The sequence below is a fragment of the Citrus clementina genome, unplaced genomic scaffold (assembly GCF_000493195.1).
Source record: "Citrus clementina cultivar Clemenules unplaced genomic scaffold, Citrus_clementina_v1.0 scaffold_1, whole genome shotgun sequence".
Lineage (NCBI taxonomy): Eukaryota > Viridiplantae > Streptophyta > Magnoliopsida > Sapindales > Rutaceae > Citrus > Citrus x clementina.
Window position 1 is genome coordinate 15,336,092 of NW_006263303.1, and position 72,089 is coordinate 15,408,180.

The 72,089-nt window shown below is 36.6% G+C and overlaps 2 protein-coding genes and 1 non-coding gene across 3 annotated transcripts; 1 reads left to right on the forward strand and 2 right to left on the reverse strand.

The window, feature by feature from the left end:
• Positions 1–12,777: 12,777 nt before the first annotated feature.
• Positions 12,778–13,569, reverse strand: LOC112095662. The gene has a single exon (XM_024177765.1). The coding sequence runs from the start codon at positions 13,567–13,569 to the stop codon at positions 12,778–12,780; it is 792 nt and encodes a 263-aa protein (XP_024033533.1).
• A 14,800-nt stretch (positions 13,570–28,369) lies between these two features.
• On the forward strand, positions 28,370–30,817 carry LOC18053880. The gene is made up of 2 exons (XM_006451648.2): positions 28,370–29,709; positions 29,816–30,817. The coding sequence occupies exons 1-2, from the start codon at positions 28,550–28,552 to the stop codon at positions 30,648–30,650; spliced, it is 1,995 nt and encodes a 664-aa protein (XP_006451711.1). The 5' UTR covers positions 28,370–28,549; the 3' UTR covers positions 30,651–30,817.
• Positions 30,818–55,387: 24,570 nt separating this feature from the next.
• On the reverse strand, positions 55,388–55,493 carry LOC112096026. Its single transcript, XR_002904184.1, has one exon. It is a non-coding gene; the product is annotated as a small nucleolar RNA R71 (small nucleolar RNA).
• Between the last annotated feature and the right edge of the window lie 16,596 nt (positions 55,494–72,089).

The following is a 72,089-nucleotide window of genomic DNA, read 5'->3' on the forward strand; positions in this document are numbered from 1 at the left end:
AAATTGTGCAATCACAACAAAAGAACTTCGTTGAAAGTTCATGCAGGCTCATTCAAATGATGACATGAAAATGGCCAGGCTAGCCATATTATGTTTTATTGAGTCAGTGTTACTTGGAAAGGAGAATAGAAATCATATAAATGTAAATAATGTACTCCTTGAGTGGAGCATTTTTGTTGTTAATTATATTAATGATAGAGAAGATAGTTTGTACAATGTATGTGATATAACATGATGGTCATATATGCTCAGGAAATGCTTTGTACGAAAATATACGACTCCAGTCGGATATTTGCACAGATACACGATTGCGGTCGAGTATTTACAAATATACATGACCAACTCTCTATAAGAAAATACACGATTGCAGTCGGGTATTTGCACAGATACACGACTGTAGTCGAGTATTTGTAAATATACATAACCAACTGGTCTGTAAGAAAATACACGATTGCAGTCGGGTATTTACACTGATATTCGATTGCAGTCGAGTATTTACAAATATACATGACCAGCTGGTCTGTAAGAAAATACACGACTGAAGTCGAGCATTTACACTGATACTTGACTGCAGTCGAGTATTTACAAACATATATGACTAGCTGGTATTTTCACAGATACTCGACTGCAGTTGGGTATCTTAACAGATACATGACTGTAGTCGAGTAGTGAATAGATATACCTATAGGTGAGTAAAATTACATATGCACGATAGTAGTCGAGTAACAGCCAAAATATACGATTGTAATCGGGTACGTGGACATAGAACAAAAAATCACCTAAAACATTCATTCTATTGATGACACAATCAATATAGACTTTAACTTATCAAACTTCAATTTAATAAATAACAAAAGTGGTTGTACATCAAACAACATAAATCTAATACTTATTCGAATCGTAAATAAGTCGTAATACAATGGAAGTTATTGCACAATCATCATAATTTTTTTGCATCTTCAACCCTAACACTTGGTCCATGTATTATAAGCCCCTGGTTGCCTCCCTTGAAAACAATATAAGCCACACAAACATGTTTATTCATCTGCGAAACAAAAAAGATAGAAATTTATCAACTAAATATTATAGATATTAAAGAAATTAAAACAACAAAAATGAAAAGTATACAAGATTCATAGTAGTACATGTGATTGTTTATGTTTCATTCGATCTAACTACGGGCTCATTGTTAGACAGTGAGATTGGTGCATTGCAAGTTAGTCAATTATGTCCTAGAGAACCACACCTACCACACTTATGGTGCAACTTCTCGTTGCCTTGTGATGTTATCCTAATTTCTTGTGGCCGACCATTTTTCCACTTTTCCACAGGGGGCAAAACTTCATTACTTTGCACTTCTTCTAAAACCTCTCATTCTTCTTTTATGCCATTATGATATATTGTTTTTGTGTATGCTGCAACCCATGATTCATTGGAATAGTAATGAGAACACATATCATATACAGACCATGTTTCTCGATACCTACAAACAACTAATGCATGTTCACAAGGTAATTGATCGAGTTGAAATTCTCGACAACTGTATGTCTTCTCAAGAATGTTGACGTGACCATAAAGGTCACAATCTCTAACAATAAACTCATACATATTTAGTGTCACCGCTTTATATGTACGAGAATTCTTATATTTTTTTTAACAACTCCTTTTCAGCTCATTTTGTAAGTTGTGTGTGACAATTAACTGCCTCTTCTCGCCTATCACAAAACCACTCCCGTAGCTTATCAATGATCGAATCCAATAACTTATGAATGGGCAACTATTGGGGGTTTTTAAGAACAGAATTCATGGATTCTGTTATATTTGTTGTCATAATACTACAATGCAACCCATCAAAATAAGAACGAGCCCACTTTTCATACCCTGCATTCTGAAGATATTTTGTAACTCTTTCATCGACCTTTTGTATCTTATTCATAAAGTAATTAAAATGTTGTGGTCGATAAGCTTTTGCAGCTAGTTCAACAATTGCACCTACCTCAATTTCTTTAAACTTAGCTCGTAAGTTTTGCTTTAAGTGGTGTGTACAAATACCATATGCAGCATCTGGGAATGCGATGTTAACATTTTTCTTGATACTTGGGTGCTGATCTGAAATGAAAACCAAATTAGAAACTTCACCTATTGCTTCATTTAACTTCATTAAAAACCATCCCCATGATGCATCATTTTCACTGTCATCAACACCAAATGCAACATGATAAAGTTGACTGTTACCATCAAGTGCTGTGGCAATGATCAAAGGTCCTTGAAATTTTCCTTTCAAGAGCGTGCCATCAATTGCAATGACTGGCCTTATTGATGAAATAAATCCATATATACAACCCCCAATTGCAATAAATTTTTTTTAATGTTATTTGCATTGTCAACTTCAAGAAACGTTCGGGTGCCCATATTTTTCTTCTTTAACATTTCCATGTATGAAGGGAGTAACTTGAATGAATCCTTAGGCATGCCTCTAACTTTCACCAATACATATTCTCTTGCTTTCCATGCCTTGTGGGAACTTATTTCATACCCAAATTGTTTCTGAAAATGTTCTCTAATATCACCAGACCCATATGAGGAGGAAGCACCATCAAATTTGTGAAAAATCTTTTGTTCGATAAACTTAAATGAAGTATAACGATGATCTCTCTTACGGACATCAAGTGCATAACTTTGGACACTATAATACTTTTTGATTTTAAACATATTCAAACTTTTAAACTTCATAGCACGAAGTCACCACTTACAAGTATCGTCAATACACTTAACAACAAGTATATTCTTCCCTGACTTGAAGGTTTTAAACTCAAAATTTTTTCTTAGAGCTTCTATAGAAATCACTTTTTGCAACTCCTCTTTCGAACTGAACAATTTTTTTCCCATTAACCCATTACTATCACCAACAACTTCCATAGATGGCAAGTTAATACTATTAGAATGTGAGTTGTCAGTGTCGAATGAACTGCTGCATGCAAACAAATTACTCTAGGCATATATTTATTATTAAGGGGTGGGAAACTCATATTAAAAGGTGCTACATTCCCCACTGTTGGATCACTAATTGTTATCCCATCAATATCATCATGAACAATAACATTCACATTTTCCTCATTTGGTCCCCTTCTATCATTGGGTTGTGTTTCAGGAACAAATTTTAATATTGACTGATCTTCAGCAATAAAATTGTTTGGGCTTAAACCATCACCTCTAACATATAGCTCAACAGGTTCTTGTGGACAACTATCCGGCCCAAAGTTAGGGTCAACATGAGTAATAGGGGTCACCAAAATCTGTTTTCTTAGGCAAGTAATGCAAAGAGGAATCTTCAACTCAGCTCTACTAATTGTTTCCTCTAGAAAATAATCTACATCATCATTCATAATTGGGACAGGCGGCATTGGATCGAATGTTTTGAGCTTGAACTTCATTTCAATGTCAAATTCAGAAATATCAATGTAAATAACCTGAGATACTTTTTCTATCAATTGTGCATATATTGTAGAACGGGGCACCATGATCCCTCTTGCCTCTATACCATTAAATCTATAATGACCGTTTTGCTCAATCCAGTCACCATAAAACATAATAGACACACGTACTGAAGTCATTTCCTACAATAATACAACAATTGATTATACAACAAATACAAAAACAAAATCAAACAAGGTATATAACGGAGTGTGGAACTGTCTGCCTATTTACACGACTGACGACATATAATTGCTAGTTTACACAACAATAGTTGTATAACTTACTAAAATACACAACTATAGTCCAGTAAACAGTCAGAGGATATATTTAGTAAAAAATATTGTAATATTTGTACTAACAGAATGCTAGGTGTCATAACAGCTACTATATCTTTCAAACTTGTACGATTGTTGTCGTGTAAATTCATACATACACGACAAAAGTCGTGTAAGTTGCAAAAATACATGACTCAGTAAATAGTCAGAGGAATATTTTTCTTCAAAAAATATTTTTTTTACACTGATAAATTATTTGGATCTCATAACAGTTAGAACATTTTACATATATGCACAATTACAGTATGTAAATTCATACGTACACGATAGTAGTCGTGTAACTTATTAAAACACACGACTATAGCCCAGTAATAGTAAAATTATATATATAGTGAAAAAAATATATTTTTTGCACCAATAGAATGGTAGGGTGTCATAATAATTAGAATCTTTTGCACATTTTCATGACTACAATCGTGTAAATCCATACATACATGACTGTTGTCGTGTATGTTGGGTGCATAACAAAATTTTGGCAACAACTTCAGGTTTTAACGAATGTAGTTATAAAATCCATCAAATAATAGTCATATGATGCAAATGTAATGAAAATGTGAGTTGCTTTATTATTTATCACAAACCAAACAAAACCTTAAAAATAATATAATGTCAACAAAATGAATAAATAACCCAAAATAAAAATAAAGTTTCAAATACCTTATTCATGGGACGAACAATGAACCCAACTGTAAACTAAAATCTCAGTCCATTGGCTATTCATGAGTGATTTTTGAGTGTGGAGTGAGTTTTTGTTGTGTGGAGTTAAAAAGAGTGAGAAGTAAATAGTGTTGGAGGTGAGTTGTGTATGTTTTATATTTTTCTTTAGGGATATTTTAGATAATGTACCACATAAAAAGGTATATCTAGATAATTTTCAAGCATGGGGTATATTTAGCTAAATACCCTATTTTTAAGGCATCTTTAATTAAAAACCCCATAGGTGAAGTTAGGAACTTAATTTAACCCAGGCTAAGCTGCCAATATGAAAAGTGTTCATCTTACTAGAATATACAAGAAATATTATTAAATTTATGAGGCCTAAAAGATATTTTTCAAGGGCCCTCTCAACCCCATATACAGCAATGAAACCACGAGCACAATCTAGCTAGCTTCTTTACCTTTGATTTTGTGTGATTAATTATTTAATTTTCTTGGTTGTAATTCGTTGCTTTTGGTGTATAAAACTTGAATTGGTGAAACAATATGTATAGGAATACATTGACTATAACTGACAATTTGGAGGTCTCGCATAGAGACTTAATATGACAAAATTAAGCTAGCATTTATGTATATACAATATTTCTCTGGTGCGGCGGATGCTCACATTTTTTAAAATGTGAATTTGCTATATACATAAATTAACTGATACATCATATGGCGTAATAGCGAATCCGAAGGAAAAATTAAAAGAAAAACGGGCATTCACAATTAAGAGTTATAATACACACAAACATACATTAGAAACTTTTAGGTGTAGATGTCTAAATAACAATCTCGTGCAGAATTGCTATTACACCAAATGGCATAATCGTTAATTGAACAGAAACACTATAATGCCATATGGTGTAATAACAAATTCGTATGAAATCTGCATTTAAGCATCTGAACATGAGAAACTGCGTGTACATACAGTCATTCTTTAGTGCGATGCCCGTATCTTTTAAAATACCATATGATATATTATTGTTTTTATAATTTTTTTAATTAACTATTGCATCATATGGTTTAGGGCAATTATCAACTAACCACTTATTTTTTCGTACTTTTTTAAAAATATACAATTCTTAATTTTTTTTGTTGAACTCTACTCGAAGTTATATTGTTAAGAGAACTAATAAAATATTGTATAAATGACTTTTTTACCCCCAAATGTAAAAGAGCAATCATCCACTGACCGCATTTTTTTTTCATATTTTTTGAAAAATACACAATTCTTAATTTTGTTTTGGCTGAACTCCACTTAAAGTTATATTATTTTGTATCTGTCCACTTCTGTTTTCAAACAATGTCACTGTGAAATGATAATTTTACTCTTAGGATGTCAACAAAGTTCTAACAGTGTTATAACGGGAGTGGACCAGTGAAAAAAATGTTAACTTCAGGTAAAACGCTACCAAAGAAAAAAAAGATTTGTGTATTTTTTAAAAAGTTAAAAATGGTGGGTAATTACCCTATGGTTTATATAGTGAATCCATATTTTTTGTTCAACTAACTAATCCAATGGGCATCCAATGGCCTATTGCTTTTTAATTTTAAAATTTGTACATAGTAGGACCCACCATGTGCATTTTTCTAAGACATTGGATTTGAATCCATTGGGATCTCTCATTAGAATCTAACTATAACACATTAATTTAAAATGAGGAATCTTTTACTTTAATAAAATAAGAGACAAACTAAAATACAAAAAAATATATTTTTTAATATACTATATCATAAAATACACAATATTGAAGCATCCATTTGTTTCTGTTTTAGTTAGTCCTTTACTTTATTAAAGTGAGGGATTCCCAAATTACACACACACACACAATCATTCTCAGGTGCGGTACCCTCATTTTTTTAATGTGGGCATACTGTTAAATTGTGCAGTTTAATAATGTCTCTGTATTGGCTTTATTAAACTACATTGTTTAACAGCGTGTCCACATGAAAAAAATAAAATGAAAGCATTTGCATTACACACACACACACACACACACGCACACACAAACACATAAAGCTTGATGAATTTACAATGTTATAAGCTTTTGAAAAAGACAGTTTACAATGTTGTAGACTTGTCTTGCATTTTAATACAGTGTGGGATTCCTGTACTGAAAGCTGATTATATATATTTATAGGGGTAGGTTCGAGAGACACAATTTTATACAAAAGTTTAGACACAATTTTATGATCATTATATTAGAGATAATCAGTGGTTTAAATTAACGATGATATGACTTTTTTAATTAAAAAAATCAACAAATTAATGCAGTGGGTCCCCTTAAATTATTGTCCATTCTTCTCTCTCACACTTAATATATTTGCTCTTTTTCTTTTATATTCGATATTCCCTCTTTCTGTTTTATATTCGTCTCTTTCCTATAAATCACAATACTAAAAAAAACAATTCATATACACAAGAACAAATTGAACACTTCATCCCTAAATATGGTATAATGTCAAAACAATTAGAAGAAATATCAAGCAGTTCTCACACAATATTTCCAATAAGCAGTGATGTTCTTTTGTTTGGTCTTTTTGTTTCTTTTAGTTATTTACTTATCAATTGGTACAGTTGCAAGATTAGAAAAAAGATTCGAAGTCAATGCAATTTATTTATCTTTCTATTTATAGTTTTTAGTTTCTTTTATATATAGTAACTTGATCATGATTTAATATATTAAATCTGATTTAGGTGGTTAAAATTGGTGCTTGAGCAGATAAAAACACCATCTACAGGGATCTTTTTTGAAACAACTGTAGAAGCTCGAAGCTATTATGAATAGTATGGTCAACAAGAAGGATTTTGGATTCGAACTTAAACTTCATCTAAGACAAGAAGAGGTTCAAATTATGTAAATAGTATGCAATTTCGTGTGCACATGAAAGAAAATATTTTTCAACACACAAGAAACATGAGGATACTGAGGAAACTAATGAGACATAGAGTGTAAGCAAAGTAAATGGGAGATGTTCAACTGTTAAATGCGGTTGTGAAGCTAGAATGTAGATTTTACATGATAAGTTGTCTAATAAATATAGGGTTTCAGTATTTAAGGATACTCACAATCATAAAGTAGTTACCCCAGCAAGAAGAATGAAAATGAAGTCAAATAAGCATATGCATACTGTAGCTAAAAATTCGACAGAGATGTTTCAAAAAGAAAATTTGCAAATTGGAAAAGTTTGTTCAGTTATTAGTGGTGCACATTTTGGTTTTGATAGCAGAGATTGTTATAATCACTTAAGAGATGTTCGACGTACACAATTGGATGGAGGAGATGCTCATTCAGTTCTTACATACTTTAGGAAAAAGCAAGCTGAAAATCGAACGTTCTTTTATGCAATCCAATGTGATGAAAGTGGGAGTATAGTTAATTTCTTTTGGGTGGACTCACGATCACGTATGGCCTATCATTATTTTGGGGATGTAGTCATATTTGACACCACTTATAGTACTTAAATATGATTTGCCTTTTGCACCATTTACATGAGTGAATCATCATCTACAGTCAATACAATTTAGATGTGCTCTTTTATAAGATGAGACAGAGGTAACATTTTTGTGGTTGTTTGAAACATTGCTTCAAACTATGGGAGGGTGTCACCCTATTTTTATCATTAATGATAAGGACTTGGAAATAAAAGGAGCAATTGCAAAGGTTTTTCCAAATACTCATCACCATTTATGTCTTTGGCATATTAAAAAAAAGTTTTTAAGAAGTCAAAATTCAAGGCTGCAATAAGAACATGTATTATGTCGACATACAAGATTGAGGATTTTGATAAAAGGTAGGAGACACTTATGGTTGAAAATGGATTAAAAGATAACGAGTGGCTGAATCATCTCTATGAGATACGAGCTTCTTAGATGCCTACTTATAATCGTGGTATATTTTTGTTGGAATGAATACTATTGAGAGTAGTGAAAACATTTATTCATTTTTTGACGACCTTGTAACTTTAACAACAAATCTTAAAGAGTTTGTTGAAAAATATGAGCAAGCATTAAAGAAGATCATGGAAAAAGAAAGTGATGAAGATTTTAAATTTGAACACAAGTATCTAATTGTTAGTGTCAGTTAATTACTTTTAAAACATGCAACCAAATTATAGACAAGAAATGGTTTCAACAAGTTTAAGAATGAGTGGGGTCAAGTTAATTGACACAAAGTTGAAGAAAATGGATATGATGGGGAATATCAAGTATAATTGGTCAAACAATGTTCGGCGAATATGAAAAGTTTGTGGTGTGGTTAAGTCTACAAAATGACAAGGGTATGTGCAAATGTCAAATTTTTGAGTTTATTGGAATACCTTGTAGACATATTATGAAAGTTTTTGTTCGGTTAGATACTAGATCATTTCATTCTTTCAAGATGGAAACAAGAGGTGAACAAATTTAGAATCATGGATTCAAAATATTTGAGACAGGATGATGGAGATCAAGAATTAGAGACATTGAGGCTTACTCATATGTGTCAATAGGCCACAAAATTAGCTTGTATTGCTGCATCATCCAATGAAGCCTATATTTTTTAATGGATACCATCAATGAATTATCTAAAATGTTGTCAAAGGTCTCTAAGAAGTTACATAATCCAATGAAGCATATACAATTTAAATGGATACCATCAATAAATTATCTAAAAAGTTGTCAGAGGTCTCTAAACATACAACTATTGACTCCCCAAAAAGAGATGATCCAACTATTAATATACAATCCTCTGGTATGTTGCTTTTGGATCCTAATGTCTCACAAACCAAAGTTGGAAAGAGAGAGGGCAAATTGAAAAGTGGCATTAAGTTATCCTAAAGTAAGAAGAAAAGGCTTTGTGCCTTATGCGACAAGTCAGGACATGACAAACGAATTTGTCCTTTGAATCCAAAAAGAAAGAAAATTGAGTGAAATATCCTAGGTAATAATTATTTATTCCTTTTTTTTGTTTCATTATTGAATTTTAAATCTTGTCTTATTAGTTTTTTGATGTAGGACGTTAATTTAGGATTCTAGAATTTTTATTATTTCAGGACTTTCTATTTTAATTAAAGTCAATTATGGTAAGTGATGTAATCTTTTATTTTTATTTTTATTATAATTATGATTTAGTTTTCTTTTTAAAATTAACTTAGGAAACTAGGTTTAGCTTAGGGAAGTGAGTTTCCTCAATTATAAATAGAGAGGTTTCATTATTGTAACTTCATATTCAATTATTCAATAAGACTTTTCTTTATAATTCTCTCTAGGATTATTTATCAAAATATCTCTCGTAAAATCGTTTGGATTAGAGCGTAATCTACTCTCACATTACACGATATTAAAACTCTCACTAAGTCATTTGGTTAGTACGAGATCTAATCCTGCTTCGATTAGAGCATAACTTAATCGCGTTGGCTTGGCCTAGTACTAGAACAATATCTAGTTTTCATACTTATTAATTTCTACTTTTGCTACTCTCACTCTATTAGCTGGTATCAAAGCAATTCTATATGATTTGCATACCTTTCCTAGATACCCATATCCATCCATACCAAACCTACCACCAAAAAAAAAACCAACAAAAAAAATCCCCAAAATTGAAAACCCTAGCCGTCGCCAAAACAACCAACAACCTCACCAGCCACCGCCGGCTAGACCCCAGCCGTCACCATCCTCAGCCGCCGCCTACAACTGCCATAAAACACCTAAAAGCCGCCACATTGCACCACTCAACCATTGTCGTTCAACCACCTTCACTACCAACCAACACCACCATCAGACTTCCCATCCACCGCCAATTATAGCTCGGCCAATCCCCACTGACGATCACCGTCATAAACTGCCACAATAGCCACCCAAAGTTCGCAGCTCCACCACTAGCGTCACCATCGATTCCATTGCGCCACCGTCAACCACACCCATTAGTAAACTCCACTCTAGCAGCTCGTCAAATCCTAGCCAGCATGGAGTCCGATTAACCACCGTAATCTCCTTCATGACCTTAGCACCACAGCCGCCACTTCAACTCAGGTTTTCGGCCAACCCGCTGTAAATCTGGCCAATCCGCGGCCATCATTGTGTTCCTTACCACCAAATCCCTAGATCTAACCCTCTTTAGTCCCAATCCCAGCCACCAGCCACTGGCCACACCAAACTCGAAAGTTCAACCTTATTTATCATTTTGCCACTGGCTTTGAATTTGTGATTGAAATATTCAAAAGACATAATGCTTTAGAAGCTTGATGGAAATTGCAATCCTAAATATTTTCTTTCATAGTTGGATAAGGTTGATAAAAAATATATGATTAGATTGCTGAGGTACGATCGAGTGCAATTTATAACTGATTTTTTATTAATAGGGAGTGCTTTAGAACGATGGACCAGAGTGCAAAGACATAGATTACTTGTTGAAGGTTTTTAAAAATTATTTAATGGACTCGTATGAAGTGAATGTTGATATCAATATTTATTACTCTTGGTTATTGTTTAGTATAACAAGGTATGGAATCAATTTCTCATTCTGCTGCTGAGTTTGAATAATTTGATGGTTGCAAATATTATTATCAACCTGAAAAGGATACATTTATAAGATTTGTGAAGGGCTCAGTTTATATATTAAAGACAAGATGCCTACATACACTATATACACATTGTAGCATGTGATTCTTTTAACGATACAAATTGAATCGCAAATTTTATTGCAAATTAGAAGATAAAGAAGCTAAGCATTGAAGGAATTAAGAAAACCTCATCTTCGACACCAATTTGAGATCCCTAGTCTTATCACAAGTCAACAACCTAATATCACAAATCAGCAGCCTGAAGTGAAAGACATACAAATAAAAAAAGCTCATGCCTCTCCATATGTCGAAGATGTGCCTAATGTTGTAGAAAAGGTACAATTTTATTGACTTAAAAGTTTCAATCTGACAATTTGTGGAAGAATGTGCATGATGTTTCCTTGGAAGAGAGCACAAGTGTTGAAAATGATTAAATTTTTTATCGATCTAAGATTTTTACGAAGAACAACCTACTCTTGATTTGCGCATTGAGCCTAACAATACGATCAAAGGTGTGCAACAAAATCAAGTTAAAGAACATAGAATGATTGAAATGGTTCTACCTATTCACATTGAAGAAAAGAAGATTGCACTTGAAGAAGATTTGATTGAAAATGTGAAATTTATTGGAGAGTGCATTGAGTGTCAATTGGGGAAGGGTAAGAGTTATTTAATAACCACTCATTCTTGGAAGTCTTCATCACTGCAAAGAATGTACAAGCGAAGGAAGTTGATAAAGTGTGGATTATTCAAAGTTTCAAGAAAGATTGATAAGAAAGACAATAAGTTTGAATTTTAAGATGATTTGGCCCTACACTACAAGTTTCATCCTCCATATTGTATTCAAACTCGAGAACGAGTTTCTTTTAAGAGGGGAAGAATGATATAAGATGTAAATTTAGAATTCTAGAATTTTTATTATTCCATGACTTTGTATTTTAATTAGAGTCAATTATGGTATGTGACTTAGTCTTTTATTTTTATTATAATTGTGATCTAATTTCCCTTTTTTAAATTAACTTAGGGAACTAGGTTTACCGTAGAAAAGTGGGTTTCCTCTATTATAAATAGATAGATCTCATTATTGTAACTTCATATTCAATTATTCAATAAAACCCCTCTTTATAATGGATTATCTATCAAAATCTTTATTATAGATTCGTTTAGATTAGAGCACCATCTAATCTGGCATTACACGATATTAAAGATCTCATTGAGTCGTTTGGTTAGAACGAGATCTAATCACGTTTTGATTAGAGTGTAACCAAATTGCGTTGTTATCAATTCCCACTTTCGCTACCCTCACTCCATTATTTTTGTTAATCCGTTTCCAAATGAATAATGATGCTAACTGCAAATTTTGTGAGTTTAATTTCTTATCACTTTTTTTTTCCTAAGTTGTTCATTAGCTAATTGTAATAGATAAAATGTTACTGTAGATGGAAGGTAGTTTGCTACAGCATGTATGGTTTAGTCTAGTTAAATATATATATATAAGAAAATACATATTTTTTCTTTAGAAAAATAGAATAAATCGTTCACTAATTATTATTTTGAATCATTATTATTGGATATATAATACATAACACAATTTAATTTGATATTTTTGTAGGCTTATAAAGGAGGTAAAAATAAGTTGATAACGTCATTGCTGGTGGTCAAATTTTGGAACGGCGTACTTTTATTGAATTTTTTTTTTAGAATAAAGTAGATCTTTCATTTAAATGAAGCCATCAAACAAGCACAAAACATCGGCTGGGAATTCATCCCACCAGATGACAGAACCTGAGCTTTTTAAAGCTCTTTTGGCTAGAGAGTAAGCACTAGTATTACATTGTCTTGGAACATGCTGGAAATCTATCGATTGGAAGTCTTGCCTGCTGCTTTGAATTTCTGCTATCGTCCACCATATCTCTGTTTTGTTGCTGACTTTGTTGTTGGCTAAGTTAGCCACCATGCTGCAATCAGTTTCGACAATCACATTTGTGAAGCTAGCTTTGCTTGCCACCTCCAATCCCCATTGGACAGCTTTAGCTTCTACTATCGAGACATCTCCTTGAAAATTAATGCTTTTCACAGCTGCAACTACCACTTGGCCTTGCGAGTTTCTGATCACAGCCCCTAAGCCTGCCATTTGACTCTCTGCATGCACCGCCGCATCAACATTGATTTTCAGCTTGGAACTAGGTGGTGGATTCCATCTTTGCGCCTCCTTTTCCTTTATGCTGCTTGGACTATCTTGCTCTTTAAATTGCATTGCCTGATACGCGACCACAATTGCTTTGGCTTTGGCCACTGTCTCTCTTGGATCTGGCTTTTTCCCCTCAAAGAGCAATTTGTTTCTTGCGTGCCACGTCGCCCACCAGATAGATGCAACATAATCAATCTCAGACTTGGCCCCCTTCCTCATTAGACTGTGCATAGTACTCAGCATATCATCCCTCCTTATTGATTGTACTGCAGCCTCCAGATCGGTGCATCTCCATATTTTCCTAACCAATTTACATTCCATAAGAACATGGAATACGTCTTCTCTTCCCTCTTTGTAGATTGTACAGATTGGTTCTTGCAGTATTTTCCTCCTCCAAAGGTTTTCGGCTGTTGGAAGGAAATTTTTGGCTGCTTTCCACACAAAAATTTTAATTTTTCCTGGCAAGTTTAGTTTCCATAGGTTCTGCCACTCCTGAGAAGCTCCTGCAGAACTTGTTGGTGGCTCGGGAAACTTAATCTTGAGCGCTAATTGATAACCACTTTTTACTGAGTACAAGCCTTTCCTATCATAGTGCTAGATTATCTCATCTTCTTGGGGGGTTCTCGGTAAAAGAATACTCTTAATAATGTCAGCATCCATCCTTGCAAAGCTTTGGTTGATCATACTTTCGTTCCACTGCTGATTTGGGAGGATGAGTTCTGAAACTTTAGCTCCTGTAGGCAGAGAGGGTTCAACAATTGGCTTAAAAGTTGTTGGCCTAGGTATCCAGTTGCTCGCTTGAATTTGTATTTTCTCTCCGTTTCCTATCCTCCACCTCGTACCCTTTTGCAGCACCTGTCTCCCCCATAAAATGCTCCTCCAAATAAACGATGGACTTGAGCCTACTTTAGCATTTAAAAAATCTGTGTTCTTGTAGTATCTAGCTTTTACCACCTTAGCCACCAAGGACTCTGGATTTTGCAGTAATCTCCAGCCTTGTTTTGCTAAAAGAGCTTGATTAAAGCATAAAACATCCCTGAAGCCCAACCCCCCTCTGATTTTGGCATAGCTCAATTTCTCTCATTTTCCCCAATGAATTCCCTTCTTGTCTTCCTTGGATCCCCACCAAAATCGTGCCATTGCTCTTTGGATGTCATTGCACAATCCAAGAGGTATTTTGAAAACGCTCATGGCGTACGCTGGTACTGCTTGAGCTACAGCCTTGATGAGAATTTCCTTTCCCCCACTCGAAAAGAGCTTGTGCTGCCAATTGGAGATTTCACTGAGCACTTTAAGTTTCACGTCATTGAAGAAACTTGTTCTCTTTTTTCCCACCATTGAAGGTAAGCCCAAATACTTTTCGTGTCTCGATACCACATTGAGCTTGAAGATGTTTTTAATTGTTTCCCTCTGCTCTTCTGGAATTTTTCCGCTGAAGAACATAGATGATTTCTCGTAATTAAAGATCTGTCCAGAAGCCATTGCATAGCAATCAAAAACCTTCTTCAAGTGCATACAATCTTCAACGGCTGCCTTTGTGAAAACTAAGCTGTCATCCGCGAACAAAAGATGGGAGATGGTGACATTTTTTGCAAATCTCAAGCCATGGATTAGGTTGTGTCTCTCTGCCTGTATCAATAAGTTTGAAAAAGCCTCTGCACATAACAAGAATAAGTAAGGGGACAACGGACAGCCTTGCCTCAGGCCCCTTTGAGGGTGTATTAATCCATTCCCAGCTCCATTTATAACAACAGAGAAAGTGGGAGTGGTTATACAATTCATGATCAAGTTTATCCATTTGCTGGAAAAACCTAACCTCTCCATAACATGCTTCAAAAAAGACCACTCTACTCTATCGTAAGCTTTACTTATGTCTAGCTTCAAGGCCACCGAACTATTTTTCTTTCCCTTGCTATGTCTGATTTTGTGCAAGCATTCATAACCGATAATTATATTATCAGTTATTAATCTATTTGGAACAAATGCACTCTGCACAGGGGATATGATTTTATGGAGCTCTGATTTCAATCTATTGGCAATGGCTTTAGCAACCAATCTATATATGACATTGCAGAGACTGATGGGCCTGTATTCTGTTATTCTCCTAGGCTTTGCATTTTTGGGAATAAGAACAATATATGTATGGTTAAGGGGAGCTATGGTACCTTGCTGATTTAGCACGTCAAGACATGTTGCAACCACTCCATTTCTGACACTTTTCCAATGCTTTTGGAAGAAGACAACCTGCAATCCATCAGGTCCGGGAGCTTTTGTCGGACACATTTGATCAAGAGCTGCTTCAATTTCTTCGGGTGTAAAGGGCTGCTCCAAGTGAGTGTTCATTGCTGCATCCACCCTTGGGGCCATGCCTTGGAGAGCCGCATTAATCTGATCCGTGCTTGGGTTCAAAGTAGTGAACAAATTCTGAAAATATTCACAAAATCTGCTTGCAACATCTTCGTTTTCCTCGATCCAATTTCCTGCTTCATCTTCGACTCCTTCGATTTTGTTTTTCCTTCTCCTTGCCGAAGCTTTGGCATGGAAAAATTTTGTGTTTTTGTCCCCTGCCTTTAACCAATCAGCCCTTGACCTCTGCTTCCAATACACCTCCTCTTCCATCAAGTGCCTCTGAATTTGCGTTTCCAAATTTCGAATTTCCCTACCGCTATTGCGTTGATCATGGTTCTCCTTAGCTTTCTTAAGCTTTCTCAACAGCACTTTTAGCTTCTTGTCCCTCTCTCCAAACTCTACTTTGCTCCATAGAATCAGCCGAGCCATTGACTTTCTAGCTATTGCTTTAAAGACTTGTGCTGGACTTTTTTCATTTCTTATATGCCATTGAAGCCATTCCTCTTTTACTATCTTCTTGCAAGCTTCGTACAAGCTCCACATGTCTTCATAATGCAGTCTAGAAAATGTTTTTTTCTCAAACAACAAGCTTCTTTGCCTCTCCTGAATCTCCATCATTACTAGACAATGGTCAGACTCCCAATGAACTAAGTTGGTGGCATAATCATTATAGAATTCAGCCTTCCATTCTTGGTTGCATAGAAATCTATCTAACTTCTCTTCTATAAATTGTGATTCGAATTGCCTATTGGACCATGTGAATGAATAGCCCCGACTTCCTAAATCAGCCAACTTACAATCTCTTACAGCTTCTCTAAACTCCCAAATAGCTCCGACATTTCTCTCGAGCCCTCCACTTTTCTCATTTAAATTTAAGATTTCATTAAAATCTCTGAAACACAGCCATGGGAGTGTAGACAACCTTGCCAATCTTCTTAAAAGAGTCCATGTATGTTTCTTTTGACTGCCTTATGGATGCCCATATATCCATGTACCCCTCCAAGTCTTCCCTTGAGCACTCCTAACTTGAAAATCTATGTGGTGTTTGCTGTATGAGTTAATTTGAACATTTGTGTCTGCATTCCATAACACGGCTAGGCCTCCGCTTTTCCCCTCATTGTCTACTGCAAAAAAATTTGTTACGTCTACCTGTCTGCACAGCTCGTTAATCTGCCCAGACCTCACTTTAGTTTCACATATAAAAAGTAATTGAGGTTTGTGCAGCTGGAGAATTTTCTTGATAGGTAGACGCGTCCGGGGATTCCCCAAACCCCGAATGTTCCAGCTTATGATTTTCATGGCTGTCGGCGGGGCTGTTCGCCAGCCTCTGCCGATATCATTTCTTCTGCCGTTTCTCCAATGTGCATGCCCATTTGTTGTTCCTCTTCCCGCTCCATTCTGAGTTCTGCTAATGTGGAGGAGAAAAGAGTCTGGTTTGCCCGCGAAATGATTGAGCTTTCCATTTTTAATTTTTTGCTTTTTGGGCTTGGGCTCCTTCGTTCCGTCATACTTCTCTTCAAAGATACTAGCCCAATGTTTTGCATTTCCGTCATTGCCCTTTCTCTAGCTTGAAATTTCCATTTCTTTCCTTTGACCTTTGACCTTTGACTGACTCTTTGTCTCTTTTTTACCTCCGCTCGTACTTCCCTCTTGTTGGCCCTCTATAACTCTTTCTTTGGTATTTTCTTCTTGGCCCATTGAGTTCATAATTCCTTGTGCCACCAACAATTTGTTTTCCCGCTTATTTTCTTTCGTTTTTCCCTCCACAGTGCCCTCTTCTCTATGTAACTGCTGCACCTCTGTTTTAGCTGCAAACTTGTTGCAGTCAATCTGTTTCAATCTCTCTCCATTTAATGCTCCCCCACCTATTTCTTCCACTTGGCTATTTCTCATTGGATTTGAGCTAATCCCCATATTGGTTTGGGTTGACTTGGAACCACCCCCACTCTCATCCGGATTGGCCCGACCCGTATTTTTTCGGATTTGTTCCTGTTGTTCCTAGCTTCCAAGTGCTGTGTTTGATGGCTCTTTGTCTCCATTCCCGTGATCCTTATCTCTTGCCTGTCTTGCTCTTTCGGCCCTTGTTTGAGCTCGCATCCAGGCTCCATACGTTAGATCATCTTTTGACTGACCTTTGTAATCAAGACATTCTCTGAACTGGTGACCTATTAATCCACAACAAAAGCAAAAATCCGGCAGTTTTTCGTAGGCTATTCTTAATGAAATCTGTCCCCTATCTTCCAGTTTCAATAGCAGTCTTTTTGGCAATGGCCTTGTGACATTCACCATTATTCTAACGCGGACAAAAGAGCCCATGCATTCCCCTGCATCATCTGTTTCTACTTCCTGTACCTTCCCAATTCTTCCTCCAATTTCTTGGATTATTTCTTTGTCCATGCACATAATGGGTATGTTGTGTATTTGCACCCAGAAAAGGGCGTGGGTGAAATCTTGCTTTTTCACATCTCCAATCCCCATTGGGCTCTGATACCAGTTATGGTGAAGTACGTGGCGTTGTTATACCAGAACTACAACAGTTAAAACTGTTCTTTGGACCAGTAGTCCGCAAGCTCGGGTTTCCAGCCGATATACCTCTGTAATCAAAAACCTTTTAAAACATTTTTCTCAGGTTATACAACCCAAAACAGACTTTCCTTTAGTCTAAAACAGGGTACCAAACCAGATAAGAAATGATCAAAAGTTTTCTGATGCACAGGATCCTTAGAAAAGGCAAGTGCAGAGCATACTTCCTTAGGTTTTCAAAATGAACAAATTTAATTCTTTATTCTTTTTCTTTCTTAGGACTTCATTTGCAGAGAGAGAGAAGAGTTTTAGGGATTCATGGTGTAAGAGAAAAACACGAGTTTATTTCTTTCAAACTTCTATCCCTTACAAGCAAGGGGAGAATCCTTTATATAGAGGAGGATTCTTGAGAAGATAGGACAGGACCCCTATCTTTTACATAATTGCACAACTTTAATTATTACAAAAGACAAAAGTGCTTTAATAATTAAAGCATGACTTGGACAAAAGTATTAAAGTAAAAACAAACTTTAATAATTATGCAAACATTATGACAACAAGACAAACTACTTTATTGAAAGCAACAAGACAAACAACTTTATGGAGAGCGGAGATTCATGTACTCGTCTTCGGATGAGCTTTCGGTTTCATCTGGGTCCGTATCACCAGAGTGAGGATGCTTTTGGAAGAAAGTTTTGGAGAGCTTTGGATGCTTACAGGAGGGACCACGGCATGGTGGATAAGGGCAATTATAGTCTCTGGGAGTACACTTCGGAGTATACTTAGGGGAAGTTTGGGTGGCTTTGTCAACTTTGGATGGTTGTTTGGAAGATTGGGTTGAGGGTCCTGGTACGGAGGGGCCAGGTTCATCCATTGTTGGTTGGGGAAACTGGTGGAGGTGTTGGCTCAGAGGAAGAAAATCTTCCCATGGATCTTGTGAGTCTTGGTAAAGAAAGTCAGTGTAGTCTGGTCGTTCTTCTTTGATGATGATGCCAGTGGACTTAGGTTTAGATATAGCAGATGGAGTGGGTATCATGAGAAGGTCATGTTGTGGACCTAAGGAGGTGTGAGAGATATCTTTAAGTGGCGGAGGTTGGTGGTTTAATTGGCAAAGGTAATTGTGCAGGACGTCTTGTATGTCATTTTCAATCACAGCTATATGTGGTGCAGTGAACCATTCATATACCTGATCTTGAGTCCAAAAGAGATGGGTGTCTGGATGTTGGAAGTATGGCCTGTGAATAATAAAAACTTATGTGAACATTTGTGCTTCAGGGGCAGGCATACGGTCAAGGTTGTAAATTTCGGACAGTTGTTGCAGTTTCTTTCTCCACCATGGGATGGGGGAGAACCATTCAAGTAGGGTCCAGGTAAGGGAGGTGGCGTTATCTGGATTAAGGAGGTGGTCCAGAGTGGGAGAAATGGGGAGGACTAACTTGGTTGCGTAAAGGACTGTTAGGCACCAGATGTACCATAACACGTCTTCAGTGGTGTCCCTGGCCGGATCAAGGGTTAAACCAGTAAGGAACAGATTTTCTGGGTGGAAAGTGGAAAAAGGAAAAGGGTCGGTGACAAGGTAGGCTTTCATGAAAAAGCGAAAGAGAGCTTTTCTTGCAAATTCTTGGATATCAAAAACGGTGGAGGATCTGATGGTGGTTTAGGGTCACAGTGGTGACATGGAACAGGAGGTTTTTTCTTTTTGGGTTTCTTTTTCCTTGTGGTTGCGTAATCATCGTCTTCTTCCCAATCATCCCAGCAGGGACAATTTGGGTCACACATGCCGGAACCAGGGGCATCCCATAGTATGCTTGACTGAAAAGTCATATTTGGAAAACCAATCTTTTAATCTGAGTAACATTTTTTCGGGAACAGTTTTACCTTTGAAATGAAAGATATTGGGGAAGGCTGAGCTGTCCATTCGGATGAGAAAATGGTGTCCAATCAGATGATACTCAAACTTTTTGATGCCATTCTTTACCGCTAAGATTTCTTTAAACACGCTATGGTAGTGCTTCTGTGTTTCAGAAAAATGTCCACTAGCGTAAGCGATAAAGTGTTCCTTGTCATTGAGTTCTTCGAGGAGGATGGCACCCCATGATTCATCACTTGCGTCTGTCTGTAATATGCGCTTGCCATCAGTAATCAACTTTAAAGGAGGCGGATTTTGCGCAATCTGCTTGAGAGTAGTGACAGCACGTGTGTGGTCAGCATTCCATTCTGGGGGCTTCTTTTTCAATAAAGCCGAGAGATGATGAGTGTGATGGTCCACATGTGGGAGGAAATCACGGATGTAATTGATAATGCCGAGAAACTGTTGGATTTGCCTTTTGGAAAGTTGCTGATCTGGAAAGTGAAGCAATTCTTGGGCAATGTGCTTTCCTGGCTGGTAGTGTCCATCTTTAATGATCATACCAAGGAATTCAATATTATCTGTAGCAATGGTGCTTTTCTTGGCCGATAACATGATTCCATGACTTTGGATAATATCATAGAATTGGGACAATAGGTTGCGATGTTCTTCATGCGATCCTGAAAAAAGCAAAATATCGTCAATGTAAATCAATGCATGATGCAAAATGGGCTGGAAGATTTGGACCATGGATTTTTGGAAAATGGAGGGGGCAGTTTTGAGGCCAAAGGGTAGGACGGTCCATTGGAAATGGGCATTGGGAATACAAAAGGCGGTTTTGTAACGTTCGGAGGGTTCAATGCCGAGTTGCCAAAAACCAGATTTTAAATCAAATTTTGAAAAGATCTGGGCATTTTTAAGAAAAGTGAACATGCTTTGTCGGCGAGGTAAAGGGAATTTGTCATCTTGTAAAAACATGTTTAATGGCTGGTAGTCAATGACTAGGCGTTTCTTTCCTCGGACAATTTCAGAATGCTTTTCAACATAAAAGGCTTGGCAAGCCCATTGGGAACTTGTGGGCTCAATTAAACCTTGGGCCAACAATTGTGAACATTCTTGTTGGGCTAGGAGTAAGTCAGAAGGACTCATTCCTGGATGGGTAGCTTTAGTTGGGTTAATGTCTTCATTGAGTTTGAAGGGTAACTTAATGAAGAAAGACTTATTTTTCCACAATGGATTTGGATGGGTGAACTCAGAATGGGACTCTGGACAGAAACTCAAAAGTTTGGTGGAAATATCCTGGTAAGACTGGGGAGTTTCAGACAAATTGTAGAGTTTCAGAATGTTTGTGAATGGTTTGAACATGGACTTGACTCGGATTCCAGTGGGAATGATTTGGAGGTGTTTGATTTGGTGAAGGATGTCAAATCCTAATAAGATATCCTTATTAGGAAGAGTGGAACCAATAACCTTGGTCCAAATGACACAATTTGGGAAGATTTGAATACCAATGGATTTTTTGGTAATCAAAGAGGTGGTGAAGAGTTTGCCATTGACAGCTTTGAAATGTTCTTCAGACTGGGTCTAATATTCTGGTGGAAGAATATGGGGGTTCAACATGCTTCGTTGGGCACCAGTATCTATAAGACCAATTGCTGGAATGGGCCTTTGGAATTTTGAGGGCAAGATCTGGAGTTTGATGGATGGGATAGGAACTGTAGTATCAAGGGAGAGTAACTGTTGGTGGAAAATCACTTGAGACTGGTCACTATCTGAGTCAGAGGAATTTTGTAGTGCGAACACTGTTACTTTTGCAGAAGAAATTTGTTCAGCACCTTGAATCTGAACTTGGACTTTCAAGGTTGTGGGCAAATTGGGGTCTTGGAGAGAAAGATTGAAATTGGGATAGAAAGTGAGTAAAACACTTCCTGCATGAAGGGTTGTGAGGACAGTACCGATAACAGCATCTTGGTACTGTTTAAACCGGGTATCAAGCATAGCAAGTCGAGCGGTAACCGGTAATCCTTTTCTCCCATGAAGGGTAAGGATTAATCTGATGCCGCCAAGATGGAGATGAGTATAACCTTCTCGTTTCCAGTTGGAGAGCAACTCGGAGGGAATCTCCAGAGTGACATATTGCTCAGCAGAGGTGGCTTGAAGAGCACACTGATCCAGGCGGGAAGACTGGATGTATTCTTTAGGGTGAGGGCGTCTGGTAGAGATAAGGGTGCGGATACTGCGGGTAAAGGAGCTAGGTCGTTTATACAACTGATAAGGGCTGAGGAGAGGGTAAGAAGATTCACTGATTTGGGCGGATTCAGGGATGTAGGAGTATTCTAGAGGAAGGATGAAGAGGGGGAGGTCGAGGCTGCGGTCTAGGTTTGGGTTTAGGTTTAGGTGGCGGTGGCAAAGGATTGTCTCTGAAAAGAGTATGAGTCATGCCAAATAACTTGGAAGGGTCATATTGTTTAATAGGAGAGAGCATAGAGGCAAAAGGATGGTAAGTTGGACCGATAGAAGGAATAAGAGGTGAACTGGTGAAAAGGGTAGGTCTCTGTTTTTCAGATTCAATCTGAGCAAGTTCAGCTTTTAATCGCCTGATTTCCCTTTCCTTTTGGTCAAATTCGGGACCATTGTATCTGTGGGCTAGCATGGCTCGTAACTCTGAATCGAGTTGGCCAATTCTGGACTGGAGATTTTGGTGGATCTGCTGCATCTGTGCAGAGATGGAGTCAACCTTTGTCTCAAGCTGTTCAGTTCGTAAACTGATTTTCTCAACTTTGGAATTGATATTGACCAAAGTATCATTCTGTGCTCTAGCATTTTGGGTTTGCCAGTTGAGGACTGATTCAAAAGGTTTGGGAGGTTCTAGGTGGCCAGTGGAGGTAATAGGTGAAGGGATAAAGGGTTTGGACACAACATTTCGTTGAGAATCTGTATGGGGTTCCAAAGGAGGAAAGGAAGAAGAGTAATCTGAAGAAGTAGAAGAAAACATCATACAAGCCAGTGGTTGGACGATAGGTGTTGGGTGTGAGAGTGGTGATGGAATCTCAGATTTGCAATGTTTGGCAATCCATGTGAGTTCTTTTCGGTAGATGGGTAATGGAGCCGGTGGAGGTGGAGGATCTGATGGTGGTTTAGGGTCACAGTGGTGACATGGAACAGGAGGTTTTTTCTTTTTGGGTTTCTTTTTCCTTGTGGTTGCGTAATCATCGTCTTCTTCCCAATCATCCCAGCAGGGACAATTTGGGTCACACATGCCGGAACCAGGGGCATCCCATAGGAAATGGCCATTGTGTTTGGCTGGATAAACAGGGTAGCCTTGAGAATTAAACCCTGTAATGGGCAGATCTTCCTGCGCTGTCTGAACAGCTGTGATCATTGAAGAATAGGTAAAGGAGAGCCTAGGAGGCTCGTGTGGAGCACTGGGGGGTGGTTTAAAAGTCATTCTGACTGTTCCATCATGTCGTCTTTCAAACATGCCTTCAGAGGTCTGAATTGGAGCTGTATTGTTGTGGAACTGTTCATAGTTGGAGATCCATTCAAGAGGCATAAGCTTGATGAGCTCATGACGGGGAATTTGTCGGGGAATCTGGATGATTGTCGGGATCTGGTCAGATTCTGCTAACACCATGAGGGTGTCAGAGTGGTGTTCTGGAGCGGGTAGATCTAAGGCATGATTTTGAAGCCTGTAGACCAGTTGGTGATGTAAAGTGGCAACTTTTGCAGAAGAAATTTGTTCAGCACCTTGAATCTGAACTTGGACTTTCAAGGTTGTGGGCAAATTGGGGTCTTGGAGAGAAAGATTGAAATTGGGATAGAAAGTGAGTAAAACACTTCCTGCATGAAGGGTTGTGAGGACAGTACCGATAACAGCATCTTGGTACTGTTTAAACCGGGTATCAAGCATAGCAAGTCGAGCGGTAACCGGTAATCCTTTTCTCCCATGAAGGGTAAGGATTAATCTGATGCCGCCAAGATGGAGATGAGTATAACCTTCTCGTTTCCAGTTGGAGAGCAACTCGGAGGGAATCTCCAGAGTGACATATTGTTCAGCAGAGGTGGCTTGAAGAGCACACTGATCCAGGCGGGAAGACTGGATGTATTCTTTAGGGTGAGGGCGTCTGGTAGAGATAAGGGTGCGGATACTGCGGGTAAAGGAGCTAGGTCGTTTATACAACTGATAAGGGCTGAGGAGAGGGTAAGAAGATTCACTGATTTGGGCGGATTCAGGGATGTAGGAGTATTCTACAAGATTTTCAATTTTATTAGTAGTATGAGAAGTGCAAGATTTCGGTAAAGAAAGAGTGGAAGAAAGAGTAACAGGAGGTGAAGAGGAAGTGGATGCCATGAAGGAGAAGTTCTCTCTGCGCCTGAAGTTCTAGAGATCAAAATAGAAAAAGCCTTAAATTATACCATTTTGGTCAAGAAAACGTGAATTTAGAAAACATGAAATTTTCAAGGATGGGTATGGCTCTGATACCAGTTATGGTGAAGTACGTGGCGTTGTTATACCAGAACTACAACAGTTAAAACTGTTCTTTGGACCAGTAGTCCTCCATGCTTGCTGCATTGCGGCCCTTAGTCCCTCCCGTGGCACACTACGTGTTTGAAGGATTTTCCCCACGAGACAGTGGGCTACAAGCCTTTCCCCCCTCACTTTCATGTTCCTCCCAAAACTGATCATATTATCTTCTTCTGATTGTAGCGTTATGGCTTCACACTTGCGTATAAGCTCTTCTGCATCCATTGTTTCCCTCTTTAAAGCTCTGATTGTAGTAATAATTGGACTTATCGTCTTCTCACTGACTATCTTTTCTTCATCACTTATACCCTTCCTCTCTATTTAAAGCCTCCAACTATCTCTTTCTGTTCCTTAAGAGAGCCCTTTTTTTCATGGTTGAAATTTTACACCCAACCTGTAGGTGACAAATGCGGATCCAGTACAGATCCCTGTATGATTCCTATCTGGGTTTCCTTCCTCGGAGGGAAGGGATAGAGCCCAGAGGAAAAGTTTAACGTTTTCTAATAAATAGCATTTTCTTGTGTACTTTTATTGATTTGATACGTTTTTTCCCCCTTTTGTACTTGGTGCTTTGGATTTTTTTAATTCAACATTTTTAATATTAAAATATTATTTTGTAACAACTGAGTTTTGTCCTTAATTATAAAATTTTTGCTGTATACAAAAAATTTCCAGGATAAGGCACTTGTGAATTACAATATTGAGATATGATGCAGTTTTTACAGTAAAAAAACTAGGGAAATAATATAATAAGATGAGCATAGTAATTTATCATTATATGGCGACCTATTGCATTAGTTTGTTGATTTTTTTGAATTAAAAAATTCATGTCACTTTTAATCTTAATCATTGATTATCTTTAATCTAATAATCATAAAATTGTATTTAAATTTATGTATAAAATTGTATCTCTTGAAGTTGAACCTATCGCAATATATATATATATATATATCGCTCATCAAATCTAAATTTAATTTTTAAGCCAGCTCCTACTTTAAAAATTTAAACTAAAGTGCGAACTAAATAAAATTATTTGAAAAACATGAGGACGATGTACTTCTTGAACTTCAATTTAAGTACATTTGATATTTATCAATTATCAAACTCATTCTTTCTACTAGATCGTGTACATTTATTTCTATTTTACATTGAAATGACAATTAGTGGTACATCAATCATGTGCATACGAAAAAAAATACAGTTAGATCCTTCTGTTGTCACGAAATATACAAATTAAAAAAAATTAAAATCGTTCTTTCAAGTAAATTGTGCACAACATTAACTTAAGATCTGCAAATATTATTATAATCAAATAACTGTAAATAATATAACACAACATGTGCTTACCAGATAACATTACATGCAGGGAGCAGATCTCAATAATTGATCCCTTCATTTTAACATCGAAAGAAACAAGAAGACATGGGCACAAACCCAGAGGCGCTAGAAAGACCAAAATGACAAGGGCAAGACTAAACCATTTCATCCTCTCCAATGACGCATTGTCTATGGCAATTTGGGGATTTTCCCCTTTCTATCGAGGACAGCGAAGAGCGTGAGCCCATACTTGGCATGGTTACCTTCTCATGATACAATACATCCTTACTAGGGGTAGCAGTGACCATGAGTATCTTCTTCCGACGAGAAGAACTTGCATCAGTATCTCAATTTCAATTTAAACATGGGTTTGATTCACACTCTATATTTTGAGAAATATTTATCATATGAAAAGAAAAAGAGAAAAAATGAAATTTTTATCTAAAGAAATGCATTGAGAAAGGACAGATGTGTAGAACCTTTCAATGAGACAGTCCTTTTTCAACTCTCTTAAAATGGAATCAATTCTAAAGATATGTGTCATGGTTCCTTACTCCAACAGGGTTCTTGTCACTTTGCTAGTGTTCCACACTAGATGATAAAACATTACTTAATGTTACATTTTCCAACTAATACCTAAGCGACTCCATCCACAGTGAAACGAATTTCACCACATTTGGTTAAATAAATAATTTTATAATTTATAAAGTTTCAACGTCTAATTGATAAATAATAACATGATATATTATTTGTGAAAAAAATCTCTAAATTACCATTGGCTCAGACGTTAAAATCAAAGGTCTTATGGTATGTCGATGTCTTGTAAACATTTTGTTGAAATCGGCGTCACATATCAGCCCTGGATTGGTGGAAAATTAAGATTTGTTGTACAATAACTATTACATTTGCGCGTTCTGTAAAATTAATTTTATTAAATATTAAGTACTCCGTGACTTGCTAACAAGTTTGATTATTCTGAATATCAAACTCTAATGTTGAAATAATTTGCAAATATTTATTTGTTTGCTAGTGAGATTTGTCAGCTCTTCATATTGGATGATAGCTACCTTGGGACAATTTAAACGTTAGGATTTTAGATTTCCCTTTTCTATAAAGTACACTTTAGATGTTCATTTTTCGAGATATAAAGTATGTACTACAAATATTTATATCTAGTAATATTATTCTATATATAAAAAAAAGAAATATCAGGATAGCCTAAAATAAAATTTTGAATGTCCCCAAATCGATAATAAATAATTATATATATATATAGAGAGAGAGAATGTATAACATTTAATCACTAATCACTATCATGTGTACATTTATCAAGTGATAACTTATATTATCATTTTACGGCATACATCGCATCAGTTATGATATAGATTTTATTTCGAACGTTGTAAATTTTATTTTATATTAATACTCATATGAATAATATTAGTGAATCCTGTAATGTTAAATTGTTCAAAATTGGTGGAAATGGAAGGCATAAAAAAGGTAGAGTAAGGGTAGTTAAAAAAACTGTTATCTCAAAAAACCAAACTGAACCAACGGATTGATTCGGTTCGGTTTCAAAACAAATCAATCGGTTCATATAAGAAAACATTGAAAACAATAAGAATTAAAAAATACAAAAGAAATTATCGTTTAAAATTCAAAAAATCGAACTGAATCGAAAACTACAAATCTGTTCCATTCAAATTATTAGTTTAAAAAAAAATCAATGATTCAATTTGATTCGAAACTGAAACGAATTGAACAGAATCTTTATCCGCCGAGGTTGAGGTAAGGAATGGGGATTAAAGAAATAAAAAAAGGACCTGAACAGTTATGTACTAGCAGCGCAAGCGTTGCTCTCTTGGGTTTCGTTTTGATTAAGAGCAAATTTGCAAACGAGATTGCTTTTATGTGTCTAGCGTTGTAGTGAAGTTCGCTCGTTCATGAAAAACAAAAAATTTTCTGCACAAGATTTTATGAATCTTCATGTGATTAGTCCTTTTCCCATAAAGTCCAGATGCATGTCCAACACCTTTTAAGGATTCTACTTCCAATACTTCCATAACCTCAAATCACCTTTTTTTTTTTTTATGGAAAAAAGAATACTAAATACTAAGTATAAGGAGAAATTTTCCTAGCCCTTATTTTTTCTCATGAAAAGAAAAGCACGTGGACGGCAAGATGAGGTGATGCGTCCATTCCATATAATTTTTTTCTCTCATAACGTAATTTCATATTCTTAAAAGATAACCTTTAATATGACCATTATCTTAAGGTATATAATCTAAAAAAGTAAATAATCGTATAATTTGACATGACCGTCATCTCAAGATACATATTCTAAGAAATAAATAATAGTATAATTTGAATATACTCTAGCTTTGACGCATTTTTCTCAATTGGAGTCATCAACCTAAAAAATTAATCTCTTAGCTGAATTTACACATCTATATACGTAAATTACACCTTTACGCATAGTACGAAAGAGGCAAAATAGATAAACTGCAAGTAGAGGCAGAAGAGCTCAGAGCATGTGTAATGAGATCATCTATCACTTTACTCCTCTTTGAAAAAAGGAAGAGAGTGGAGAAGTTACCAACAATGTGGTTTTTCCTCTGAAAACAGAAGTATAAAAGCATCAACTATTCTATTGACATGACTTCCAATAAACTCCAAAAGCCACAACACAAGGACAAACTCAAAAGTCAAAAGCAAAACTCAAAAGTTTCTCAACCCTCATGGATCCACCACCTCTTCCTCCCCTCTCCACTGCTCCCACCACCATCACCGTCACCTCCACCACCACCGCCACCGTGGAAGCCCCTGCCCCTACCAGTACCCATCTCACCTACCCGGACTCCGTCGAGTCCTCCCCCCGCTCCCGCAATGCTGACACTTATGATGACAACAACCCACTACCGCAAGTCCCTGGTGCGAAGCTGCGCCTCATGTGTAGCTACGGTGGCCACATCATTCCCCGCCCCCACGAGAAATCCCTCTGCTATGTCTCCGGCGAGACTCGCCTCGTTGTCGTTGACCGCCACTCCTCTCTTTCGTCCCTCTGCTCCCGTCTCTCCCGCTCTCTTGTCAATGGCCGGTCCTTCACGTTAAAATATCAACTTCCTAATGAAGACCTTGACTCTCTTGTTTCCATCACCACTGATGAAGATCTTGAAAACATGATTGAAGAGTATGATCGTTTAATGGCAACATCAGCTTCTGCATTGCAAACTTCATCACGTATCCGTTTGTTTCTTTTCTTCAACATGCCTCAAACCGCAGCTTCAATGGGATCGTTTCTTGATGATGCCAAATCTGAAACATGGTTTGTAGATGCTCTAAATGGTTCCGGGTTGCTTCCTAGAGGCCACTCGGATACAACAATGGAATGCTTACTGAATCTTGATAGTGAAAATGATTTGGAGGGCGCTCAACCAGAGGCCGATCATGACCACAACAAGCAGGTGCAATGTTCCTTGCCTGATTCACCTCTGGTCGAGACTTCTTCCTCATTTGGCTCGTCTTCCTCGTCGCCTTCAATGTCAAACTTGCCACCTATTCGTGTTCGTGTTGAGGATCAGAGGAATGGGGCCATAGAGGAGCAATTTGCGCAGATGAGTTTTGCTCATAGCGGTTTGCAGAAGCAACAGCAGCAGGAAGAGGGAGTAGTTGTTTTTTCCGGGGCTCCTCCTCTGATGCCAACGGGTGTTGCCACTGCTATGCCTCCAATTCCTGATGCTCTGCCAACTGAAAACACAAGCAGGGTTCTCTCAAATGATGACAGATCGGATCACGGCGTTCCTGCAGGTCGGCTAAGGAAACCTCCTTTGCCTTTACAGCCAGTGCAATACAGAGCTTGTGCAGCTTACAATGTGCCTTCTCCTGATTCTGTTGCCAGGTAATACATCTTCATTTTGTATAATTCTTTCTCTTGGATCTTGATAGTTCGAATCAGAGTTGTAATTTTTAAGAGAAGTGATTTTTTGAAATATGAAATTTTACAGTGATAGCAGCATTGCATCTGCTGCGAGTTCTCTTTCAAAGCCTAGTTACCAACAAGATCAAGGTGGTGTTGCATCTGGAGAGAACAGAGGTCCCAATAGCCCAACCACGGGAAGCAATATTCGAATTCCGAGCCCTCAAACTCAAGATTCCGGGTATCTTTCGTCGGCTCAAATGGATCAGCAACAGCAGCAGCAGCAGCCTCAACAACAACACTTTGTTCATGCAAGCATGCATTACATTCCCCACCAGGCCACAACTCCAGTGCCAATTTCATCTTACTATCCAGTGTATGCTTCTCCGCAGCAGCAAATCCTTCACCATCACCCAATTGATCAACAATACCCGGTCTATGTAATGTCCCCTGCCCAAACTCAGGCGCCATACGCGTCCGTGCAACCAAACATAGCTGAAGCCAATAATGTGGCAGCCTCAAGCCGCCCACTTACTGCAGTGTACAAAGAGGGGACTCCGCCAATTTACCCCACAAAGACAGCTACTCAACCTAAACCCGAAATGCAGCAACAATATCTTGGTTACTCTCAAATTCCTGCTAATCAAATTCAGCAACAATTTGTTGGATATTCTCAAATGCAGCATCCATCACAGTCCATTGCTGTTGCTTCTGCTGCTATTGCTAACTGTGGCTATGAGTATACTAATCCTGTATCTCATGAACAAGTTTACTACACTCAACATCAAGCTGCCCCGTTGCCTTCCCAGTATCAAACCATGACAGCAGCGGCAGCAGTTGCAGCCTTAGCAGATGCTTCTAAACAGCTTCCTGTGGATAGCTGCAATCACCAAATCAGAATCACACCCTCACAACCTCTCTAAGGCCATTAAGAAAAAATAAGAATCGATTTTTGGTGTTCGGTACCACAACATTTTATCTTTCAGCGATGGTTATAAGTTCACATATGTCACCTTATGTAACGACGAATTTTTTAATAAGTGATAAGATCTTGCCCTTCTTTTTTCCCTACTGATGACTTTGATTAAGAAATAGAGATGATTACTGTTAAAAGTCTTCTCTGTCTTGCTAGTTCTGTCCACATCTGTACATGTTATGGCCAAATTGATAAATTTCCAAATTAAAAGCTTTACTGGAAAAACTATAGCCTCATGACTGAAAATTTTGCGTTTTAATTTATAGTTTAATGGCGACTCAATTTCCTTCCCACCCATGTAAGTGGCTTCGAACCAAACCTGTTGTTTTCCACTCAAGAAATTCTATCAACTGAATTAATTGGCATCAAAATAAGTGAAAACAATGCAGCTAACTTGAAAGACTAAGAATGCATCACTCGTTTTCATTAATTTTTAACAAATCGATCAATATACAAAGAGTTTTATTGCTCTTCAAGCAGAATCCGATACATTTTTTAGCACTCACTTAATCTGATGTCTTGGAATGAATTGATCCAATGGTGAATGTGGATTCTCCTTGGTGATACAGATATTCATTTCTCGTCATTCTGGCTTGTGCCTATCCATTAATGCTCTCGAGTCTAGACTATTCCTGTTGCGGATAATATATTACATCTTTACAAATCGCTTGCCAAATGTGAAGAATGATCTGGGGCAGCATTCTGATTGAGATAAATCATAAAAAAAATTGCAGTATTTATCAAACACCTTGCATTGGTTAACATTAGCCGTCCCTTAATTCTTATTGAAGATTTTATATCGGTTTTACAAAGTTCTGCTTTAAAAAGTTTATGGGATTCAACAATCATATTTGGTGAAAATAATATGTGATGAAACAAGAATGCGTGACCCTTGTTTTTATTAAGCCAAATCTCAATTTTGACCTGGGTACAAAGATTATGGTCTTCCAACCTCCCAACATAAATGGCTCAAGCCCAGTCAAAATTTTACCCACTAAGACTTTTAAATTAAACCAATAATTATTGCATTTTAGTAAGCAAATACTACTAAATAAAAGATTATTTAATTTAAACACCCTTTAATTAAGATTAGACTTGTTAAAAACCATCCCGTTTAATTGACATTCTATTTCATGTTGTAATTTAAAACGTTGTTTGCCTTTACTTGGGAAATTTACAAAAATAATTCAAAAACTTTTACAATTTTCACAATTACCCCTTCAAACTTTTTCCTATCAACATTAGCCAAATACAAGGTATTCTCCCCAAATTACCCTTGTTTACAAATCAAAAGCAACTTTTCTTCTCCCCCTTTATCAAACCAAATACAGCCTTGGAATCATCACCGGCGACGGCAAATGGCAATGGAAAACGCTGATGACAAACGGTAAAAGTGAACTCCGATCACATACAGCATAATCCATCCAGATCCAACAACAATCCAACACCAATCCGCATCACCGAGGTATTTTCTCAACTTGTGAGAGTTTCAGTGCGATTGCATCTTGGTGCGACAGGCACCTGTCGCACTAAATTTATGTGACAGGTTGCCCGTCGCACCAAAAGTGAGATTCACTGAATCTGCCTCTTAGTGTGGCAGGCCCCTATTGCACTATGTCGCATGAAGATGCAGATTCTGCCTCTTCGTGCGACAATCGTGCGTGTCGCACCAAAATCGTGCGACAGGCAGCCTGTCGTATTAAGGGGCAGATTCATTGTAACTCACTCTTAGTGTGATAGTGCAACAAGAAACCTGTCGTACCAACATACAATTATTTTTTTTAATGTTTATATATATAATTTTATTCTCTTTATTAGTTTCATAGTGCGTAATTAATTTTTTTAAATAATTTCAGGCTTAATGGATTCAGTTGTGCTTCAATTGTGTTATGATGGTTGGTGAGAGATGTCAGGAGATGGGCATATGAAGCATGTGAATGGTAAAAATACAATTTTTTTGGTTGGAAAAAATTGTTTATTCGATTAGTTTTTGGCAAGAGTATATGAAGTCTTACAAACAAATCGTAATGATTACAGTATCACAATAAAAGACAACTTTAAGGTCTAGTAACACATTCTATCGTACATGTGCACTGCCTATGGACATATTTAATGATGAAATGGTAAGGGTTGTATTGCATATGGCATCCGATGTGACCAACTATGGATGCATTCCTATATTCGTTATCACATCTCCTCGAGTTTCGAGCGAAGATCTTGAGCCACCCGTTGAAATAAAAACTTCCTTTAGAGCAAATATGTCTGCCCCTGATATTGAAGAGGTGTTACCAAGGATGACGCCATTGCAATAATATTGCTCTCCACTTCACAACAATAATGACAACATTGATGACAACGACATTATGTTAGTGGATGTTGGAGAAGAGGTATTGCCACTAACGACGTCGTTGGAGCAACGATATTCTCCGTATCACAACAATGATTTCCGCAACAATGATGATCCTGTTGATGACATTAACAACGCGGAGGCGGATAATGTTTGTACAGAACCTTCTAATAGTATCAAGGCCACTTATTTCAATAATGCATGTGATGATAGAACCTTCCAATATCCCGTCGTTTCAGCAGGAGGATGAGCAAGGGCGGACCCAGAACTCTGCAGTACCCTGGGCTAAATTAAAAAAATAAAAAATTTATACCAAGTGAACATGAAATTTCATATATATAGATGAAAAAATACACCTAATAACAAGAGACATTAAGAGCCTTACGCGTAAAATGCATATTGTAAATAAAAATAATTTTAAAAAAGTAGTATAAAAAAATACAATCCCAATACAAATTTTCTACCGAAGTTGTACTTTTCGGGGTTTCAAATTATAAAAATCATCCATTACAGAATCAATCAACAATATTAGTAATTTCTCTTTCAACATAGATAACCATACAATTTGAAAAAAAAAACTCATTTTCCATCTTACTACGAAGTGATGTCTTGATAAGTTTCACGGCTGAAAATGCACGTTCTGTTGTGGCCGTGGAAATAGGAAGAGTCAAGACTAGACGAATTAATCTATTAATCAACAAATCATCGACATAGCTCAAAAAAGGAAGCCATATGTTGAAACCGTGGATGAGAAAGCACATCAATTTGATAATGTTCTAATTCTCTTCTCAGAGCAAGCATCTCATTTGGAGTGAAATCATGAGGATAAAATTTCTCAGCAAGAGAACAAATATTGTCTATATAAAATTATTTGAACCCATCAACTAGATCCAATGCCGAGCTCAAAGTGAGGAGTTCCACAGTTTGCTCAGAGAATCTACTATTTAACTCCATCAATTGAAAATCTATTACAGCATTAAATACATCAAAGTGATAATGATGTTCAACTGTAACATAATCTTTTTGCTGACAAGAACGTTCTATACCTTCCATATAACAATCACTCATATCAAGTATAGTAATGTCATATTTTTCACAGAAAGATACTACATTTCTAATAAAATCATCTCATCTACTATCTCGAAACTCTTGCAAAAGTCTTTTTGTACTTGAGACATAGTTCAAAGCATTCAAGATGTCCAATGATTTTGTCTGCAATGTTCGACAAAGATTATCAGAAATTCTGAGAACTTTATTCAATAAAAGCAAAATAAACACAAACTCAAAGGATTTCATCTCCCTATATCCACCTTTAACCCACGCATATCTCGACTAGATCCATCATTAATCATCTTTCCTAAAACTTCAAGAGTTGCACCAAACATCTCAATAAACCTACTAACTGAAGTAAAATGTGAGCTCCAACGTGTATCTCTAGCCCTTTGTAAAGTTCTAACTTGATTAGCCCCTGTACCAATCTCAAGCTCTTTTAAAGCTATCAAATCTATAATTTCTTTTTCTCTAGCATATTTTAAGTAAAAAATAGTCATACCTCATGCACTTCTTTAGATACTGCAACTAATATAAGTTGTAGTCGATGAGCAAAACAATGTGTATAATAAGAATGCGGACAATCATTTAGAAATAAATATTGTAATCCATTCCATTCACCCGTCATATTACTAGCACCATCATACCCTTGACCTCTTAAATTTTCAACTAAAAGATTGTACTGAGCAAGCACATTGCATATCTCATCCTTTAAAGTCAAGGCCTTTGTTTCATCAACATTCACAACTTCAAAGAAATGTTCTCAAATAAAACCATCACAATCAACATATCTTAAAATAATAGCCATTTGTTCTTTGTGAGATTCATCTAGTGCCTCATCAACTATGATACAAAATTTAGCATCACCCACTTCCTCTCGAATCTTGTGCCGTACTTTATTAGCAATAATATTCAATAACTCCTTTTGAATCTTAGGTTCTATGTATTGGGCATTTTTAGGAGTATTTTCTAACACAACTTTATTAATCTCCTCATTCATTGTTGCTAACGACTTAATTAATTCAATAAAATTTCCACGATTAAGAGAATTAACGGACTCATCATGACCTCTAAAAGCTCATGCTTGTTTTGCTAACCATTTGGTAGCTACTATTGAGGTTTTAAGTTGCAGTCTATTCTCCAAAATTTGTTGCGAAGATTGTGCATTCATTCTCTTATCAATATGTTTGGATGGATCCTTTAAATTGCTCCATTTTAACATGACATCATTGTGAGAAGAACCATGACCTCCTTCATGTGAGCAAAAGGACATGTTTTTTTCACAACCAACATACTTCCAATTTTGAACCCCATCAATAATAAATGCTTCATTCTTAGATGGCTTATCATGAAAAATATAGCATGGAAAGCAAAATGCTTTGTCTTTTGATATAGAATACTCAAGCCAAGGAAATTTCGAGAATCAAGAAAATCGAAATCGACGGTTTTGCGTACCATATTTAGTCGATGGATACTTTTGTAGTTTGGGTTGAAATGGTCCCATATTTATATATGCTATCCGTACATCTCCACACTTGTCAAAGGGAAAAGCACTTATTGAAAAACGCAATCCGGGATCACATTCTAAATAAGGCGTGTCAATAGTAGATGGAGTATCAACTTTCTCAAATTCGACTCTTTGAGACTTAGGTGGAGAACTTGAGGCATCAATGTTGCACATAGAACTTGTCCCATTTGATGATTGGCCGTCATTTACTTTAGTATGAAAATAGAGTTTTCCTCGGTTTGGATTTGTTACTTGACATTATAACCTATAACAACATGTAATTGTGTAAGAATCAAGAAATCATTAAAAGTGTTATAAGCTATACATTCTACTAATTTTAAATATATTTAAAGTCTCAAGATAAAAAAAATCAATATTAAAAGCTCATACAAGTCTATGGTTAATAAAAATACCCACACCTATCAAATTTTTTAAAAACATATTGTAAAATATTAGAATAATAAGAAAAAAAATTTAATAGATAAACAGTGAGATTTGAGTTAATTTAATCAAATGAGGAAGTTCAATAAACAAATTTATTTATTTATTAGACAATTTATTATCTACTCATTCTAATATAGAGATGCCAACCATCAATTAGAATTATATAGTAATTAATAAATCAACAATCACCAAAAAATTATTACCCAAATCTCAATTGTTGATATTTGTTTAATTGTTTATACTTTATACCTAATTATTGCAAGAAAGAGAATCATAGAAAAGATGTTTTGATTTCACCCATGCCTGTAAACGAGATATATATATATATATAACTTGGTTTTTTAAACACTTTCTAAATCAAAGAAAAGAAATCCAACAAGTTTATTATGAATTTGTAAACCTACATCAAGTTCATATATTGTTTTTTGATTGGTTCGAGATATATTCTTCTGAGAACAATATTTTATATCCTTTTAAAGAGTCAAACCCTATTACTATTAGAAAGAAAATTCTTGAGTGGAAACTTTCTGATAGTGATAGAACCATAGAATCTGAGCATCCACCTCTTCGGAGTTTAACCGTCGATCACGGTGAACCTCCTGTCCAGATTAGAGCCTCACCTTACAAAATTCCAAAGCCAAATGATTCTGATGCGAATTTAAGTAGTATTATTCAACAGAATAATTTCTGTAATACTAACTTAAATACAATTGGAAAGCAATTGGCCCGAATAGAAAACCAATTCCAAAAGACTACTATTGTCATTTCCTCCGTTTCTCCTGTTTCATCAAAATCAGATTCTGAAAAAAAGCTTAAAGAATCTATTTTCAAATCTTTTCAGGTTTCAAAAACTAGTCAAAAGCTTGTTCAGGAGTCAAAATCAGATTTTGCTAAAGCCATTAGAGAACAACTAGATAGGATAGAAGCTGCTTCTTCCTCATCTAGCAAAGTTCAAATAGCCCCTGATACTCCCCAATCTAGCAAGATTGGAGTATTGGAACATGAACAAATGTCTATAGCCTCTTCTGATCTAGAAGCCTTTAAAGAAGAACCTACCCCTAAAACCAATAAAATCCATTGAGAATTAGCCCTTCCCACTGTCAAGTCTCCACCTGATTTGACCATAGACAACAGGCCTAGTGCATTAAATCAGTCTCTATATAATGCATCCTCTGTCTATGAGTGGAATATAGATGGAATGTCCAAGTATAACATCCTAGGATTGTTGCAACAGATGACCATGGCAGCCAATGCCTATAAAACCCAATCAGGAACTTCTAACAAAGCCATTGCAGAAATTCTCATTGCTGGTTTTACTGGTCAACTTAAAGGTTGGTGGGATCATCTTCTCACTAAGCAGCAACAATTAGATATCCTTAATGCCATCCAAATTGACGAGAATAGAGCCCCCATTCTTGATGAGTTTACTAATCCAATTCAGGATGCTGTAGCTACCCTGATTCTAACCATATCCCTCCATTTCATAGGTGATCCTTCCCGCCTTAGAGACAAAAATGCTGAGTTACTACATAATTTGAGATGTAGGAAACTTAGTGAATTCCAAGATTACAAAACCACCTTCTTCACCAGACTCTTTCTCAGAGATGATGCAAATCATATAATCTGGAAAGAGAAGTTCTTAGCAGGATTGCCTACTCTTCTAGGTGAAAAGGTTAGGAATTCCATTAAAGCCCTTTATGATAACCGCATCCCTTATGATGAACTCACTTATGGTGAGTTAGTCAGTTTCTTCAACAAAGAAGGTTTAAAGATCTGTCAAGATTTGAAATTACAGAAACGACTTAAATGGGAGCTTAGGAAATCTAAGCAAGAATTAGGCAGTTTCTGTAAATAATTCAATTATGACCCCTTTAAAACCACCATTTCCAAAGATTGTAATGGTGAGTGTTCTTCCAAACCTTACAAGAGACATTACAAATCCAAAAGCTATAGAAAACCATTCTAGAAATTTAGAGAATCTTCTTATAAGAAAACCCAGCGGCCTTACAAGAAGCCCAACTTCTCTAAGAAAAAGGAATTTAAACCTAAACACAAAGCCCCTTTCAACTACAAAGAAGCCATATGCCATAAGTGTGGTATAAAAGGCCATACTGTTAAGTATTGCAGAACGAATCGAAGGCTTCATGAACTTGGCTTTGATGAAGAAATCCTCTCCAAAATTGCCCCTCTTCTTATAGAGTCCTCTGACTCTGAGTCTTCCATGTCGGGAGATAGTGACCCCCTTCAGGTCGATGAGCTTATTGACTCAGATACCTCTGCATATAGCAGTAGTGATTCTGAAACAGATTCTTATTTAAAGAAAATCAATGTTTTGACTAAAGATCAAGAAACATTTCTTGAACTCGTAAAGCATATTTCTGATCCAAATCTTCAAAAAGAATATCTTGATAAGCTTTTGAAAACTCTGGATTTTAATAAAGCTGAGACTTCTAAAATTCCAATCGTTAAAAAGAGTTCTTATGATCTTACTGAAATTTTGGATAAAAAGAAAATAAAGAAAACTGCCCCTAACATACAAGATCTTCAAAAAGAGATTAAAGAAATCAAATCTGAGATTAAAGAATTAAAAGAGAAACAAAAAAGTGATTCTGAAACTATCCAACTTCTTTTACAACAGCAATTACAGGATAATTCGGTTAATGAATCCAATTCTGATAATGACGATAAAAATGATCAAAATCTAGAGAACATTGAGTCTGTACCCAACGATTTTCTATTTGTTTTAAAGCAAATCACTACGAGAAAATATTTAATTAAAATTACCCTAATTTTTTCTAATGATTTTGCAATTGACGCCATTGCCCTTTTTGACACTGGTGCCGATTTGAATTGCATAAGAGAGGACATTGTCCCCAAAAGATTTCATGAGAAAACAAAAGAAAGGCTTTCTGCCGCCAACAATTCAAAACTTAAAGTTAATTCTAAAGTCGAAGCTTCAATTCATAATAATGATTTTGAGTTTAGAACTTCTTTTGGTCTTACAAATGACATACACCATGCTGTCATTTTAGGAACCCCTTTTATAAATCTTATTACTCCCTATACTGTCAATTACAATAGTATATCTTTCAAAGCAAAAAGTAAAAAAATTATTTTCCCATTTATTGAAAAGCCAAAAACAAGGAATTTGAATATTGTTAAAGCTTGTTCTGTTTATCAGAATCAAATCAATAATCTTCTCAGATCAAGACAAAGTGATTTAATGTTTTTACAAAAGGATTTAAGTTTAAAAAGAATCAAAAGCCAATTACAAAATGATTTCATACAAAAGAAAATTTCTGATTTCAAAGCTCTCATTAAAAAAGAAATATGTGCTGATCTACCATTTGCTTTTTGGAATAGAAAACAACACTTGGTAGATTTACCTTATGAAAATTCTTTTGATGAAAGACAGATTCCCACTAAAGCCCGTCCAATTCAAATGAACATGGATTTAGAACAAAATTACAAAAGTGAAATCAAAGATTTAGAGTCTAAAGGACTCATTGTAAAATCTAGATCCCCATGGTCTTGTGCTGCCTTTTATGTAAACAAGAATTCTGAAATTGAAAGGGGAACAACAAGACTTGTTATAAATTATAAACCCCTTAATAAAGCATTGAAATGGATTAGATACCCAATACCTAATAAAAAGGATTTGCTTCAAAAACTCCATTCTGCTTTCATATTTTCAAAATTTGACATGAAGTCGGGTTTTTGGCAAATTCAAATCCATCCTAAAGACCGTTATAAAACCGCTTTTACTGTTCCATTCGGACAGTACGAATGGACAGTCATGTCCTTTGGTTTAAAGAATGCACCTTCGGAATTTCAAAGAATCATGAATGATATTTATAACCATTTTTCTGAATTTTGCATTGTTTACATAGATGATGTTTTAATTTTTTCTCAAACCATCGACCAACATTTTAAACATTTAAAGACTTTTTACTTTGCTACCAGAAAAGCTGGCTTAGCAATCTCTAGTTCTAAGGTCTCTTTGTTCCAAACAAAAATCAGGTTCCTAGGTCACAATATTTCCAAAGGAACCATTACTCCTATTGAGCGCTCCCTTGTTTTCGCAGACAAATTCCCAGACAAAATCCTAGATAAGACTCAATTACAGAGGTTTCTAGGAAGTTTAAATTATGTACTTGATTTTTGTCCAAATATGAATAGGATGTCTAAACCTTTGCATGATAGATTAAAGAAGAATCCTGTTGCATGGACTGATGAGCATACTAGGACTGTTAAACTCATAAAGAATTCTGTTAAAAGTATTCTGTGTTTATATCTCGCTAATCCTGCATTACCTAAAATAGTTGAAACTGATGCATCTGTTTTAGGTTATGGAGGCATATTAAAGCAAGTAGATAATGATAAAGAACAGATAGTCCAATATGTTTCTGCACATTGGAATGAATGCCAAAAGAATTATTCTACTATCAAAAAAGAAATTCTTTCAATTGTTTTATGCATTTCCAAATTTCAAAGTGACTTATTAAATCAAAAATTTTTACTTAGAATTGATTGCAAAGCTGCAAAACATGTTTTATAAAAGGATGTTCAAAACATTACATCAAAACAAATTTTTGCACGATGGCAAGCTATTTTAAGTGTTTTTTATTTTGATATTGAATTTATTAAAGGTGATAAAAATTCTATTCCTGATTTTCTAACTCGGGAATTTATTCAAAACAGATAATGCCGCCAAAAAGAAGCAACAAAGGAAAAGGCATTGCCAAAGACATTGAATCTAAAGCTACTACTAGAGAACCCCAATTCTCTCCTCCTAAAGAAAAACTACTCTCCTTTGCCATGCCAATCAAGTCTTGGATTGACATGATCGAAGATGAGGAGGCAAAATCTAAAGCCCTTTCTACCCAAGACCAAGTTAACCAATGGATGAAATCCATCTCCAAATCTCCTGAGCTTATACTTGCGTTACAAAGCTTCCCCCAAAGCTAGGAATCTCCAAAAGAGATCTCTGAAAAAGAAAGCCCTAAAGAAATTACAAAATCCTCTCAAAATATTATTGTTTCTGGTGATAGTTCATCATCACAAATTATTCTTTCACAACCAACAAAGAAAACCTCGGTTTGGTTTGATAAAGCCCATTTCCAAAACATTTTAACTATCGAAGATAGGTTTTACCATACTGGCCCATTTCAGACACTTACAAAGTTTTTCCCTAAAGGCTGATTTTTTAAACCATGGGATTTAACAAAACCCCAGCCTTATTACCAAAGCATTTTGGAAGCCACTGAGTCAGTTAAATTCAAACATTTTTATCTAGTGACTCCCATTCTGAGCCGGCCTATTCCACGGCCACTATCCTAAAAGTCTTGAGCCCAAACCAGTGGGGCGACCAACTCCACAAATTTAAATCTTTCCCTCCAAATTTCCAAATGCGTTTACCACATTGCTTGACTTTTTCCTATTGGGATTATCAACAAGCTTGGTTTAACACATTCTTTATCCAAAATCCAAAGAAATCTCATTCATGGTTATTTTTCTTCAATTAAAAAATAACCGTCCAAAGCCTCCCAAATTGGTTTCAACAATGGTGGAACTTCTTTGGCCCAATACCCCAAATCTTAACTCCAAATGCCACTCATTGCTTAAACCTCTTCAAAGCTCATTATGCCCCTTCTGAATCAGAGAAAAGATTTCCTCATTTTCTTTGCTTCTGTACAAATTTCTTCCTTCCATGGGTATGCATGTGGAATCTCAAACTTCTTGCCCAAGACACCCAACTTATTTTGCAAAGAACATTTAAAGTAAAATGGTGGTCAAAATTCGATGAACAGTCTAAATTGACTGACACCTTAATTCGAAATTGGCTCTCTGCCAAAGGATTTCTTGAACCAACCATTAAGCACTCCAAAGCCCAACAAACTTTTCTAACCCAAAAATCCAAAGCCCAATCTCTTTTAGCCAGTGCCAAAACTGAAGAAGAGTATTTTAAAGTTATGCAACAGCTTCTCGCCACGAGGTCACGCGGTTGGTCAGGTTTCAATAAAGGTACGTGGCGTTGTATCTAGATCGATGCAGAGCAAAGTCTACCTTTGGAACCAGATCTGACTTAGAACAGATCAATATCCCGCACGTTCTAGTTTATAGGCATTGGCTGCCATGGTCATCTGTTGCAACAATCCTAGGATGTTATACTCAGACATTCTATCTATATTCCACTCATAGACAGAGGATGCATTATATCGAGACTGATTTAATGCACTAGGCCTGTTGTCTATGGTCAAATCAGGTGGAGACTTGACAGTGGGAAGGGCTAATTCCCAATGGATTTTATTGGCTTATTTCTTTTTCAATGAGAGCTTTGAAATCAGAAATTTGCTTTTGTATGAAATCATTTTGTAATTGGCTTTCGATTCTTTTTAAACTTAAATCATTTTGTAAAAACATTAAATCACTTTGTCTTGATCTAAGTAGATTATTGATTTGATTCTGATAAACAGAACAAGCAAAACATTAAATCACTTTGTCTTGATCTGAGAAGATTATTGATTTGATTCTGATAAATAGAACAAGCTTTAACAATATTCAAATTCAAAATAACCGTCCAAAGCCTCCCAAATTGGTTTCAACAATGGTGGAACTTCTTTGGCCCAATACCCCAAATCCTAACTCCAAATGCCACTAAATAAAATTTACAACTGCTTTAATACGTAAAATAAAATGCTTACATCGATTGTTTTTCTTTAGTGAAGAAAGGAAAATTAATCGTGAAGGTAAGGAACTATTCTGCAACCAGAAAAATTTCCTTGAACCCTATATATATATATATATATATATATATATATATATATATATATATATATATATATATATATATATAGAGGGTTGTAATAAATTAATCTATACTTGTAAATGAGGGAGGGAACTGTCATAAATTAAAATAGGATATGATTTTTACCAATTAAAAATTGAATGGAAAGTGCTTGAGCCGAAAAGAAGTGAAGCAAAGGGAGTGACGGATTTTATTGTTGCTGCGGGAGTGAGGGATTTTATTGTTGCTGCGGGATGGATGCAAAAGGGAGAAATAGGGAAAGGTAAAGAGGACTAAGTAAAAGTAAATATTATTTTATGTATTTAATGGTAATTCTGTAATTTTTGAATAACTTTTTAATTTTTTTTTGGGGCTAGACCAGGTTACAACCCAGTCTAGCCCAGGCAAAGGTCCGCCACTGAGGATGAGCGTGAAGATGATATTCCTGTGAATAACAGAGACAATCGATCTATTCCTCTAATGGCCGGTTCAAGAAGGAGGATTGACCCCCTTACAAGTCTTGCTCTAATTTTGCCTTCGAACGTGATTGCTCCAAGCTTTCAGTTCTGACTCAGATGATATCAGTGTAGGTAAGCTATTCGCTGAGAAGAATGAGTTAATATTACAACAGCACAACGTTGCCTTTAGGGATAAGTTTGATTTCAAGATTGCACGGTCTACAATGACACCTTTCGAGACTCACTGTTGTTCGGAATCATGTAAATGACGTATTCGAGCAATTATAAGTTCAAACAAGCATAATAGTCCTTGGGTGGTGAGGAGAATTGACAATGTACACACTTGTCATAATGAGGTATTGATTGATGGTCGTCATCAAGTAAGGATCCGAGTTGTCGGTCATATTATCGCAGATAAGTATATTCAAGAAAAAAAGATATACACTTTGAATGACATCAAAGCAGATATGCTATAGGAATACTGTGTGCAGTTAACATACCAGTAGGCATATTGGCCTAGAGAAGTTGGTCTTGAAATAGTTCAAGGGAACGCTATAGAATCATACAACTTGCTCTCTAAATACTCTCACGTATTGACTAAAGTGAATGAGGGTACAGTCACTCACCTCTAGCGGGATCGAAATGGTAATTTCTCATATTACTTTGTAGCACTTGGATCTTCCATCAAGGATTTTACGTAGTATATTCGGCCTGTTATTGCTGTGGATGATACTCATTTAAAGGGACTATATCGTGGAAGCATGTTCGTGGGAACATGTCTGGATAGTAACAATCAAATGTATTCGTTAGCCATTGGGGTCATGGATTTAGAAAACAATGATGCTTGGGAATGATTTATGATGAAGTCACATGGAGTGATTGGCGATAGACCAGAGTTGGTAATTATTTCTGATCGATGCATTGCCATAAAGAGAGCCGTTCTGAGAGTATTTCACATTGAGTCAAAGTTCAGGATGTCCAAAGCTCTTTGGGATGAATTTGAGTCTGCCTTTATTAATGCAGCAAAAGCATATAGACATAAAGAATTTAAAAAACAACTTAAAGGGCCGTGGATGCTCCACTTGGGTGTGGCTGATTACTTAGAGAACAATGTGAGTACGTGTAATTGGGCAAGCTCTCAGTTTTGAAGGTAGGAGGTACAGTATACTTACCACCAACATTGCGGAGAGTGTTAATTCTTTCATGATGGGACTGCAAAAATTTCCTATTACTCATCTTGTTGATCACTTTAGAAAAACATTGTAGCAATGGTTTTATGATAGAAAATTTGTGGCTGAATCAATGATCACTCAACTAACAACATGAATGGATGAAATAGTCACTATGAGGAGAATTATGGCTGAAAGAATAATCGTTCGCCCAGTGTCTTTGCATCAATTTCAAGTTGTAGGTGGTGGGATTAAAGAAGGCTTAGCTGACATCCAAAAGAAAACTTGCTCCTATAGAGAATTTCAGCTTGATCAGCTTGTCTGTGCTCATGCAATTGCGGCTTGTCTGATTGTCCGAGTAGATTACATAAACTTTTGTTCAGACTTTTACTCCAAGGAATCGTTGGCGATGGATTATGTACAACCAGTGGAGCCAGTTGGCAACGTGGCTAATTGGGAAGTTCTAGATGAAATTTAAGAGATGTGTGTTTATCCACCTGTTGAGGCACCACCACCTGGTTGTCGTAAAGAGCTCAGAATACCCTCGGCTGGTGAGGACGTTAACTGAAGGACTGTTAGATGCGGACAGTGTAATGAACCGGGAGATAACCGTAAGCGATATAAGAATCACATTGCTTCAAGTGGAAGTTAGTTGTATTGTTTCAAGTAATTATGTTAAAACAATTGTTATTTTTTTGTGTATTGTACACTTATATATCATTTTTTTACTTTATATTAAAATGTGAGTATTAAAATTATATAAACTTAAGTATGCAAGTTAGAAAAAATGAATAATCCTTGTTTCGACATTCGAATTACTACAACGGTTTACAATACAATATCGTCATTAAATATGTCAACTGCAATCTTCTTTCTAAAGTACTCCCTATGATTACCGTTAAAATCTAATTTAAGACTGAACATTAAATACATTGTCAACATCAACAAAAAAACACCGTAATCACCAGTACCGCGTTCTTGTTGTGGCACACCCTTAACTACAACAACTTTCAAGGGGTTGGCACTCCGCAACTTAGTTCGGATGTTGTAGAATCTAACATATTCCAACCATCAAGGGAAGATAACTTTAAACGGCTTGAGCTTGAACTTGAACTTGTATTTTTTATCGTCTCGAAATGCCAGTAATGAGTAATAAATCTAGACTTTGTTCTTACGAAAGTCTATTTGGGCTAGTACCCAAAGCTTGCGGTCCAGGTTAATAGGGATAGATACCTATATATAAAAAATTCTTGTAAATGTATCATGTTCGTTATATATGAAATTGAAAAATGTACAATAAAAAGACACATTTGATTGTGTCTGTAAAATACAATAAAATACACACCATATTGACATTCGTCATTGGTTTGGACATGATGTGCTACTGCCCACTAATATACCTATTAAAGTTGTCGCTATATACTAATAAATCGATTGTACAATCCCCGTTGTTCCATAATTGATTCAAGAACACCTAGTACATAGATATCCAAAAAATGCATAAGTTAACAAAACTTCAAGGCGTTAGGAGATGATAAATTAAAAAAAAGGGTAATTATAAGTTATGTATGCATGTTACCCAAAAAAATATGTCTGTATATGTGACACACTAAACTAAGGCATTCAGATATTATCTTTACTTTTCGCTAATCAAGTGAAAATACTCGTGAACATACTGTAGAGGAACAGAAACATATCGATTTACAAGGAAAAAATAATACACAAATCCACAATACTCAAAGAAATTAAAAAAAAATTACCTGATCACCTAGCCATCCCATTGAAGCATGGCCCAAAATTACTTGAAAGAACGACTGCGGGTGTTGGACTCTCCGATCCACTGTCATATCACTAGTGAACCATCGGTCAAACTCATCATATAGACTTGGATCATCGAATCCTTTAAGTAGATTTATATCCACACTTGTACTCATGTCAATCGTATGGTCCATGATTTGGGGTGGAGGTAGAGGCTGAATGTTCTTTCCTCGCCTGAACGGAGGAATCATGTAAAGACTATAAAAAACATACAATGGTCTGTATGCTCGACCGAACTTACTAATGCCCGGAGCACCTCAGTGAAGACCTGCACACTCTCCCCACTAACATCCCCGTAGAAACTATACAATGACGTGGGAGTAGAAAAATTTTGATTGCCCACATCAGTATACACTCCATAGTCATTTGGGGCATGTCCATTTAGCAAGATGAATATATTAAACAACTATCAAATTAAAAACTAAACGAATAGAATTGTTAAATTTAAATTTGAGCACCGCATACGAGCGTCTAGTTGGAGAATCCTTGTTTGGACGTTTAGACAATGAATCGATAAATCCCACCATGGTTTCTTTAAATTCTTTAAATTATGACTTAAGTTCATAAATGTTATGATCAATCTTGTCCATCCGTCGTCTCATATAATCATTAAATTGCTTTGTCATTGACTATTACAAAAAAAAATTCTTTATAATAACATATTGTTATAAAGATTTATATATGAGGAAAAGAAATTATTTATAACCTCGGAATCATGTGCGTCATCTGACTTTCTGTTTGCTCTTGATGCTCATCTACAGGCACCTCATCCTCAGATGTGTCGTGACACTGCTTTGATGTTGGGCTCGGTATGTCATCATTCTACTCTCATTGCCTTGTAACAGGCGGCGACGTGTTGATTGAAGGTTGGTGCTGTAGAAAGTAACATTTAAAATAAGTAAATGAAAAGTAAAAAATTTCGATTAAATAAATAATAGTACTTATAGGATACCGACCCTATGAACCCAGCCTGGAATACGTGGCATGTAATCCTTCACAATCAGCCAATATTTTTCGCGACTCTCCTTTGCATCCGGCTCAAGGGTTTGTAAAATGTCTCCCTGCCATGAATTCAATCCAAAATTTTCAGTAAGTGTACAGAACTCAAATTTAGTAATGTCAAAAATAGTACTGTATGTATACCAATACATATTACTTATAAGACGAGATTCGTCATTCAAGAACGTATAAACCTCAACAAAGTTTATTTTAGAAGAAGCCATGGACTTCTATTGCACGATACGGGGAATCTTCTTCTTCGTTTTCACGACCCATGCTGACGACAGACCTCCGATCGCTTCGTAAATTCAAGCCTGCAACAAACCAAAGTGAGAAAGGTATTAAAACTACTATTAAATATTTAATGGTACAAAACTTATTAATAAACAAAAAAACAACGTACCTGAACCCTGGACATAAAGCCGTAAACATTGTACTTTTCAATTTTATAGTTTGGCTTTTCCAACCGAGCGTCTCAATTTTCTCGTCTTTCTCATTCAGTGCATTGTCAAGACTCTCATATATCGTTTCCCATGACAAATGACCCCATAGATGATTTCAGAAGTGAGCTATATCATCTACTTTGTTAAGCCATGAGAAATTGATTTGACAGTGGCCTTTTCTTCCATTTAGAACTCTGCCCGCAAAATTAAAGAGTGCAACCTTTAATGCGTCAATGTCGTCCATAGCCTCGAAGTCCAACTCTTCAAATAATGCATCGAATTGCAAAAGATTGATGTTGTGAAACAAACTATCAAAATACATATTCAGTAGCCTATGCACCGTTTTGTTATTTGTTAGTGTGGTATCTACATCATAGGAAAGTCTAGTACCCAGGCACCATTCTCTAATTGATAAGCGTATCAAAGGCTCACCAATTTGAAACCATAACTAATCCTCCCCTCTATATTCTCAATGGGCCACTTGCCTAAGCAAAACATTGTGCAAAATTACACCACTGAACGGAAAATTTCGGCACTCTAAGAATTGCCCAAATATGTCGTCCTTGAACAGACGAAACTGTCATTTTGTTAATTTTCACTCGATGGCTTTTACGATTGTAAAAAAGTTATACATACTCGAAATTCACCCTATGAAGTGATCGGCATAAGCTAACTTCATCCTACTTAGTTCGTTTCTTGATACTTCTGATTTTGCCATGTATTTGTAATATTTTTAACATTATTGGATTGCATTTACAACAAAATAATAGGGAAATTAACTTCACGTTTTAAAAAAATTAAATTGTAATTTGGTGCGACAGGCTGCCTGTCGCGTACGCAGCATGGGACAAGCGCGCGCCTGTCGCTCACGCGATGGGTGACAGGCGCGCTCGCGAGCGCCTATCGCTGGGCAGCAACAAATAGCACCCATCACAAAACAACACACTCTGAAAACAACCACCACTACAAGCACCACCACCACAACTATTATTCTCAAATTACATTTTTAATTAATGAAATATAAACAAAATGACTAACCTAAGTTTTGTTGGAGTTAAATAATGGATTTTCTTCGCTGTTGAAAGTAGATCGGACACCGATGATGCGTAGAGCTACCACTGACGATGGGTGGAGCCGTCGCCGACGATGGGTGTTTTTGGCTCTAGCAGAGATTATGTGAAAAAGATGGTCTTGGGGCATTTTGGTCTGAAAATTTTACTTTTGACTAATGTTGATAGAAATAAGTTTGTGGGGTTAAAATTAAAAAATGAAAAACTTTTGTGGTTATTTATGTAAATTTCCCCTTTTACTTCTAAAATCTTAATTTAGCTTAATTTAAGATATTTTGATATTTTGATTTGTTTATTTTATATCAAAGTCTTATTATAAGACATATTTTATCTAAATGCAAAAAATATAATTTTTTCTTTTGTGTGAATGATAAAATGTCTTAGCAGAAATCATTTTTTTCCTCACAGACGCTACATTGAATGTATTTATTTCCTACTAACTATTCAATCATATTAGAATTTCCCTTAATCTCATGTTTTACTTGGTCTTAAATACTTAACAAACATTCAATTTGAATTTTAAGAAAATTCTTTTATTATTAGATAACACTTTTTTTATAAAATATTATGTTAAATTATAAAAAATTAATTTACCAAAATTATTTTTGTAAATTATATATCAAATGCTTACCTTATAAATATTTATAATACATAAAATATATTTTACTATATAACACCGTAAATATATACATATTTAAACTTCAAGTATGTATATCACTTTCGAGTTCATAACTGTAAAAATATTAGATATAAGATATTATGAGTTTACTTTTATTTTAACATATATATTCACACAAATTTAAACTTAAGTAACATTCAGACTCATTCATATTTCAGATAAAAAACAAACGTTACATAAGTTAACTCAAGATAAATGTCATGATTTCTTTCTTAATTACTTATTTGCTCAAAGTCAGTAAATGCTCTAATGATCATTTTTAATGTTATGGAGTGGTAAAACAAATTTACAAAGAAAAATAATCATTCCACAAATAATTTATTTAATTAATTGCGACAAAAAAATTAAATGATCAAACATAACAAACAAACTTAGTTGGTTAATTAACATTACTAATAAAGTTGATACATATCTACTAGAAAAATGGGCTATCATGATAGAGAATATCTGTCATTCGACATCCCTTATAACAAAGTTTCTATATGTTATTGTAGCCCATTTGAAAACTTCATGAGTATTTTATCTATCATATATTCCCATGATAGTGCACATCTATCACACGTGTCACGAACAAGCGACGTTGTTTCACAAGGCTTTCGGAAATTCATTAGAACTTTTAGCAAGTAATCTAAATTGTTATGAATTTGATGGGTTTCTTCAAAACCTGTCATATATTAATGATTTGCTTTCTACGTCATAAGGTTTAAGGTTTAAAAATAAAATTATTATTTTCTAATTTTAAAATTATGATAATATTACTTATTATTTAAATGTCAAAATTTTGAAATAGAAATAATAAAAACCACATTATAAAACTTGAATTTACTAAAATAAAAATTACATTGAAATTCATAAAACACTATCAAATACCAAATATCATCAAACACTAAAAAATTTAATCACTAAAAACTCCCAACAAATAGCATCATCAAAATGCATGGGGAATCAAATCCAACAAATAGCATCATCAAAATACATGGTGAATTAACTCCAAAACAATATCTCATAAATTCTTTACAATATCCAATCACCAACCCATCATCACTAGAAAAATAATTAATCCAATAAAAAAAAGAAAAGACACTGATAGTACATTTCCAAAAGCCACTAACATCACCTCAAACACAGATGACATTGAGATGAGTACCAAAAAAGTATAGATTAACGTATTGGCCACTTACAATTAATCAAATTCATAATAAAGTTCATCAGTGTCTAATTGATTTAATCAGCTTTGATACCAAAAGGAAAATGAGGATAAACAACTTATGAGGAAAAAAAAATACATTAGACAATTGACATAATGAAGCAGTAAGCCCCACAAGCTGTAAAAGAGAAATAGCGAAGAAAATAAAATGATGCTATAGTAGTAGAACCTAAGTGCTTATATAGCAGTGACAATTGAGTAGATCTTCATAAGAGTTGTTGGATTAGGAAAGATTAAGTATAAATAAAATATTGCACAATAGAGTACATAATAAAGAGAAATATAAAACCAAGTGCAATACCAAAGCCCCGAAAAGGGAAATATAGTCTAGCCTTCTGCATATTTCAATTCTGAATTTTTAGAAGCACCAAACTTTTAAAGAGTGTTTTTCAACGACTACAAATTAATTAATGCACAACATCTAACAACGTAACAACCTTCCATACATAATTAAATCAAAACCATCAAAATCAAGCTAATACAATGAATGGAAAAAGTTTTAAAAATCCAAAAGATATGAGGAAATGTAGAAAATTCCGGAACCACCAGAATTTTCCCATCCTACCAACCTTAATACCATGATTTCATCACACAAAGCAAGGGCATAATTATGTGAACCAATCACATCCCACTTCACACAACTCATCACATACCCTACCTCAAGGCATTACTCGAAGAACAAAATACTCCAAAAAAATCATGAAAACATTTGGCATGGAAAGATCAGTAGAAAATAAAATCATGTCAGCAAAGTGTTGCAGCGGTGATATCAGCACCATTTCAAATTAACTAGGATAGAATCTCACTAGGGGAGTCCAATATTATCATCAAACCTTAGACTTCTATAAAGTTTCACCAGATCGAGCAAACCAGTCAGTTTCCTGTACAATAATGATGTATATATCAATATTGAGAACTAGTAAATGCAACATGGCCCACAAACCAAAACATTTCAAACCTAATAGTAAACAAATATTCAATTGACAATAGTCTATCTACTCTTGGGAACTCATGGATCTGCAAGGGTCTATTATTCTGTTCATACTCATTTATCAATTTTGGCGGAAAGTCTAGTTGGTTTTGTTTGAAAGTTTTAAGTTGAATGATTTTTCCTTCTCCAGTAGTAAGTCTTGTTATGGGAAGTCTTGTATGGCTAATGAAAAAACATATGGGTCTGGACTTTATAAGTCATAGTATGGTGAATTATAAGGACTGATTCATTTGATATCACGGTTAGTCCATTTAGCTAGATTAAACTTTTATGGTTTATGGGAGGGTAGGTTTATGTAGATCTAAGACGAAATTTGGTTCCACTTGGATAACTATATGCCCTTGATTGAGTCCCATTTCTTTTTTTTTTTGAAAGAAAGAAGAAACTTTCTACCATTCAACTGAAATTAAGTCATAACAACATCTGGAAAGTTTTCCAGCTAACATCTGGAAAGATTATACGTGCTGCTGCTAATTATATAAGAAATAGGCCAGCATATTTCAATCTTACTGCTTTTCCTATTATTAATTAGCTCAACCACCTCTAAGTAATCGAATTCAATAATTACTAATGAAAGTCTAGCAGTGTGAGCTACGTATAATCCTCATTTGGCTGCCTCAGTTTTTGCAAAAGAGGTGTCCCCATAGAATTTTATGCACCTGACAGTTGCTGCTACAGTCTTCTTATATGAGTCTTTAATAACAACCCCAAGACTTGTAATTTGCTGATTTCTGTCAATAGCCGCATCTACATTGATTTTATGCCACCCTTCACGGGGAGGTTCCCATTGATGTGTTTCTCTCGGCTCTCTTTGTTTACATTGCTGCTGCTCAAGCTCTGACTCTCTGATAAGCTTCCATGATTGCAGTAACCTTAGCTATTGATATGACAGGATCTGGCTTTTTCCTTAAATAAATAAGTCAATCTCCCTTATTGTTAGTTTTTTTTTTTCAAGCTTTGCAGCATGCTCAACAAATCCTGTCTGGCTTCATTTTGAACTTCTGCAGCAACATGGGTGTGCCTTCACATTTTCTTGGCAAGTTTACAGTCTAGCAGAGTATGGGGAATATTTTCCAGCTCTCTCTTACATATTTGACAGATATGCTCCTACACCACCTTCCTTTTCCATAAATTTTCCATAGCTGGCAGTAAGTTTTTTGCAGCTCTCCATAAGAAAATTTTCACATTTTCAAGAATCCCCAACTTCCATATTGTTTGCCAACCTTGGGGGTCATGTTTGAACAGCAGGGCTTGTCAGGAAATTTGATCTTAAGAGCTAATTGGTAACCACTTTTCACGGAATAATTCCCCTTCTTATCATAGTGCCGTAACATCTCATCTTCTTTAGGCCCACTAGGTAAAGGAATTATCATAATAGCTTTATCATCATCTGCAGCAAAGTTCTGTTGAATTAAAGCTTCATTCCACCTGTGGTTAGGACCAATCAGCTCAGAAACTCTAGTGTCAGCTGGCTGTGTTGATCTCACAATTGGTTTAAAAGCCATTGACCTAGGCAACCAATTACTGGAGTGTGATAGCTCTAGAAAATGAGAGTTATTACATTAATTCTAAACTTGAATTAAGGTCACTTAGAGAACAAATAAGGTGTTTTCATTACATTTTGATTACATTTTGCATAAACATTCATTTTAGTTGAGTCTTAATAAGTTTTGCTTGAATCATAGTAATTTGTGCTAAAAACAGGTTTTAAATTCATGAGAGGATGTTGAGGCATTAGAAGAACAAGAGGAGGAAGGAAGATGACCACAAAAGAAGTAAAGCACAATCAGGAATAAATCAGTATTCTGACCGCTGTTAGAGCAACCAGTGTTGTAGCAATCTGGGAGCAACGCGGGAGAAAACTTAGGCGCGAGTCAGCCATAAAATCGCGATCTGTATGTTTCCTAATTTAAACACATACACGCTCACGGGCTTTGGTTTAACTTAGTTTGCAATATAAAAATTAGGCGTGCACCATATAGAAAGGCGGTAAGGAATTATCATTAGAACAATTAGAAGGAACGAAAGAGAAGAAGATCAGAATTGAAGAAGGGCTGCTTCGGCAACTTTGGACAATCGGGCAGAATTACTTGACTTTGATTTTCATTGTGCTCAACATATATTTATCTTCTTCCTTTAATTGATTTAATGTATTCCGAGACCAATATGTTTATGTTTACTTTTCTCATTCAAATTATGAACTAAAGTTACTTGTAGTTGAGTGACAAATAATCCAATGGGTTCTTAACTGTTCTTATATGTTGTTATAGTATTGCTGTAGCATTATGCTCTAGTAGTTTTATTATTATAACTATTATTTCGGTTGACCACCCATTTAATAGTTGCAGTTAAGATAGAGCAGCAAAAGGGCATGTCTTAGTGAACATTATTAGAGTATTACTTGATCTTAAGTTAAGTTTCTTGGATTAGGTTATCTTTAATCCCGTAAGGGCAATACTTGAAGTTAAGATTTGTGACACTCTAGACATAGGTGTTCACCTTGTAGGGTAAAGAGATTAAAGGGTATTATGCGTACCATAAATATATGAGCAACTGGTCATTGTTAGTAGATTTAAAGGTATGAGATTTCCAACATGCGATAGCTGCGGATGCAGATTAATTCTACCCATTGCTGCAGCACTTATTGTAACAACTGGTGCTAATTCGGTAAACAACAGTCACCCCATTAGGAGAGTTTGTTCATTCAACTACTATATTCTCAACTGAATCTTAAACACATTCAATTTAGGTTATTTCATTTCAGTATTGTCTTATGAGTTCTTATTTCAATTATTGATTACGATAGAAATTAATTGACAATTGTTGTTTTGGTTGCAAGTTGAGTTGCGTTATTGCGAGTGCTATAGCATTTTAAGTAACATCAATCCACGTGGAGACGTTCTTGAGTACTTATCACTTTATTACTTGTTGTGTATACTTGCACATTGGCATTGAGAGATATTGCTTATAAAATTTACCAACAAGTTTTTGGCGCCGTTGCTGGGGATTGGTTGTTTATTTTTTAAGTGTGAAGTAAATCGTGATAGCGCCAAATTTGACTTAATTCTTTCTATTGATTGGCAGATCAGTACGTGCATGCGTAAGGACAGATCTGTGTTATTCCAATTCGATCCTGAGATTGAAAGGGCTGTCAGGAGATTGCGAAGAGAATAAAGACATTCAAAGATTGTTTCCAACATGAATAATTTACAGGATGAGGGAAATTTAAACCCTCACGGACCCTCACGGACCCTTACAACCAGTCAACATTCAAGAAGAACAGAATGAACATGTTAACGGGAGACAGCCAGGCAATAACAATATTATTTACATGGCTGATGACAGAGACAGAGCCATAAGGGATTATGTTGTGCTAACTCCTCAAGTTGTACATCCTGGCATCATCAGACCTAAAGTAGACGCTGTAAATTTTGAATTAAAACCAATAATGTTTCAAATGTTACAAACAGTTGGGTAATTCAACGGATTGCCAAATGAAGATCCTCATCTTCATCTAAAATTGTTCTTGGAAGTAAGTGATGCTTTCAAGATTGCTGGAGCAAATAAGATGCCTTAAGGTTGAGGCTCTTTCCTTATTTCTTAAGAGATCGAGCAAGAGCATGGTTAAATTCATTACCATCTGATTCCATCACTACATGGAATGAATTGGCTAATAAATTCCTAATGAAATATTTTCCACCAACAAAAAATGCAAAGTTGCGGAATGAGATTACTTCCTTCCATCAACTGGAAGATGAGAGTTTGTACGAGGCTTGGGAAAGGTTCAAGGAATTGCTCAGAAGGTGTCCTCATCATGGAATTCCTTGTTGCATTCAATTGGAAACTTTCTACAATTGGTTGAATCCAAGTACAAGGTTAATGGTGGATGCTTCAGCAAATGGAGCTTTGTTATCTAAATCTTATACTGAAGCTTATGAGATTCTAGAAAGAATTGCCAATAATAATTACCAGTGGCCTTCAGCCAGGTAACCAGCAGCAAGCGGATCAACAAGGGTACATAACATTGATACAATTACAACCTTATCAGCACAAGTTACTTCATTGACTAATATGGTAAAAGCCATGACATCTGCTCCAGCAACAGTAAAGCAAGTTACTGCACTTTCTTGTGTATACTGTGGTGAGGAACATGACTTCGATAACTGTCCAGGGAATCCAGCTTCAGTAAACTATGTGGGTAATTTCAATTGACAACCTCAGAACAACCCATATTCAAATACTTACAACCCTGGCTGGAAGCAACACCCAAATTTTTCATGGAGCAACCAAAATCAAAATGTTCCAGCATTCAATGGACATAATAAAAACACACAGCCACCTGGGTTTCATCAGCAGAGTCAAGGGCAAAAGCAAATCAGTCAGGATCCAATCACTTCATTGGAAACACTAATTAAGGAGTATATTGCAAAGAGTGAAGCAATTGTGCAGAGTCAAGTTGTATCCTTGAGAAACCTGGAGAATCAAATGGAACAACTAGCCACAGCAATGAATAGCATAACTCAGGGAAGCCTTCCTAGCAATATAGAAGATCCTAGGAGAGAGAGCAAAGAACACTGCAAAGTAATTAGTTTGAGATCTGGAAAGAATGTTGATACGCCAGTTGAGGTGACAAAAAATGGGATAGAATGCAATTCAGCACAAAAACCAACTCAAAAGAGAAGTATGTTACAGCAAACTCCTCATCAAGACACTGATTACATGGGCCAAGCTACAGCAACTGCTGAAGAAATTCAACCAGAACATGCTGACAAAGAAGTTGCAACGCCAGTAGTCACAGCCTACACTAACCTAAACAAACAAAGTTTGGTACATCCTGAATCTAACCAGCAGTTTAGACATCCACCACATTTCCCACAAAGGTTCCAGAAACAAAAACAAGACAAGCAGTTCAACAAATTCCTAGAAGTGCTGAAGCAACTGCACATAAATATACCTTTTGTGGAAGCCTTGGAGCAAATGCCAAATTATGTGAAATTTCTAAAAGATATCTCGGCACGAAAAAGAAGGCTAGGAGAGTTTGAAACTGTTGCTTTAACACAGGAAAGCAGTCATATGCTCTAAAGTAAAATTCCCACAAAATTGAAAGATCCAGGGAGTTTTACAATACCATGCTCTATAGGAACCAGGTATGCTGGCAGAGCACTTTGTGACTTGGGGCTAGTATTAATTTAATGCCATTATCACTATTTAAGCAGTTTGGAGTAGGGGAATGCAGACCAACGATAGTCACTCTGCAATTGGCTGACAGATCTCATGCATACCCTGAAGGAAAAATAGAGGATGTACTGGTGAAGGTTGATAAATTCATCTTTCCAGTGGATTTTATTGTACTAGATTTTGAAGTTGATAAAAAAGTACCCATTATACTTGGAAGACCTTTTCTAGCAACTGGAAAGACTCGGATAGATGTTCAGAAAAGAGAGCTCACCATGAGAGTGAATGATCAGCAAGTCACATTTAATGTACTAGAGGCTATGAGAAACCATGATGAAGTAGAAAACTGTAATTTCCTAAGTGTAGTGGATTTTGTTGTAGCAGACAGAATGGATAGATGCTGCAGTAAAACATTTGACAGAATCAATACCTTTGATGATGTAGAAGAGGAAGATGTTGCAGCAATTCAGACAGATTCGATGGAAGAAAAGCAATCTGAGAGGCACACCAGGTTCATTGAGCATCTGAATCTTTCAGACAGGAAAGTAAAAATAAATTTACCATCTATTGAATCACCCCCAGTCTTGAATTAAAATTGTTACCTTCATATTTAAAATATACTTATCTTGGTCAAAATAGCACACTCCCTGTAATCATCTCTTCTACTTTGGATGCAGGTCAAGAACAAAGTTTAGTAGATTTGCTTGGAAAATATAGAAGAGCAATTGGATGGACTATGACAGATATAAAGGGGATAAGCCTATCAATTTGCATGCATAAAATCCTGCTAGAAGATTGCTCCAGCAATTCAGTTGAGCACCAGAGAAGCTTAAACCCTATCATGAAAGAAGTGGTGAAGAAGGAAATTATCAAATGGTTAGATGCTGGAATCATATACCTGATATCAGACAGTTCATGGGTAAGCCCAGTTCAATGTGTTCCACAGAAATGAGGGATAACAATAATGACTAATGAGAAGAATGAACTTATTCTTACAAAGACAGTGACTGGATGGAGAATGTGTATGGATTACAGGAAGCTCAATAAAGCCACAAGGAAAGACCATTTCCCACTTCCATTCATAGATCAGATGCTGGACAGACTTGCTGGAAAACAATACTATTGTTTCTTATATGGATATTCAGGCTACAACCAGATTGCTATAGCTCCAGAGGATCAAGAGAAGACTACATTTACTTGTCCTTATGGAACATTTGCCTTCAGAAGAATGCCATTTGGGCTATGCAATGCTCTAGCAACTTTTCAAAGATGCATGATGTCTATATTTTCTGAAATAGTAGAGCAGACTTTGGAAGTGTTCATAGATGATTTCTCAGTTTTTGGAGAAATATACAGTAATTATTTACACAACTTGGAAGAAGTTCTTAAAAGATGTGAGATGACCAATTTAGTACTCAATTGGGAGAAGTGCCATTTCATAGTGCAAGAAGGAATAGTGCTGGGTCACAAGATATCCAAGGATGGTATTGAGGTAGACAAGGCCAAGATAGAGGTAATAGATAAACTGCCACCTCCAACTTCAGTAAAGGGTATTAGGAGATTTTAGGCCATGCTGGATTCTACAGAAGATTCATCAAGGATTTTTCCAAAGTAGCCAAGCCTCTGTGTTCATTGCTGGAGCATGACAAACCTTTCACTTTGACAAAGAGTGTCTTCAAGCATTTGGAGAATTAAAGAAAGCTCTAATCACTCCTCCAATTATCATATCTCTAGACTGGACTTTACCATTTGAATTGATGTGTAATGCTAGTGACCATTCTGTGGGAGCAGTACTAGGGCAGAGAAGGGATAAGGTTTTTCACTCCATATACTATGCAAGAAAAATTCTTACTCAAACTCAAATCAATTACACCACTACAGAGAAAGAATTGCTAGTAGTAGTATTTTCTTTTGACAAATTTCGAGCCTACTTGGTAGGTACTAGAGTGACTGTATATACAGACCATGCAACCATTAAATACTTAATTTCAAAGAAAGATGCCAAGCCAAGATTAATCAAATGGATCTTCTTGCTACAAGAATTTGATCTGGAAATTAAAGATAGAAAGGGGACTGAGAATCAAGTAGCAGATCACCTGTCGAGGTTGGAAGCAGACACAAGCACCTTGACAAGGAAAGACATCATTGAAACTTTTCCTGATGAACAACTGTTAGTGGTACAGCACGCACAGATACTGCAGCAGTCAGAGTCTCCATGGTATGCAGATTTGGTAACTATTTAGTAAGTGGACTGTTACCATCTGAGCTGAAGTTTCAAGAGAAGAAGAAATTTCTTCATAATGTTAGAAGCTACCAATGAGATGACCCACATCTATATAAGTTATGCCCAGACCAAATAATACGAAGATGTGTTACAGAAGGAGAGATTCCCCATATACTTGAGTCATGTCATGCTGCAGCATATGGAGGACATTTTGGTGGTCACAGAACAACTGCTAAAGTATTACAATCAGGTTATTACTGGCCAACTATTTTTAAAGATGCTTATGCGTTTGTTAAATGTTGTGACAGGTGTCAAAGGAGAGGGAACATAACTAGCAAACTTGAAATGCCATTGACTAACATCCTGGAAGTGGAAGTTTTTGATGTCTGGGGAATAGATTTTATGGGACCTTTTCCCCAATCCTTTGGGAACTTATATATCCTTGTTGCTGTGGATTATGTCTCCAAGAGGGTAAAAGCTGCAGCATTACCTACCAATGATGCTAAAACAGTGGTGGTTTTTCTTCAAAAAACATTTTTTTCCAGATTTGGCACTCCTAGAGCAATTATTAGTGACGAGGGTGCACACTTTTACAACAAAGTCTTTGCTGCAGCAATAATAAAATATAAAGTCAGACACAAGGTAGCTATAGCATATCACCCTCAATCTAATGGTCAAGCTGAAGTGTCCAACAGAGAAATTAAAAAGATCTTAGAAAAAGTGGTGAACCCAACAAGGAAGGATTGGTCTTTACACTTACATGATTCTCTATGGGCCTACAGAACAGCATACAAAACCCCACTTTGCATGTCCCCTTACCAAATTGTTTATAGCAAAGCTTGTCATTTGCCATTAGAGCTAGAGCATAAAGCACATTGGGCACTGAAGAAATTAAATTTGGATACGCATGCTGCAACAGAGCAAAGAAAACTTCAACTTTGTGAGCTTGATGAATTACGGCTATCTACATATGAAAATGCAAGAATCTATAAGAGAGGACAAAACAATGGCACGACAAGCATCTTCAGCATAAGAAATTCAATCCTGGTCAATTAGCGTTGCTCCACAATACAAGACTAAGATTATTTTCGGGAAAGCTCAAATCACGGTGGTCTGGCCCGTTTAAGCTGCTCAAAGTTTATTCTCATGGAGCTGTTGATCTTTTAGATGAACAAACAGGTGAAGAATTCAAAGTTAATGGACACAGGGTTAAGCACTACATACATCCAGCAGCAGCATGTTCCAAGGAGGTGTTACTCCTTAAAGAACCGAACTATTGAGCAAGGAAAGAAGGTTAGGCTGATGGACCTTAAATCAAGCGCTTCATGGGAGGCAACCCATTGAGGAGATAGCCACTTCAAACCACTTTTGATATCCTTTGGTTTTGTAGACAACTCTTCCTCTTTACCTTTTTATGTTATCCTATTTTTCCATATTAACTATTTATTTTTATCCTTTTACATTATTGCATTCTTTATTTTCGTTTTAATTTGATCTATTTATTTTTTTATAATTTTCAAAGTAATTTTAGTTTGAAGTAAGTGTGACAATTGAATTCCATATTAACAAGTGAGAATGTATGATGCAGAATGTAGAGGTTAGCCACGTGTCAGAAGCTTTAGTGTGGAGTATGTATCCATTGTTACACTAAGTGAATGGGTGATGTAGCAACTAAATTTACCGTTACAGTAAATTAAAAGTTGGAGCCTTTCACTTACTGTTGAAGATGAAATCGTGACAGATGGACGCATGGATATGGATAGCAATTGCGGAAACAAATCTCCGAAATTAAAGCTTTAATTTCAATGGCCGCTAATTTTGGGGATATGCACTTTTAATTCATATATTTTATTCCCTCAATTATCTCTAGTTCCCATATTTATCTTCCAATTAAAGTCCATTATAAAAAGGAGTCACTGTACTTAGTGCTCTACGCCACTATTCCCTATCTCCTTCGCAAGTCCAACTCTCCTAATTCTTAACCTCTTCTTTTTTTTTTACTCTCAGGAACAGTAGCTTCAATTTGTTACTGCTACAGCAATGCCGAGATACAGGAAAATAGCCAGCCGCCTCAAAGATCTATCACGCTTCTAGAGTTACCACGCCGAAGAAAAATATGAAGAATTCGTAGAGCCGCGTAAGATTCTGGAAGAGAAAGGGTTCCAATTCCCAGAACAACTCACTGGAGTTGTACAAACAATTCATAATGCTGCAGCAAAGCGAGGATGGTTAGAGTTCTGCAAACACCCTCGTGATCCTGTGCTTCAAGTAGTGAAAGAATTTTACGCCAATTTGGTAAGCCCTGATCAACACAACATCTGGGTAAGAAACACACTTGTTCTATTAGATTCCAGAGTTATAAACGCTTTTTATAATTTACCTGCTGAAATCACTTGTGAGTATGCTAAATTGTGTGATAAGTTAACCCCAAAAAAGTGGACCACAATTTTCACAACTCTTACCATCGAACGGGCATCATGGGCTAATGAGGAAGGGCATGTGGTTAATAGGATAGATTTGAAACCAATTGCTAAGGTATGGGTGAAAATTTTAAAATCTAGGCTTATGCCCACCACTCACACTACTACGGTTTCACAAGAGAGATTGGTTTCGCTAAATGTCCTTGTTCGAGGGCTTCCTATAGATGTGGGTAGCATCATTGCAAAAGAAATTTGAGAGTATGCAGTTAAGACTCACCGAACTGCTGCCTTGCTATTTCCTTCACTTGTCACCAGCATTTGTGTAGTTTCAGATGTTCGGCTTGATGCCAGAGATGATCGTGTTAAGAATGATGGTGCCTTTACGGCACGCACAATTGAGAGAGTTGCTGGCGAGAGTACTGGAACAACCACTGAACCAGCTGCTGTAACAAGAGCAAGACGAACTATTGGCTTAGAACAGACCATCCAGGCACTCAGCACCAGTATCACTCACTGTGTGGAAGCTCAGCAGAGGGAAAATGGTCAGTTTTGGAGTTATCTACAGCATTTGGACAACCAGCTACATCAATTTGCTCTATACATGAAACGCACTCACCGAAACTTCCCCGATTCACTGCTCCAGCAGTACAATTTCAACAACAACACTACTGGTGATCCAGCAGAAGCCAATGACGAAGCCACTGCCACAGATACACCAGCAGAGGAAGCCGCAGCTGAACCACAAGCAATGGTAGACTCAGAAGATACTGAACCATCTGACCTACCTGAGGACGAAGATGACAAGTCTGAGACCGATAGCTCACCCTCAGAGCCAGAGGACAATTCGGAGCAAGAACGTAGGGAAACAACTATCCCAACCCAGTCTAAAACTAGGAAGCAGCACATTATTCAAGAAGATGAGGAGGAAGACCAAGAAGAGGAACCATCTATTCCAGTCATTGCGAGCAAGGGAAAGGACAAAGGTAAAGCAAAAATGGCAATACCTCCAGACTCTGAAGATGAAATGGAGCAAGTTGATGCCGAGCTAGTTGCTGCAGCAGCCAAAGTTACGTTTACACCTGAGCAAGCCAAGCAACTACTGGCGATCATTGCGGCCATCACAGCTGAGGGCCAGGCAGCTGATGCATAAACTCTGATTCCTCCCCAGCAAACTCCTAGCCAGCCTATTTGTACCAGCCCGCGACAGTCCAATAAAAGAAAATACAGTACTTCTAAAGGCCCTGCTATAGCAACCCTATCCACAACTCCGCTCACCAGCCCCACGACGAAAAAGAAAAAGACATTGCCAGCTACTTCCCCACAAGCTTCACCAAAAGACAAGCTGCGCAGTGCATCTAAGAAGCATTGAGAGCATTCCGTCATGTGTTGCAATCCCCACCACGGGGGAGTATTTTATCCTTACTAGTTCATTGTTCTAAAAAAAAAATTAATTTATGTTGGTCAATTTGTGTGGTATTTTCTTAAGGTCTTCCATATTGTCCAGTATGTGCATTTGTTTTGTGTGCTTGTGAGGACATAGCACCTCTCAAGTTTGGGGGGGTTGTGTTTCCGAATGCATATGTTTATGTTTGTGTGCATGTGTTCATGTTTGTGTGGTGTGAAGCTCTGTTATCTAGTATTTGTGTATGGATTTGGATACCTAATGAAGATAAATTGAGTGTTATGCAGTATTATAAGAAATGCCAAGTAGAGATAAGTTATAGATGAAAGTGAAATTCTGTCCTAACACTTAGACTTTGGTTGAATTGTATGAGACTGCTAGAGCAAAGTTAGAAGAATATAGCAGATCCTAAGTTTGGGGGGGAGAAACAAGTTTGATTAATTGTGATTCTATGAAATACAATTTGTTCCAATGGCTCAAGTTGCTGAGTAACCAGGTCTGAGTATGAACCTCATATGCAGAGTTGTGTTCAAAAGTAGCAAGAGTTATAAGCAATGTTGTAGCATATAAAAAAAAATCCTCTATCTAAGGCATTGAATAGCCAGGTCTGTTCATGAGCCCTATGTTCAGCCTTGAGTTAAAGATACTTATAGATAAGATTACATTATAGTACTGCTGCAGCAACTCTAATCTGGGCATAGTTTGAGTAATTGGGTGTCATCATTACAATTGATTGACATTCACATGAAAGATAAATGTTACAGCGAGGAGATTGAATATTCCCTAGTTTGTAAAATCCTAAATTTGTCACAGTTGAGTATGTGAAAGTTTTTGTTACCCCATTTATAAATGAAGTATTCTCACTGCTGAAATTCATACAAGTCCTTGGTGATGTTATAGTATATCTGGGATTCAACCGAAGAAGAACACACACAATATGGATAGAAAGAAGCTTGAGTCTAGAACTGATTTGCTGTGAGCATTTTGTATGATTGAGATTATGATCTGAAGGTGGACGAATCCTTGTAAATTTGATAAAAGAGCTAAAGTGTGTACATGTGTGTTTGCGGGAAATGTTAGTATGTGTCATTACTTGAGGACAAGCAATGGTTTAAGTTTGGGGGTGTGATAACTCTAGGAAATGAGAGTTATTACATCAAATCTAAACTTGAATTAAGGTCACTTAGAGAACAAATAAGGTGTTTTCATTACATTTGGATTACCTTTTGCATAAACATTCATTTTAGTTGAGTCTTAATAAGTTTTGCTTGAATCATAGTAATTTGTGCTAAAAAAAGGTTTTAAATTCATGAGAGGATATTGAGGCATTAGAATAACAAGAGGAGGAAGGAAGATGACCACAAAAGAAGTAAAGCACAATCGGGAATAAAGCAGTGTTGTGACCGCTGTTAGAGCAACCAGTGTTGTAGCAATCTGGGAGCAATGCGGGAGAAAACTTAAGCGCGAGTCATCCATAAAATCGCGATCTGCATGTTTCCTAATTTAAACACATACACGCTCATGGGCTTTGGTTTAACCTAGTTTGCAATATAAAAAGGAGGCGTGAACCACATAGAAAGGCGGCAATGAATTATCATTAGAACAATTAGAAGGAACGAAAGAGAAGAAGATCAGAATTGAAGAAGAGCTGTTTCGGCAACTTTGGACAATCGGGCAGAATTACTTGACTTTGATTTTCATTATGCTCAACATATATTTATCTTCTTCCTTTAATTGATTTAATGTATTCCGAGACCAATATGTTTATGTTTACTTTTCTCATTCAGATTATGAACTAAAGTTACTTGTAGTTGAGTGACAAATAATCCAATGGGTTCTTGACTGTTCTTATATGTTGTTATAGTATTGCTGTAGCATTATACTCTAGTAGTTTTATGATTATAACTGTTATTTTAGTTGACCACCCATTTAATAGTTGCAGTTAAGATAGAGCAGCAAAAGGGCATGTCTTAGCGGACATTATTAGAGTATTACTTGATCTTAAGTTAAGTTTCCTGGAGTAGACTGTTGATGTGCTTTGTCTATCCATCGGTTTGTGGATAGAAGCTTGTTGAGAACTTGAGGTCAGCTCCCAATAACTTGAAGAGCTCCATCTAAAGGTGTCCAGTGAATCATAAGTCTCGATCGCTCACGATGCTCTTCAGAACTTCCCATATCTTCTGATTGGCTTGATGAAAAGACATATAGTTTCATCTGCTTTACAATCGATAGGTGCGACAGTGAATGTTACGTACTTGTTGAAGTGGTCGACAATAATCATGATACTTCTACACCCCTTCGAACTTAGACAAGGTTGTAATGAAGTCAATGGATACACCTTTCCACGGCCTTAATGCTAGCGGAAGGGGCTCCAACAATCCTGTGGGCAGTTAGTGATCTATTTTGCCTTGTTGGCATACAAGACAAGTCCGCACATAGGCTTCGATGTCGTCCCACATGTGTAGCCAAAAGTATAAGGCTTGGACTAGTATGGTCCTGTGCTCAACTCTGAGGTGGCCAACCTACTTCAAATTGTGGCACTCCTTGATTACTTCTCTTTACAAGTTTTCCCACATAGGCACGAACAACTTATCTCCTTTGGTAAGGAGGATGCATTCTTTTTGTCAAAATCACCTTATCTTTTCTTTGAGAACTTTCCCTAGCAAGTCTTTTGAAAGTGGGTCTTGTTGGAGGCCTTCATTGATCCATGAGACAAGGTCAGACTTTGACTAGTTCATGCTTAGTGTTTCCAACTCCGCTTGATGACTTAGGGCGTCTGCAATGACGTTGGCTTTCCAGGCTTATACTCAAGCTGATAGTTGAATTATGCAAAGTAGTCTTGCCATCTTGCCCACTTAAGGCTCTGCTTCTTTGTTGTTGGAAAGTAGCTTATGGCTCGAAGTGTGAGCCAAGCAAGTAATGACACCCATAGTCAACGAATAATAGCGGTCATTTTCTTTTCCTACATTGTGTAACGGTGTTCCGTGATATTTATGTTTCGACTCTTGAACACTATAGGGTAGCCTTCTTGTATGAGGACTCTACCAATGGCGAAGTTGGAGGCATCCGTTTGGACTTCGAATGGCATGGTGTGGTCTGAAAGAACAAGGACGGTGTCCTCAGAGATTGCCTTCTTCAAGTCCTCGAATGCATGCTGGCATTCTTCAGATCAATACAATGTTCGATTCTTCTTTAGTAAGTCGGTCAAGGGTTCTGCTTTTGCCGAATAGCCTTTGATAAATCAGCGGTAGTAGTTCACCAATCCAAGGAATGATCAAAGCTCGGGTACTATAATGGGTGGTTCCCACTTGAGGATGGCCTGCACTTTTGAGTTCTTCATTATTAGTTTCTCGTCCGCTATTCTATGGTCGAGAAACTACAACTTAATTGAGCAAAAGAGTATTTCTCCATCTTGAGATATAGTTCATTCTCTCTTAGTACTTGGAGGACTTGTCACAAATGTTGGGCATGTTCCTCAAGGGTGGTACTACATACCACGATGTCGTATAAGTACATGATGATAAAGTGGTCAAAGAAGCGTTAGAGAACCTTATTTATAAGAGTGCAAAACATGACCCATGCGTTAGTGAGGCCAAATGGTATGACAAGGAATTCGAAGGATTTGTACTTGGTTACGCATGTAGTCTTTGGTTGGTCTCCTTTAGCGATCCGAACTTGGCAGTGCCAAAATGCAAGTCGAGTTTGGTATAGTACCGCGTTTTGCCAAGTTGGTCAAAGAGATTTGCTATCAACAATATCTAATGCTTGCTCTTAATAGTAATCTTGTTGAACGCTCTATAGTCAATACAAATTTATAGCAATTCATCATTCTTCTTTTGGAAAAAGACTGGTGCAGTGAATTGAGTCTTAGATGGGCGGATGTAGTCCGTATCCAGCACATCCTTTACTTATTTTCGTAACTCCTCAAGTTTGGGTAGTGCCATGTGGTAGGGTGCCAAGGTTACTGGTTTAGCACCTTACTCTAGCTCGATCTCATAGTCCATCTCTCATTAAGGTAGGAGCTTTTTTGGAAGCTTCGGAGGCATGACATCTTTGAATCTTCAAGGACTTCTTGTATAAGTGGCAAGACTTTGCTTGGTGTATTTTCACAATCTTCTGTCTTGTTAAGCTCCTGGATAGAGACAAGAAGCTTGGGTTATTCGAGAAAGCCTTGTTGAATTGCATGGCTGAGAGCACCTTCTTCGTAGATTTAGCATACTTAACCAGAACCATGCATGATTTACCCTCGTCGATGATGCTTAGGAAGTTAGTGGCTGGTTGTGGGAAAGCATGGACTTGGTTAAAGAATTTTATGTCAAGGACCATCTTAAAGTCATCCATGGGCACGATGGAGAAGTCGAGCTCTCCACTCCATGTCCTCAGCGTTACATGCACACCTTGTGCGGTGCCCCTAATGGGCTTGGTGGGTAAGTTTACCGCCTTCATGATGCCTCATTCCTTGGTCACTCGCCTTGGCCTCATCTTCCGAAATGAAGTTGTATGTCACCCCAGTGTCTGGCAACACACGAATGGCTTAGCAGTTGATGGTCGCATGCACATGTCTGAGCCCTTTCTTTGTGGGTACAGACGAGGGCTCTTGAGTGCGCTGAGGCATTGGAGGGAACCTATGTTAGGCTGGGGTTCATTTTGATGATGGTATGGAATGGCCCTTGAACTGTATGGTAAGGGCATTGAGCGACTTCTTCCTCGGACAATAGTGTACCCAACTTGGGCTGTTATATATGAAGCATGAGCTATAAGGCATGGGTACATATTTCTTTCGATCGGGTTTACTTTGCCCGCTCTAGCCACTATGATGCTTTTTCTACCCCTAGTTTTTATGATTGTAGCCTTTGTCCTTCCGGCCCTCTTCCCCACCTTTGCCTTGATTAGGTCTCTTGTCCTTGGGTTGGGTTAGGTGGAGTAGTTGGCAAATTATTCTACAATGGCAATGGCGTCATCGAGAGATTGTATACCATGCCTATCAAGTTATGTCTTGGCCCAGTTCTTAAGGCCATCTTAGAAGTAAAAGAGAGAGTCCTTGTCAGACATGTCAATGTTCTCAAGAATAAGGATAGTGAACTGGTTGATGTAGTCACAAACGCTACCCATTTGCTTGAACCGGCGAAGACGCGCTCGCACTTCCTTTTTCGTATTGCTTGGGGTAAAGTACTTTTGTAGCCCATGTTGAAAATTTACCCATGTGTTGTTGGCGCAGACGCCTTTGCCCATTTTACCATGCTTCTACAACCATCATAGTTGTGCAGTGCCTCGTAGAAATTTAAGCACAATGCCTACCTTTGATTCCTCATCATGGAGGCCAACGTCATCGAAGTATTGCTTTAGCCTGAAGAAAAAGTTGTCCATGATAGTGGCGCTGCATGCACCATCGTAGGTATTGAGCTTTGCCACATCAATGCATCGCGCTTTACTCGAGCTTGTAGATGTCGAGCTAGATGTGAGTTAGCACTTATGCATAGCCCAATCCGAGCAGACCGTATACCTCTGCACAGATCGCTCATAGCTCATCTTGCACGAAGCTACAGGGATTAAACAACTCGTCGTGAAATGCTCGAAACTCCCCTCAGAGGTTGTTCGCTTTGTCTTTGATGAGGGCCTTAGTGGCTACTGTAAAATTGCCATACTCACCCTCGAGACCATCCACCATTTCCTCCAAACTTTTGAGGGTGTCCTAAGCCAAGGACACTGAAGATTCAAGCGTGGCGATGGGAGACTCGAAGGCGTCAACGGAAGCGGCCTTAGACTTTCTGTAATGTTAACATATATGTTTCCATAATGTTGATTTCGATGATAACAAACAAGATTAAGAATGATTAAGCTTTTAACCTCAATTGTAAGGGGAGCTTACATTTAGGGGGAGTAATTTGTGCAATCATTCTTTAAATACATGAAAAGTTTGTCATCATCAAAAAGGGGGAGATTGTTAACATTTATGTATTCAGAATGTTGATTTTGATGATAACAAACAAAATTAAGAATGATTAAGCTTTTTAAAAGTTCAAGTTATTTTTTATACATTTTAAATAAATCATTATTTTCTCATTATAAAGGTTTTATATTTAATAAAAAATAATTTTATGAAATTAGGTGTTTTTCAAGTTTATAGTCTAATTGAAAGAGTTTTGAAAACTTTGAAATCAACAAGTATTGCTTTAAATTCTAGAGAAGGACTAATTTGAAAAGTTTCATAGTGTTTTGGGTAATATCATAATTTCAAAAAGTTTTGGAAACAATAAGTATTATTTAGAAATTCTGAATTGGACATTTGTAAATGTTTTATGACTTTTTGGGCCATAGTTTAATTCTATAAAGTTTTGGGTTAAAATTATAATTTTAAAAAATAATTCACTATAGCAGTCATTGTAGCAAGTGGCTAACCGGATTTGATAAGCGGTAGACAGGATTTTTGGCAGTAGCTTTCTGGAATGAAAGCGGCTACCCGATTCTGAAAGCAGCATGCCTGATGCTCTAAAATTTAAATGTTTGTTGTAACGGTAACATAAAAGCGGCTAACCGGATTTACAAAGTGGCAAGTTGGTTATCATCAAAAAGTTTATAACGGCTAATTTTTGGGCTCAAACTACATAAACTCAAATCCAATTCATTTTTGGGAATCATTGCAAGTATAAACAAGTGCACACAACATATATTGAGCTTCAATTTCCCAAATCATCAAAGATTAAATCTTCATTGAGCTATCATTTGTATATCCACTCTAAAAGAGAGTTGTTTGTTGTAATTTTGTTTTCTCATCAAATTGTAAGTGTATAAGTGTGTGAAACACTTGGGGTGAAGAGATTGTGAAGATAATCTCTTGATTGTAAAGGTCCATTGACACCTTGGAAGTCAATTGTAAAGAACTTGAAACCTTGGGAGGCTTGGATAGTGAAATCTTCAAACCAAGTGAGCTTGGAGGAGTGGACGTAGGCGGGGATTGCCGAACCACATAAAAATCATTGTGTTTGTTTTATCTTCCCTTACTCTCTTATTATTGTGCTATATTGAATTTATTGTTTTTTATTCCATTACGACATTAGATTAAATTGTTATGTGGTTTGCTTAGTTTAAATTTTAAAAACTCAATTCACCCCCCTCTTCGGTTGCTTAGTTAGTATTTCATGTGGGACTTTACCTCCGTGCGTCCCTCCTTACGGCGACGAGTTGGCTTCAGTGGCTCCACACCGCCAATGTCTTCTTCTGTTGTGCTAGGAATAGAAGGATTGGTCATTGCTCGTGAGTTAGATTGCATGGGTGCAAACCTTAGCTCTAATGCCACTTGTCACGAGATAAGTATTTTGTATAGCAACCTGTGCAGCATTTGGACAACTTCCCGTACAAAATTTGCTAAGTAAATCTATAGAACTTCTCAAGCTAGCCAAGTAAGATGCTTGCAAGAATGCTAGAGAGAAGAAAGAGCAATAAGGCCAAATATAATTTTATTACTCAAAATAGAAAAATACAAGAAAGCTCTACAAGAGTGCTGGAGTTGCTTGAGATTTTAATGCCAAAATGGCAAGTGCCAAGGCCTATTTATATATCAACCTAGGTCTAAAGAGTTCCGTGCAAGTTGCACAAGTTGCCTAAATATCTAGATATTTTACAAGTGTAGACAAGTGTGGAAGATTCTAGATATGTACAAGTGCTAGAGTGTGCTAGAACATTCCAAAATTGGGCCAAGCTAGCACACTTAGGCTTGGATTTGGGATCTCAGACTTGGAGACTCGAACGAGCCATTGCTTAACACACTTGGCTCGTTTCTAAGCACATCAGTGGCACTAATTTAGCCTTTTTTGGGGAAAAAAATGAGCGGCCTACGACAATAAGGTGTAAAAAAAAGGTTTTCTAGCATAACTGGTAAGTTCTATTCTCTCAACTGATAATGCTTTAATATACAAGGATCTTGGTATTCTAACTAATTCTTGCATTATTAGAGATCATATAATTAAACATGCTTTACTTGATCTTAGTACTAATGTTAGTTTCCTTCCTTATTTAGTGTATCGAAAACCTAATCTTGGTAAGTGAAAACCGACCTCTAGTATTATTTTACTTACTATTAGGTCGATTAAGACACTGAAAGGGATAATTAAAGATATATTTGTCTAAGTCGATAAATTCATATATCTTGTGGATTTTGTTGTTTTGGAAACTAAACCATTTGCTAATAAATGCAAAAATATTCCAATTATTGAGTACTGGAAAATGCATATTTGTACAGGGCAAAATTGTCATTTTATACTCCAAGTCTCACTAACATTTCCACTTTTTTGTGTTTAAATCCTCGAAGCCTTTATTATCTGTGTTTTATTATAATTTAAGTTTTTTTATGTATTTTGGGATATTTTGGTCATTTCACGATTAACGAGAAGTCGAACAACAAAACAAATGACATTTTTGAACTCAGACTGGTCGAAAACCTTACGATATGTATAAAAATATGTATGGTACTATTCACAAGTACAACACTATTCACATATATGACACGATCACGTGACATTGACTGATGACGTGTCAGCATCCTATTGGACTAATGATTTGTCATTAACTGATGATATGGCGTGGACAAATGATGTGGCGGGATGCTATTGGACCAAAATACTGATGTAGCGTTGACTGATGATGTGGCAGCATCTTATTGGATCAAAATGCTGATGTGGTGTTGACTGATGATGTGACCCGACCAATCAAAACTTGCCACATGGCTAATTTAGTTTCAAGCTTGTGTTGAGGGTGAAGCCTCATCATGATCAATGGATTTAATTAGGTAAGTTTATTTTCTTTTTTTCTCTATTTTATATGGTTATTTTGTCTCATTGTCGACTGATAATATATCTTGTCTAGATTTTGCATGGTATATCGGCTCCCTATAATTGTCTAGTACATTGACCACTTAGTACTATATTTATTTGAGAGAAATTCCCCTATAATATTTTATAGGCCGTCTTGACTTAGTATCGACAAAGAGTGCGTCTAAGATATTTAATGGACGATCTTGCCATGTTGTCAAAATAAGGATTATTATCGTCTGGCATATTGTGTTCTTGAAACCACACTTATTGGAGATCATTACCCTCTGGCACACTGAGCGTTTGATACTATATTTATTAGAGTGAGGATTTTGAGGAGTCGAAATATCCTCCTCATGAATTAATTGGAACTCAAAAGGAACTATTAA

What these genes read in the sequence shown, in the direction of transcription:
- LOC18053880 (XM_006451648.2), top strand. Translation starts at nt 28,550, where the DNA reads ATGGATCCACCACCTCTTCCTCCCCTCTCCACTGCTCCCACCACCATC. An exon ending in TCTCCTGATTCTGTTGCCAG is followed by an intron (nt 29,710 to 29,815) that starts GTAATACATCTT and finishes GAAATTTTACAG; the next exon opens with TGATAGCAGCATTGCATCTG.
- LOC112095662 (XM_024177765.1), bottom strand. Translation starts at nt 13,569, where the DNA reads ATGGAATGTAAATTGGTTAGGAAAATATGGAGATGCACCGATCTGGAG.